This window comes from Microtus oregoni, unplaced genomic scaffold (assembly GCF_018167655.1).
Source record: "Microtus oregoni isolate MIOR12 unplaced genomic scaffold, Mior012 000004F_ref0000308, whole genome shotgun sequence".
Lineage (NCBI taxonomy): Eukaryota > Metazoa > Chordata > Mammalia > Rodentia > Cricetidae > Microtus > Microtus oregoni.
The window spans coordinates 29,899,023-29,966,095 of record NW_024543063.1 but is presented as its reverse complement, the minus strand read 5'-3'; the positions used below and the strand labels follow the sequence as shown (position 1 = coordinate 29,966,095).

The window sequence follows — 67,073 nt, the reverse complement described above, 5'->3', positions numbered from 1 at the left end:
CTATTAGCTCAGGCTTATTATTAACTAGTTCTTACAACTTAAATTTTTTGTTTGTTTGTTTGTTTTTTCGAGACAGGGTTTCTCTGTGGCTTTGGAGCCTGTCCTGGAACTAGCTCTGTAGACCAGGCTGGTCTCAAACTCACAGAGATCCGCCTGCCTCTGCCTCCTGAGTGCTGGGATTAAAGGCGTGCGCCACCATCACCCGGCCTTACAACTTAAATTAACCAATAATTCTTGTCTATATTTAGCCATGTGGCTTGGTAGCTTTTCTCAGTAAGGCATTCTCATCTTGCTTCCTCTGCATCTGGATGGTGACTGACACTCTTTGCCTTTCCTCTTCCCAAAATTCTCCTAAACTAGTTGCCCTGTCTATATTTCCTGCCTGGCTACTGGTCAATCAGCATTTTATTAAACTAATACAAGTGACAAATCTTTACAGAGTACAAGAGCGTTATCCCACAGCAAATGTCCTCCAGGATGGCACGAGTAACCACTTTTTAAAAATTATTATTTTCTGGCTGGGCATGCACACCTTTAATCCCAGCACTCGGGAGGCAGAGGCAGGCAAATCTCTGTGAGTTTGAGATCAGCCTGGTCTACAAGAGCTAGTTCCAGGACAGGGTCCAAAGCTACAGAGAAACCCTGTCTCTAAAAAATAATTTAAAAAATTCCATGTATGAGTATTTTACCTGTGGAAACTGGGGTTCCACATGGTGATTTTCATGCTGGAATTGAACCCTGGTCCTTTGGAAGAGCAGCTAGTGCTCTTAACCACTGAACCATCTCTCCAGTCACTAAGCCATCTCTACAGCTGAAATTAACCATTTTCAGCCAAATCTAAGGTTCCTCTTACTTCCTACTTCTCTTTCCCCTTTTCTAGAACATACTTGCTGTTGTGAGGGCCAGAAATGAGGAACTGTCTCCAATTTTCTAGCCTGATCCTCTCAGCCAGTATTTTCTGGAGCCCGGAATCAACAAAAAAAATAAAATAAAATAAAAAAATAAGAGTAACTGATTAGACAGAACTAAACTCAACAAGATTTTCTGTTTGTAGAGGGTTTTGTTAGGGGGTAGGGGGTGTCAAGACAGTTTTGATGTGGCCCTAGCTGGCTTAAAATACAGTATATAAAGCAAGCTAGCCTTGAACGTCAAGTAATCCTCCCACTTCTATCTCCAGGTTTAGGGATTACAGGTAATGCTAACCTGGAGGCTGAAATGGGAAGATCGCCGTGAGAAAATGCCAGGCTACTAGACTCAAAGTAAGACCCTGCCTCAAAACACAAAGAAAAAAAGAAAGAAAGAAAGAAAGAAAAAAAGGAAGGAAGGAAAAAGGAAGGAAGGAAGGAAGGAAGGAAGGAAAAAAGGAATGGATTGGCTCAGGAAATAAGGCGAACACTGCTGATGTGATTGCCAGAATCCACATAGTGGAAGGAGAAGACTGACTTCAAAAGGCTGTTCTTTGACCCATGTAGGTGTGCTAAGGCATACTTATGCCCACACAACTGCACACACACCACACACACACACACACACATGCACACATAAAAGATGTAATTAAAAATCAATTGAATGAACGAACAATTAAAAATCAGGGAAATAACCTGAAAATAATTATCCCCAAAGAAATATTACACTTGAACATATATAATTAATGAGATCTTGTGGAAGGGAGGAAGGAATGAAAGACACGGATGACCCTAGAAATTAGGACAATTTCCTTGGCTTCTATCAAAGCACAAGAGATGCTCTAAAGTATGCTGCAAGGAAAGAAGCAGGCTACTTAGTAGTGGGCGAGTTAACATGCAAAATTCCCCAGCACTTGGGAAGCAGAGGCTAGTGGGTTTCTGTGGGCTCCAGCACAGCCTGGTTTATGCATCATGTCTGGAGATCAGACAGCTACACAGTGAAACCCTGACTTGAAAAAAGCAAACAGACAAACAAAACAGTACATAGTCCCCAGCAACACAGAAAAAGGTTTAGCAATGCTGGGCTCAGATGAAAGTTCAAGTCCTTCCCACAAGACAGAAAGGGCTCTGGGAGGAAGTATGACTGGCCCGGAGGAGTTCAGACCCTAGGTAAACAAAATCTTAATAGGCTTAGTGGTTCACGGGTGTCAGATTCTAAAGTGATCTCTAGAGGAAACCTGAGAGCTGGTCTACCTGCTGGGTTAGGCATATTCAGAGGACAAGAGAGCAGATATATAGGGTAGAATGGGAGTAGAAGCAGATGGTGTCCTGGCTGCAGTCCAGGAACTGATGGGAGACCTTTGATCAGATGCATAGCTTGTTCTGTGGCACCTGAGTGGCAGGATGACGCCTGGAGACAGGGGCCACAAGGGCATAGAACCCATTTGAGCAGAAACGTTTTTAGAAGTTGCCGCGGAGCTTCTAGTGACTCCACACCATGCTTCCTGAGAGTGTGGCTGTGTCTCTCAACAGCGTCTCAGGAAGACAGACAGCACAGGTCACGGCAGCATCTCAAGAGGCCAAAGAGAGGTTGAGATTTGGTCCCTTCAAATGGCTCTGCTGAAATGATAGCTCCCAGCCTAGAACCTTGTCTGGAAAGTAGGAATTGCAGATGCAGCTTTCTGAAGTTGAGACTCATAAACACTGACCCCTCCCTCCCGTGGTAGCCTGAGTATGAAGGAGCCGTGTTCATTAGTGGTCAACCTGCTAGGTCCTCACCCTGTGACAGCAATGGTGGAGATAGTTATGCAGCTGCAAACCAAGGGGAAACAGAGAATGCTGACAAAGTCATGAGAAGCTATGAGGAGACAGGAGAGGCTACCCCTGTGATGCTGTAAGCTAGACTTGTAACTTCCAGAATTCCGAGACAACTGCCTTCTGTATCAAGATACTAAATTTAGCTGGGCGATGGTGGCGCACGCCTTTAATCCTAGCACTCGGGAGGCAGAGGCAGGTGGATCTCCGTGATTTCAAGGCTAGCCTGGTCTACAAAAGCAAGTTCCAGGACAGGCTACTAAGCTACAGAGAAACCCTGTCTCAAAAAACAAAAACCAAACAAAGACACTAACCCTGTGGTATATCATTGTGGCAGTTGCAGCTGACTTACTTAAAAAACAACATAACTTGTCATCCCAACTGCTTAAGAGGCAGAGACGGAAGGACTGCTTGAGACCACCTGGAGTCCTATAGCAAACCTTGTCTAAAAATACACATCCCAAATGAGTTGTCACAGAGGCTCACACCTGTAGTTCTAGAACTTGGGAGGCTGTGGCAGAACTGTCAGGAATTTCAGTCCAGCCTGGGTTCCACAGTGGGACCCTGTCTCAAACATAAAAACAAAAGCCAGGCATAATGCCACAGGCCTTTGATCCCAGCATTCCTAGCACTGATTCAGAGCTATGTAAGTTCAAGGCCAGCCTGGTCTACAAAGTGAGTTCCAGGCCAGCCAGGTCTGTATAGTGAGACTGTGTCTCAAAACAGTAGCAGCAACAAAAAAGTGATAAATAAAATAGTAAGACAGTGGACCTAATCCTACAGCTTTACAATATTTAGGTATAGTATTATCTTAAGAGTGTGGGGCTAAATTCACATGAAAAGAAAAATTATCCAGAGCTAGATAGATGACTCAGCATTTAAACTGATCAATGGGCATGTGCCTTTAATCCCAGGACACTGAAGGCAGAAGGTGGATCTCTGTGAGTCTGAGGCCCTCCTGGACCACATAGTGAGTTCTAGGACATCCAGAACTACACAGTTAAACTCAATCTTTTTTTTTTCTTGGTTTTTCTATTTTTTTTTTTTTTTTTTTTTTGGTTTTTCGAAACAGGGTTTCTCTGTGGCTTTGGAGCCTGTCCTGGAACTAGCTCTGTAGACCAGGCTGGTCTCGAACTCACAGAGATCCATCTGCCTCTACCTCCCGAGTGCTGGGATTAAAGGCGTGCGCCACTACCGCCCGGCTCAATCTTTTTTTTTTTTTTAAAGAGTGTGGATGAGAATGGAGAGATGGCTCAGCAGTAAGAGCACTTGCTGCTCTTCCAAAGGACCCAGATTCAATCCCCAGCACCCACATGGCAGCTCACAACTGTCTGTAACTTCAGTTTGAGGGAATCTGACATCTTTGCACCAATGCACATAAAATAAATTTAAATAAACTAATTTTCTAAAAAGAACCTATTGCTATTGAGTTCCCAGCACTCACATGAGGCAGCTCACAGCTACCGATAGCTCTAGCTCCAGGGGAATCCAGTAACTCTGCTCTCTGAGAGCACCTGTATTTATACACAGACAATACACACACATACTTTGATCCTGGGATGAGTGATTGGATATTTGGAAATTCATTAATATACCATCTTAATACACTTAAGAAGAAAAATAGGAGCTGGAGAGATGGCTCAGAGGTTAAGAGCACTGGCTGCTCTTCCAGAGGTCCTGAGTTCAATTCCCAGCAACCACATGGTGGTTCACAACCATCTATAATGGGATCTGGTGCCTCTTCTGGTAGAACACTGTATAATTAATAAATAAAATCTTAAAAAAAAAGAAGAAAAATAATGACTATCTCCATAGAATTGGGAAAAAACCCTGACAAATCAAAACTTCATTCTTATTTAAAAAAATATGAAAACACATGAAAATAACACCTGATGGATATATGGTTATTTTGGTGGTGAGATTGTGGCGGGGGGGCTGTTGTGGTTTGTTGAGACATGGCGTCACTGTGGCCCTTTTAAATTTTTTTAGAATGTCTCTGCAGTTATTGTTTTTTTGTTTTGTTTTGTTTTTGTTTTTACAGCATCTCCTTAGATAGTCCTGGCTGTGCTGGAACGCCCCACGTAAACTCAGGCTGGCCTCAGACTCCCAGTGAGTGTCCTGGTGCCCCCTCCTGGCTTTTGGCATTGCAGCTGTGTACCACTAAGCCTATGGATTCATGTGGTGGAAGGTATATACTTAGTTTTCAAATAGCATCTTAACTTCATGTGGCTCTGTTCAGATCAGAGAAGGGAAGTTGGTGTCTACATGACTGTTCAATGTAGTGCTATTTTATTTGTATTTTAATAAATTTAAAACTAGTCAGCCATACAGGTGAGGCAGTGGCGGCACACACCTTTAATCCCAGCAGCCACACTAGTTAGCCATAGAGGCTGGGCAGTGGTGGTGCACACCTCTAATCCCAGAACTAGAGAGGAATAGAATGGGGGATGAGGCAGGAACTCGCTCTCTTTCATTCTGAAGATTTCATACAGGTGAGAGCTCTCTAGTGGCTTGGCTTCTCTGATCTTCTGTCTCTGGGTTTTTATTATTTGTGCTACAGTTCAACATCACTCTAGAAGCTGGGTGTGGTAGCTCACAACTATAATGCCAGGACTTGTGAGGCTGAAGCCAGAGGATGCCTGTGTGTTCAACACCAGCTGGTCTATACAGTGAGTTCCAGGCTAGGCTGAGTTGCACAGAGAGCTCTTGTTTGATTAAAACAAAGAAACAAAGCAGCTGGCAAGTAAAAACCAGCAAAAGAAATAAAAATCCTGACGTGGTTCTTCAGCTAAATTGTTTAAAATAGTTCTTAGGTTGTCAAAAAGTTACAAGGCATGGCTGTCTCGTGCAAATACGGAGTCAAAATGCCGAAGATTTATTGCTAGGTAACCAGTGAGGGGCCAACAAATGCCAACCATGAGAAAGTTCACACTGTAATTAAGGAAGTTTCTTATTTCAAAGATACAGCAAATTCAATACATTACACAGAAACCTAGTTAATTTTCAACATGGCAATACCTGATAATTTTTGAGTTATCTTTATTCTGAACTATCATCTGCCACACTGTCAGCTTCCCTTATCTTTCTCCCTCAGAGCTGGAAATACCCTGATCGGTCGTAAGCGGCAGAACAAGCGTAGGTTTCCTAGCAAGGTTTCCTAGCGGGCCTCTAAGAGTCGTACTGGACACTGAGGCAACCTTAATGCCTGGAGCTTTTGGGGTTCCTCCTCTCCAGTCAGAAATTCCTTATACAGTGAAATCTCACCTCAAATTCAAGTCTTCCCCAGCCTGGCCTTGAATTTTTGCCCCTTGTCACACCCCCACCCCCACCCCGCACCTCGACCTTCCAAATGGTGGGATCACAGGTATGAGTCACTATGCCCAGCTTCTTTGGGACCATTTTATAATTAAAATCAAAACCCTGAATATTTCATTGTTTTTTTTTTCCAACCTCAGAAGTGTCCATGTGTTGTGGAGGCCCATTGTACCCCAGCTGCCACTGCTGCCTCTTGCTCCTCATTGTCTTGTTTTAATGACAGGGTCTCACTTTGAAGCCCTGGCTAGCCTGAACTTCCCGTGTAGGCCTTGAACTCAAAGAGATCACCCTCCCTTTGCTTCCCTCCCTTGCTCATGGTGACAGATCAGCATGATACCATTTAGGGAATCTTTCTGGAATAAGCATTCCAACACCAGTAAGAACAGAGAGATGCTACCAATTGACTCAAGTCAGGATAGCCCCTGAAAGGCTTCCATTCTGGGTCCAGCTAGTATTTTCATTTTATACCTAAAACAGTGGTTCTCAACCTTCCTGCTGCTGTAACACTTTAACACCATTTCTCATGTTGTGGTGACCCCAAACAATAAAATTATTTCATTGCTACTTCATGGCTGTAATTTTGCTGCTATTATTAATTGTAATGTAAATGTCTGCTATGCAGGATATCTGACCTGTGACCTGAACGGGGTTGTGACCCACATGTTGAGAACCACTGCTCTAAAACCACAAAGTGGGGCAGAAAAGCAGGATTTTACAGAAGCCTGCGCTGGCAGTCAGGGGTTGTCTCAGCCACTTCCCCAGGTCATTCTGCTGCAGGAAGCATGTGAAGCCAAGCTTGGTAAATAGGCAGTTCAAGTCGTGCCTCAAGCAAATCGCTACATTGTTATGGATAATGGCCAGGAAGAAAGCTAAACAAAGGAGATTTGATACAGAGTTCTTGCTTTGAAAAGAAAAAAAAGGAAATGCTGTGGGCTAATGCTTTTGTACCCTGTAAAGAGTTGTCACTCGTATTAGTTTAATAAAGCACTGATTGGCCAGTAGCCAGGCAGGAAGTATAGGCTGGGTGACCAGAATAAGAATTCTGGGAAGAGGAAAGGCAGAAAGTCAGTCACCATCCAGACACAGAGGAAGCAAGATGAGAATGCCTCACTGAGAAAAGGTACCGAGCCACATGGCTAAACATAGACAAGAATTATGGATTAATTTAATTTGTAAGAACTAGTTAATAATAAGCCTGAGCTAATAGACCAAACAGCTTATACTTAATATAAGCCTCTGTGTGTTTCTTTGGGACTGAATGACTGCGGGATCAGGCAGGACAGAAACTTCTGTCTATACTAATTAATAAAGCAGTATCTAATAATTGATCTTTTTTTTGGGTGTGGTGGCACATACCTTTAATCCCAGAACTCCAGAGACAAAGGTGGGTAGATCTGAGTTTCAGGCTAGCCTGGAATACAGAGGAAGTTCTAGGACAGTCAGGGCCACACAGAGAAATCTTGTCTCAAAACAAACAAAAAATAATTGGTCTTTTTTTAAAAAAAAAAATCTTTATTCTACTTTAGTATCTTCACTGTGGCATCATGTACAAGTTATGAAAAGCTCTGCTGCAATCTTCTTAAGGCATAGACATGGTTATTAAAGAGCCCCTGTGCCATGTGGTGGTAAATGCCTGTGATTTACTGCAGAAGGATCACAAATTCAAAGACTTACAAGGAGCTTTAGATATAGAGTGGTTACCTAGTAGGATCTGAGTTCAATCCCACTACACACAACACACACACACACACACACACACACACACAGAGAGAGAGAGAGAGAGAGAAAGAGAGAGACTGAGACTCTCTGATTCTCTGATTCTCTGATTAGGGATAAATTATGCCCCCCCCCCCAGGTTTTATGTTGAAATTTTAATCTCCACAGTTCCCCAGAATGTGACTGTATTTGGAGATAAGGCTTTAATGAGATAATTAACATCAAACAAAGACGTTAGAGCAGGGCTTCACCAACTATAACCAGCTCTGTGTAAGAGAAGATTATGACACACAGAGATGTGACATTGTCTAGGGAGGAAAGGGTATCTACAAAACCAGGTTCAGGAGAAGCCAGTCCTAGACTTGTTGACCTTGGACCCATCGTCTCCAGAACTGTGAGATCAGTTTCCGTGGGGGAAGCCTGGTAAGGGTGTCAGTCACCAGGCTAGGAAAGACAGCTATCTCACTGGGGAAGGCAGAGAACAGTTCATGCGGCAAAGTCAGGAAAGTATGCTCCTACATTCTAGAACAAAGGAAGGGCTACAAAGAGATGCCCACTGGTAGTGATCTTAAAGCCAGAGATGCTTAACACACCCAGACAGGCTTTTGAAATGACAGCCTACATTTTGTAACTCACACGAAAGGAAATGAAAGCCTGAGAAGAGACACCAATGCCATTTTTTGAGGGCATCAAGGGTCAGCCATTCAGACATCTGATATAACCTAAGTCCTGTTATCACATCTGATACCAGCTTAGCAGATGTGTACCACAGATACATAAACTTTCAAAGATGTCTACAGTTTGCTCAAGTGGAATAATGATCCAAACCCGTGTGACCAACCCCAGCCCTGCCTACACTACCTGGCCACCCTGGCTTTGTTCTTCCTGCTCCACTCCAGCCTCTTCAGAAGCTGAGTAAGAGTTTATCTAATATTTTCTTGTGGTGATAGTTTGTACTCTAACAAATAAAGCTTGCCTGAAGATCAGAGGGTGGAGCTAGCCACTAGTTAACCAACCATTTGATCTTCAGGCAAACTTTATTTGTTAGAGTACAAATAAGATATCATCACAGTTTCTGGATGGATTCCTGAAAAGTTAGGCAGGGTCTATACAAGTGGAGAAAGCATGACAAGTATCTTTGGTATTATATATAATAATATTATATATATTTATATATACACACACTTATTTTTTTTTCTCTGTAACCTGTCCTGGAACTTGCTCGGCACACCAGACTGGGCTCCGCCAGACTCCGCCTCCCGAGTGTTGGGACTAAAGGTATATGCCACCACTGCCCAGCTATAATAAAGTATTTCAAAAGCAATGGAAAAAGTAACTAAGGCAGTGTTATGAACAGACAGTATGAATGGACTCACCATTCAGGAATTCATCTTTTGTTTCCACTCAACACCCTAAGGTACATTGGCTGTGTTTTTCTTGGTGACACCATACTGCTTTCCAGACTGGCTACAATTTGAATTCTTCGGGAAGTACTTTGGTTTTTTGTCCTTCACTCCTTTTCCAGCGGAGAGCAATAGCAGCCGGCAAAGGCAAACTGCAGGCAGATGACGCCCTCTTGTGTTATGCTCTGTGTAGACCCTAACTGCAGTGTTAGAGGATCTTGTGTAGCTATACTGGTGTTCTAACTTATGAATGGGTTTAGGTATCGGGAAGCCTCAGCACTGAATAGTAGTGAGTATTACAGCTCCTGGGTCTAGGAATGTCTGAGACTCCTGGCTCTAAAGCCTTGACAGCTCTCTAAAACTATGGCAACTAGATTGAGTTTCTTCTCCTCTTTGGGCTCTTCACTGCCTTCTAGTCTAGTTCTTTAATCCCAGTTCTGCTGTCTTTTTCTTTTTTTAGTTTTTCAAGACAGGGTTTCTCTGTACCTTTGGAGCCTGTCCTGGCACTAGTTCTTGTAGACCAGGCTGGCCTAGAACTCACAGAGATCCGCCTGCCTCTGCCTCCCGAGTGCTGGGATTAAAGGCGTGTGCCACCACCGCCCGGCCAGTTCTGATGTTTTTACTTCTGTCCTTTTTCCCCTTTTGGTTGTTGAGACAGAGTCACACAATATAGCATATGCTGGCCTTATGTTTGTGGCAATCCCCCTTGCCCTCCACACAAGCCTGCATCAGCTTTCCAAGTGCTAGTACTACAGGAATGAATTAAGATGCTCAACTAACATTTGAAGAATGGAATCTTTTGGGATCTCTATTTTTTTCTTTCTTTCTTAAGACCTACGTTTAAAAAAATTGTAACTTATGTAGACGGGTGCTTTGCCTGATGTATGTCCATACCACATGCATGTCCAGTGCCCAAAGAGACCAGAACAATGTCAGATCCCTGGAACTGGAGTTACAGGCAGGTAGTTGTGAGCTGCTATATGGATGCTAGGAATTAAACCTGGGTCCTCTGGAAGAGCAGCCTGAGCTCTTAATCACTGAGCCATCTCTTCAGTTTGTGTTTTTAGACTGCTTTTGAACTTGGGGCAATCTTATTGCCTCAGCCTTTCGTGCTGCTAGACCTATAGGCTTGTCCACCATTCCCAGCTCCACCATCCTTCTTGCTCCTGGCCCTGGCCGCTCTTTAGAGCTGTTCACTTCTCGTCTGCCTTCTGTCCCAGTTCAGGGGGCAGCAACTGTCATTCTTTTGCTGCTGCTGTTTCTACCTTTGCAAACGGCTAGTTTTGAAGCCCTGCCTCTTCGGCAGCTGTCAATGCAACCGGCTGCTCTACCACTTTCGGAGTTTGACACACGAAGCTCAGTTCTGCCTCTTCTTTAGCTGTCAATGCGGCAGACAGGACAGTGGACTTCAGGATTTTAAGTTAACGCTAATTAATGCTAATAATTAAGCATGCTTTAGGAAAGTTTAATGAAGGCCCAGTGTTTCAGAGTGTGGCCTGTCTTCCTGAGAGTCTACTTCTATTGACCCCTGAAAGAGAGAATGGCAGCCAAGAAAAAATTATCCAAGTCCAGCTTGATAAACAGGTTTTATTGGGGTGATTTGGGCAGCTGCCACATCCAAAACTCTATTCCAGTATATGTGAAATTTTTTTTCTTTCTTTTTGTTTTGAGAAAGGGTTTCTCTGTGTAGCCCTGGTTATCCCGGAACTGTGTAGACCAGGCAGGCTGGCCTCGAACTCTTCCTGCCCTTGCCTCCTGAGTGTTGGGATTAATAGTGTACTGTATCATGCCCAGCCAGGAGAGGACTACCATCCCTGGAGTTCTATATACAACCTGTAGACAGATATACCACTCCTCTCCCGTAAGCTTGTTCATTGCTTATAACCTCAGAGAGGATCATGAGAAATTCTTTCTTCCAAGAAGGGATGATTCAATCTAAATAAAACAGGAAGAGGTAGGGTCCCCTACTGTGTTTGATGGGTGTATAGTGGCAACCCCCTTGTTTTAAATGTCTATTTCAGTAGCCTAAGGTTAGGCCATATTTTAAAATCATTTGCTCATAGAAGTCAAAAAATCCCTTGGAACTACAGTTAAGGTCGGCTCCAAGAAGAGATGTCTGTAACCTCTGAGCTCTCTAACCCCTTTTAAAAAACGAGGGTCTCACTAAGGCTGCCCGGTCTAGTCTTAAGCTTCCCCCCCCCCCCCACCTCCTATATAGTTGGGATGTTATGCTTGTACTACCTGTCCTGGCCTTGAGAGGGCTTCAGCAAATTATCATTATTATTACTGGGAATTGAACTCAGGACCTCTGAAAGGGCAGCCAGTGCTCTTAACCCTGAGTCATCTCTACAGCCCCTTCAGTAAATTCTTAACCCAAATTAGACCCTAGCACTCTTCACAGCATCTTGTATTGCACTGACAGACTAAAAGCTACCACTGATGTTATTGTTGACAGCAGTCTCTGGGTTAGAGACAGCATTAGTTCTGCTTACCACAGCATGCCCCCTTCTAACACAAGTTCTGGTCCAAAGAGAAACACATACCTGTAATCACATAAATTGTCCTTCAGTGACTCATGCAGACAAGGAATGCCTGTAACCTTTCCAGATTGCAGGGGGAGTTAGGGTGAGGCTAGCATTAACAAGACTCTGGGTTCAAGCCTTAGTTCCACAAAACAAGGAAGTCCCATAATGGGCACGTTTCCTTTTTGCACACAGGCACCAGAGACAGGAATGTTGGTGTGCGCTGGTGTAGAAAATGAGCATTTCACCAAAACATGCCACTAAGGAACAGGCTCAAGTACAGACCATCCTTTTAATCCACTCGTTAAAAAAACCAATCTGAGAAAGTCTATACTCAAGTAGACTTCTTAAGCAACCAAGATATTATAAACATGAGGACAAGAAATAATCATGGTATCATTAAAACATTGAGTAGTTCCTGATTTTATTTATTTTCCCAGATTTTTATTTTTGTTTTTTCAAGACAGGGTTTCTCTGTGGCTTTGGAGCCTGTCCTGGAACTAGCTCTGTAGACCAGGCTGGTCTCGAACTCACAGAGATCCACCTGCCTCTGCCTCCCGAGTGCTGGGATTAAAGGCGTGCGCCATTGCCCAGCTCAGATTTTTATTTTTTGAGAGGTCTTACTGTGTACCAAGCTAGCCTCTTACAGTGATCCTCCTTCCTCTGCCTCTCAAATCTGGGAATTATATAGGTGTGTACAGTCAGGACTGGTGCACACAGTTTCAGGTGTGTCTGTTGTATTATATTTCAAAATATACCACATTCTTCTGAAAACTAAAAATAAACTCAAACCTTCCAGTTTAACTTATCTGCAGTTTTCTTAGCATACATGAGGACTTCAACGCAGACCATCTCTTGGCATAAACAGAATTTGTATTTCTCTAGTAGACTAAAATGACACATTAACTCCAAGCGAACCCCTCTAAATTCTGAACCTATTTTTACCCTGAGCATTACTTGTTTGTTTGTTTTTGTAGTTTATTCTTTAGACAGGATATATTTCAGCTTAGTCTCAAATTCCAGCTCTTCCTAAATGCTGGGATTAGAGGCCACCACACCCATCCTTTTGGAGTTGCTCAACAACTTGTTATTTTTGTTTTGTTGAGTTGGGTTTCTCTGTGTAATCACCCTGGCTGCCCTAGAACTTGCTCTGTAGACCAGGCTGGCCGGCCTATCTTTGCCTCCTGAATGCTGGGATTAATGGCGTGCACCACGACTGCCCAGCTCAACAATTTATTTATCTAGCTTTTAGACCTCTTATAGTTTACAATGGGATGTTTTATTTCTCTTTATTTCTTTTCTCTCTCTCTCTCTCTTTTTTGAAAGTGTCACACACCATGTACCCTTGGTCACCCTGGAACTATGTAGACCAGGCTAGCCTCAATCTCATAGAGATTCACTTTTATCTGCCTCCCAAGTGTTGGGATTAAAGGTATACACCAACATGTCTAGCTACAGTGGGACTCTCCTAGATGGTCATCTCTCATCAGCAGCTAACAACATGGGATGTATTACTGATGTAGGTAATCCAACTAGATACCAGGAGAAACATGACAAAAAGTAAATTGAACAGAATAAAATAGACCACCATAATTGCTTTGTGGCTGATCTGACCTATGCTCTGGCCATTACTGTGAAGAAAGGTGAGGCACCCTTCCAGGACCAGTGATGCACTTGACTATTCTCAAAGTATAAATTGAGAGGTCCAGGCCCCTACAGATTCAGTGAGTCTGTAGCCCTAGCACAACCCCCAAATGGCCTGGCTCCCGATTCAGAGCCAGGGAAAGAAATACCCTGAAAACGGGACCAGAGTCAGGGGAAGAGGCTCTTTGTTCCCAAACCTAGAGGTGGAGAAAAGTCCCCGGACCCTGAAACCAGGACCAAAAGAATGTACTAAGCCTCTAGATTCAGGCATACCAAAGATATTCGCCCTGGTCCCAAAATTACAGTTAAAAAGGGTAAAAAGAACCAAAGAAAGAAACAGTTTGGCCCCAGAATCAGAGCCATCTCTGCCTGACACAAAACCAGTCAATCCCTGAACAGGGAAAAGAGATCAATCACTGAGCCCCTAGAGGGTTAGCATTCCCCCCTCAAACCCGGAAAATCCCTTTACACCATAGGGGGCAGCCAATCCCAAACTTGGAAGTCTGGTATTCCCTTCACCCCACTCAGAGGCAGCCAATCCCAATGGAATTCCCCAAGCTTCTTTCCCTATATAAACTCCCTCTTTCCCTTGCTTGGGGTTTCTCCTGCACTGTTTGTCTTGCTACTTTGGACTGACAGAGGGACCAGAGTTAACTTACAATAAAGACTCTGTTTTTGCATCAGATATAGTCTTGTGGTGATGATGTTTTGGGGATCCAGACTTTGGCGTAACATAAATGAGATGCCACACTTTTTTTTTTTTGGAAACTAAATACATTTTAATAGAAAACAAAATACAAAATAACTCTTTTCAGAAAACAGAAATATTTAATCCTGTCCAGACCATCAGAACTTCCTCTGTCCTTAGAGCATGGTTTGACGCTTGTGAGTGTGCACTCATGATTCGCTCCGGTTCACTGAACTGGTGCTGCAGTGAGGGCGGAAGCAGATCAGAGGGAGAAAGACACCAGAAAGTCACACCCCAGAATAAGCAGTCATCAGTACTCTGAAGTCTATCCCGTGACTTACTCAAAATTACTCTTTATCATAATTTTGTTCATGGTGCTAGGGATGGAACCTTGGACAACCGACTCAAGGGCTGAGGCCCACCCTCTGCCCACCACAGCGTCTCTCCAGGGGAGAGGAGGACTGACAGGAGTGCAGGCAATAAAGAATCTTTCTTTCCCACCATGTTCGGCTAAGCACATTATACGGTGCCCCTTTTCCTGATACACTGGGCTACCAAAGTATGAATTCCCTGAACCTCAAAATTCCAAGTATCATAGCCAGTGCCAGGAGTCAAACCTGCAGATACAAGCAGAGACACCTCTGCCAGTGCTAGGTTTCCTCTTCTCAATAATAATTATTAATTATAATAATAATAAAAAAGTCCTGGTTCTATCAGTATGGAAAAGAAAGACTGCCAGATCATCCCTTCTTTTCCTAGTTCCTGTCCCCGTTTTCTTCGAGAAGCCACAAGAGACACTGTCTACAGCTGCTACAGGGGAGTTCTGCAACTGTTCCAGTGACCCCACTGGGAGAGACAGATGCTAAAGCAAGGTGCCTGCACACAGCCAGGAGGCCTCAAGCCTGAGCATCCAGCTCTCAACTGGAGTCTTGTGCACCAGGGCTGTGTTGGCTAAGTGTGTGGTAGGTGAGGGCTCTTTTGAAATCACTGATTCAGTTTTAGCAAGTCCTGGACTGTGACCAGTCCCAGCCCCACCCAGTCTGCTGCCTGAATAAAAACTTAATGTTCTTGATTCTCTTGTGTGATTCCAGTCACCAGGAGGAGGTTGCAGGCCATGAACTGTACACTCAGGACGTTGCTCATCTGTCCAGTGTACACGCCCACAAGCTCACCTGAAGAGCCATCAGCAGGTGTGTTGCAGGACGTGCTTCTGATGTCCCAGACACGCACAGAGTTGTCCATGGAGGCAGAGGCAACCAGACCACTGTCTGGGCTAAAAGCCAGACTGGTGATACTATCTGTGTGGCCTCTCAGTTCTTTAAAAAGTGTCCCAGAGGCCAAGTCCCACAGCTTTAACCGCTGGTCCTCACCAGCGGAGGCCAAGTACTTACCGTTGGGAGAGAAGGAAAGGGCGAGCACGGGACCTCGGTGCCCTGTGAAGAGCCGCACTGAGTTGCCCTGCTGGGCACTCCACAGCCGGACAGTTTTGTCAGTGGAACCTGTAGCCAAGTAGTTTGAGTTGGGGTGGAATTTGACACAGTCTACGTCAGCCAGGTGTCCTGCATATATCCTCAGCGGGTACGTCCGATCAAAGGACCAAAGCCTGGCAGTACGGTCATGGGACCCACTGGCAAAATACAGGCTGTAGGGGCTGATGTCCACGTCCCACACAGGGTAGGCATGTCCCTGATAGAGCACAGTGTTGGTGAAGCTCCCCAGGTCCCAGTACCTGATGGACATATCTTCAGAACAAGAGAGCAGCCCCGAGTTGTCTGCAAGGAACCGTGTGCTGTATACCGGGCCACAGTGTCCACGCAGGATCTTCATCTCTGTGCCTGTATTGTCTTCCTCATTCTCCTGGAACATGGTGGGTAGGGTGGCAAAACACACAAAAAGAAAATATTTAGTGGCTTCACAATGAATATAAGCCTGAGAGAGGAAAAGGGCCTGCCTAGGAAGCAGTATCTGTCATAGAGGGCATGTCTGCCCTTCGTGGTCACTCCAGCTGACAATGCCCAACCACAGGTCACACCAGATTGAAGAAATTACTTTTTGCGAGTCTTAATTTTTGAATGAGGATCTGACTTAAAAGCAAGCCCATGGAACATCCACTATTAATTCTGATGGGTATCTTTCGAAAAGACTGACTTCTGAATTGATATTAAGTTCCTAGATTCTCCCTAATGGAGCTCACTTTAGCCGTCAGTTCTCACTACTTTGCAAGTTGAGTTATTCGCTGTTTCTATTCCATGTAATGAAACCTAGACATGCCCGGCAGTATACATCTAATCACAGCACCGAGAAAGCAAGATCAGGCAGATCCTGAGATCAAGACCAGTTGAGACAAAACGAGAGCCTGCTTTGGAGGAATCTGAAGGACTTGAGCCAAAATAAAAGCTAATTGCACAGGAATTGTAAAGCAGAGTACACAGCCTCTAACAGACCGTGAACACTGACACATGAAAGCTGGACATGGTAACTTATGTGTGCAATGCCAGTGTTTAGGAGGACCATCAAGATTTTGATATTACAGAGACTGTGGGTGGGGGGCAGAAAAACAAAGGAAAAGAAAGAACAGGAAGGTGGGGAGCCTCAACCACGTCTCCTAAAGTAACAAACCATAGACTGAGAATGACAGCAAGGCATGGTGGCGTATAGTTTTGATTCCAGCACTCAGGAGGCAGAGGCAGGAACATTTCTGAGTTTGAGGATAGCCCAGTCTCCATAGAGAGCGAGAGAGTAAGGAGGGGGAGGCTTAAAACAGAGCCAAGTGACTCATGTCACCCTTGGAAATATTTCCCCCCATGAAAATAGAAGACACTTGGAGATAAGTGTGCTTCCACAGCCCTTGCCCACAAGGCTGCAGCCTATGTATAAATCCATTTCCCCTCCACTCCCTCAGAGGGAAGCTCCTGAATACTATGGTTGTGATTTTCCACTACAAGGGGTTTTAAACTAGAAGACAATCAGGATTCTTGAGCACTCACTTTGCTGGTTCCTGCACAGGTAAAGAAGACCTTTTTAGTAGGCATTGCTTCTTCCATTAGAAAACTACTAAGGAAAAGCAAACGACTACTTCCCATTTGCATGAAACTTGAGGAAGTTAAACACTGGTATCTGTAATTACTCAAAATGGCTACTACATACACTTCAGGCTAGAAAATGCAAAAGCTTTTGGGTGTTCAAGAGAAGCTGATCATGGAGGCTGTCTCTCTCAGCCCAAGTTTTTACACGGTAGTGACTCTAAAGACTGAAACACAGGCCACTGTGTTTGCACTTTCATGGCCACCCTAGACTAGCCACTCCACCTGACAACAGGCTGCTGTACTGACGGAGGAGACATCACAGTTCTACAACACATGTCCCTTTTCAAAGTGGGGCTGAGACCACTCTTGGCACACAGAGCTAGGACAGGTGCTGGCATCACCAGTGTATATTATGTTGGGCAAGCTGTAAAACAGCCTAGACTTCTGCAGGGGAAGACAATATTCACTACTGTTTAAATGCAGACCCTTAACTAGTAATCCTGTTCCTATTGGAACCTGCACAGTGTACATCTGAGTGCACAGAACAACAAACAAGTAACGAGATCCCGAAGTCAATTTCAGCTGATGATCTGTTAGGCTCAATTCTTTTCAGACAGTGGTAAACACTGCCTACTCATATAATGCTGAGTGTTGGGAGAAGGGCTTTAATGTGCATTTATCAGGGCATGAGCAAGATCAATGGCTAAATCATCTGGTATGAGTCCAGCTCTGGTTGCCTAGGAGGGGACTACAGTTTGGTGAAAACAGATCAGGTTTATTTAAGAAGAGCACTCTAACAGGAAAGAGCTACAAGAAAGAGTAAGTGGCACCCCTACCTCCTCCTCCAAAGTGTCACAGGCTAGACGGATACGAGATGTGTCCACAAGGTGGGGCTCTGATTTCAGCTTTTTGGACCGCAAGCTCCAGAGCTTTATGCAGGAATTGTCAAATCCAGCAGCCAGAAGTTTGCTATCAGAGGAGATCTCTGCAGTATTCAGCAGCTGCTCTGTGTTATAGAAGGCATAGAAGCAGATGGTGGTGAGGGAAGGAGGTCCATCCTTGACTCGCTTGATACTTTCCTGCAAGACTTCCAGGGCAGCCTCATTCTGCAGAATAGGGTTGGGCACATCTGGTGGTTCCAGGCTGCTGCTCTCACTGCGCGAGGAGCCACCACTGGCATACAGCTGGTAGTCTGTCCTCTTGGCAGGCTGCACGTCCAGGTGAATGTGCACGGCAAGCACCTTGCACAGGGCAGTGTTGTTATCGCTTTGGAGGTAGCGGATAAGGTAGTTGTAGCTATCTTCCTGGAGACGGACCACGTACTTATTGTCCAGGAATGCACGAAGTTGGAAGTTTGACAGAATGTCCTGGATGGTCTGTGTGGTTTGCAGCTGCTCAATGATGTCCTTCTGGCTTGCATTTTGTAGGAACATTCCATGGAAGCGGCTATAGAAGCTTTCCACTGTGCTTTTGGGGCCACTCTGGACCAGGTTGAGGTGGAGGTAGACAAAAAGGGGGTAGAGGAGAGGCATAACTTCATGACTGTGCTGGGAGTCAGAATCTGCAATGAGAAACAGCAAAAACTCACACCCATTAACACTGGAGAAACAAGATGCCCTCCTAGAGGCAGTAACCCAACACTTCCTGCCCACAGACTCTAGAGTCTCAAAGACTTCCCAATCAAACAACGAAGAGCAGACTCTGAGGTTCAGTCTCTGTTGGGGGATTTGGCCATGTCTTGGGCAGCTGTGACCAGACCTACAGTCCAGCATCCTTCCCAGTATTTCTCAGATCAGAAACCCACACCTGTGAGGGTCCTTAGATGGGTTCTAGGCAGACTGTGTTCTTCACAAAGACTTTATCTTGATAGGCTTCAAGTTAGAACTAAGTATGTTCAAAATCTTCCAGGTAGCAAGCCGGGGTGGTGGTGCATGCCTTAAATTCCAACACTTGGAAGGCAAGTAGGTTTCTGTGTCTGAGGCCAACCTGACCTATATAGTGAGCTCCCAGACTGCTCAGGGATGCAGAGTAAAAAGGCTTGTCTCAAAAAAAAATCTTTTGAATGACACTTAGCCTTGGTTCTATGAGTACTGTAGTCACGGGTAAAATCAAAGCTCATTGGCTATCCAGGCTGATTTGTCCTGTGTGATGATGACAATATGCATTTAAAGCCTTGACTTCCTTGGTGAAAAATATAAAACTTTCCTATCTTGGTGATAAATTACAAGTAAGGTATTTTCTTGTTATTGAGAACACTCATTAGTCTGAAATTTAATGTCATGAAACTCGATAATGATAAAGAATGCTAAGCCAGGCTTTAACTGTCACAGACGGACGGGAAAAGAGGTACATGTGGACTAAGTATGTGTGCAAGTGAGGACAGAATGTCTAAGGGAAGGGCTCTGCAGATACAGTGAGGAGCAGAGGGCAGCCACCTCACAGCACAAGTACCATACAACCAAGCCAGGCCCAACTCGCTCAGAGCCACAGCAGTGTCTAGACACCTGAGGGCAAAAGTTAGCCTTAGCAAAAGCCACCGTTAACTTGAACTTTACTGCTTTTTGGGTTTTGCTTGTCTTTTACTGGTAATAATGAGTTTGGATTTTATACAGAAACAGAAAGGTTTCAAATTTAGTGTAATGTTTGTTCATGTTGAAGTAAGTTGAATAAAAATGTAACCCAGTACCTATGCTCTGTTAGCCTATTTTTAAAAACCGTGAGCTATTCCACAGCAGGGATCTAGATAAACACTAGATGCGACCACGAAAATGTGCACTAGCACAACTCCAACAACCCAACGCAATGTAAGGCTTCACTGAAAAAGTAGTCCAGGCTGTAATAAAATTATTAAAAACTATTCTATACCTTCATGACTCAAAACTACATATTGTTACTGGGTCATCCTAGAATCATCTATCATGGAGCAGACCACAACCACAACGGGAGCACACAAGAGCTCCATCCATGAAACATTCCACGTGTGTGGCCTTCTCACCGGTCAGGATATTCTGCAAAGACAGCACACGTGTCAAATCTCACACCACTGCCTCGCTAGGACTCCATCTAAATACAAGCTGAATGAATGAGAGGCAGGCTGGAAGAAATCCCTCACTGTAACGGTAAACTCTACCATAGAACAACAGATATAACCATTTAAAACTGAATAAACCAAAGCTAGTTAGGAACAACCTTTATTATCTCCATATACTTTTTTTCTACAAATATAACCCTTATCGGGCTGGAGAGATGGTTCAGTGGTTAAGAGCATTGCCTGCTCTTCCAAAGGTCCTGAGTTCAATTCCCAGCAACCACATGGTGGCTCACAACCATCTGTAATGAGATCTGCTGCCCTCTTCTGGCCTTCAGGCATACACCCAGACAGAATATTGTATACATAATTAATAAATAAATATTTTTTAAAAAATATAACCCTTATCATAAAAGTCCGTACCCTTGGAAGTGTTAGGATTATATCACTGGATCACCGACCCAGTTCTATTCTGAGATATAATGGAATCTATCCTTTCAGTTCAAAGGTAATAGATACTTTTTAACTAAATCTTTACTTTCTATAATAGTTTGACCCTCATCCCAAACACTACACCATGTAAACATAGGTTTATTATGAGAGTCAAGTAACACAGGATGATTGTACACACAGAATGGATGGAGACTTTATTTTGGTCAGTTTCTTCATATGAATTTTTGTCATTAGATTAACACAAGGACTATTCACTCGAGGGGGGAGTTATCAAAAAATTTAAAGTTTTTAATTTGTATTAGTGTGTGTGAACGTGTTCCTGCACGCATGCAACCTACATCTGTGTGGGTGCCCATGGAGGCTAGAGGTGGGTCCCTTGGAGATGGGTTACAGGCAGCTATGAGCTGCCCAAATTGGGTGTTGAGAACCAAGCTCGGTTCCTATGGAAGAATAATATGGGCTTTAACTGCTTACAGAGCCAGCCATCTCTCCAGTACCCAAAGTATTTACTTTTAGGTTAATCACTGGGTTTTTATTCAGTTATTTACTTATTTTTATTTATTTATTTTGGAGACAGGGTTTCTCTGTGTAGCTTTGGAGCCTGTCCTGGAAATTGGCTGGCCTTGAACTCACAGAGATCTGCCTGCCTTTGCCTCCCAAGTGCTCGGATTAAAGGCTTGTGCCACCACTGCCCAGGGCTATTTTTCTAAACACGGCTTTTAGATATTTGTCTATTTTTTTTGGGGGGGGGTAGTGGTGGCATAAGCCTAAATGGCTCTCCCCCCCCCCCCCAGGTTTTTCTCTGTAACAGTCCTGGCTACGTAGGAACTTACTTTGTAGACTAGGCTGGCCTTGAACTCAGAAATCCACCCGCCTCTGCCTTTTGAGTGCTGGAATTAGAGGCATGGACCACTACCAGTGGGTTAAATGGCTCTTCTTAAAGTAACCGTCTTTATTTAAAAACTCATATTAATGCCTAAGAAGCAAATGAAGACATATCCACTGATTTTGTGTCTCTGTGTCATTCTATCTATGGCCTGCCTAAATGGGAACAGCTAACTTCTTTATCCGACTCATGAGCACTACTCTGAACGATGATGTACATTTCAAACCCACTTCACTTAAAGGATGCTTTTCTCCATTGCTAATTTGTCTTTCATTTATACACAAGTCAAACCAAAGGTCACCGGCAAACAGTAAATAGAAACACACAGAGCTCTCTCTATCCTTGTGAACTTCAACCTCAAGATCTAACTCTCACAGAAATTCCATTTGCACACAAGAACTGCGTTAAAAGTGTGGTGGTGCAAATGTTTAATCATAGCACTCAGGAGGCAGAGGAAGGAGGATCTCTGAGTCTGAAGTTAGCTTGGGCTACAGAGCAAGTTTCGGATAGCCAGGACTACACAGAAATACTTGTCTTGAAAAAACAAACAACCACCGAACAAAAAAGTATCTGACTCTCTAGAACCTAACACTATGCTTGCAATACAAGAGGTTCTGAGGACACCTACATTGTTTGGTTTCTTAAAAAGGACTTACCAGTGAGAAAGCTTCTCAGTCGTCCAAACTGTACTTCATATTGTTGGGGTTCTGCCTGGCAAGGGGCTGCAGACACTGCATTGGCACAACCAGATTCTGATTGGACTAAAGAGGAAGACACACAAGACAGAGGCAGGAAGGCAGTTACTATCTATACCATGCAGCAGGAAGGACACAGGGCACGGAGTCCAATGGCATCTCTAAGTAAGATATTCTAGGGTCTCGGTAGACTGGGGCAGATTGATAATACTTGTTTGTCTCCCTACTCTCCTGATACTCCATAAAACTAGGGCAGAGGAATAAAAGCTAGAAAGCATAAGATACCTTAAGTGAAGAGAGGACAGGCACACAATATTCCTAAGATTTACCTAGAAATGTCTAACCCATGTTGGCATGTTACAATGTGTTATGACCTGGGTTCGTCAATTTGAGAGGTCACGCTTCCAGTTCAGAGAAACAGTCTTTGTTTGTTTCTGATCATATCTTCTATTTTTCTGAGATTCCTGATTTCAAAGTTGGATCTTCTGAAAATCATTTAATCTTTTCTCTATATTTCATCCTTTTGCTTTACTAACAGGAAGGTTTCTTTATCTTTCAATCCCCCCATCCCCTCTTTTTTTTTTTTTCTAGACAGGGTTTCTCTGTGTACTACTGGCTGTCCTGAACTTGCTCTGTAGACCAGGCTAGCCTTAAACTCAGACATCCCCCTGCCTCTGCCTCCTGAGTGTTGGGATTAAAGGTGTGTGCCACCACACCTAGCCTAACTTTCAACCTTTTTGTTGATTTTTCCTTTATTTTTTCCAAAGGAGGAAACAGTTATTTTTGCTCACAATCCTTTTTTATCATTAGCTATCTGGCATTTAAAAATATTCTCAAAATGTTCTTTCTTCCGGAGCAGCATTATCTTCTTGTCTTCAAACTATGATATGGACAGCTCAAGAGAAACATTTCCCCAAGAGCTTTATGGCCCTGGGTGTGAAAAAGAGCACCATAGGGATAATGGGAATGTAGCTGATCACTTAGGATGGTAGGAATAGTTTCCCAAAGAGTGTCTTCTGCAGTCCTGGGCAGGTCATAATCCATCAAACTGTTATTCACTAGCTTTCCTGGGGAATTAGGTTGGCTGCAGTGTTTTGGGTAGCTGACAGGAAGAGAAGCCTGGGGCCTTAATGTTTAGCATGTAAACACGCACTTTTTTGACTTTATACTTTTTTTTTTCCTGATAGGGTCTCGTTATGTAGCCCCAGCTGACCCGGGAATCTCAATCTTTCTGCTCCTTGTGCTGGAATTATAGGAGTATGCCATCACACTTAAGCCTGAGTTTATGCTTCCTAAAGAAGAAACTCAAGCTTTCTGAACTATCCAGTGTAGAGACTACACCATTTTGTTCTCGATTCCTATTGTTACTTAAAGGCAAACTTTCACACAATGTCTAGAGTCATTGATGCTCTATAAATAGAGAAGGTTGCCCTCAAACTCCTTGCAGGAGGTACCCATTTAGGTACCAACCTTGACTTCCAGATGGAAGCTAGGGGCCAAGGGCTAAGCTGTCTTCTTTATATCACATCTAGCCACTATTATGTGGATGGAGGGATGGTAATGAACACAGTAGAACTGAAGAAATCAAAACATGGTGCACAGAAAAGGGTGTGAAGAAGAGTTCCTGCCCTCCAGCAGGTGCTCTTTCCCCTTCATCAGTCAAAACCCTTCAGATTCCTGGTTACCCTCTGACTATGCTGATTTTTGGCTAGTGTATCTAATTCTAACTTGGACCCTTTAGCAATACTTAGCACCCAGTCACTGTCCTGAAATCTATCTCCAGATCTCACATGTCCTCCTTTAACCTGACAGGAGTGTTCCTTATAATTCCTCAGAAAATAGATCATTCCTTCTGCTATTGGCTAATCTGACCATAAGGTGGGGAGTACCGAGCTTTTGGCAAGACCTGCTTGCCCTGCCAACCTAGTGCAAATGATTATTTCCTCTACTTCCTGACCCTAAGGTTCCCTGCCAAAGCTCAGTCCACCATGGCCCTTTACAGCTGTACTTCAGCATGGACTCCCAGCAGCTGGAATCTGAGCAAGTTCTAGGGTTGTTACCATCTGGCCTAAAGCACATGTGCAATGAAAGCCTGCAAAGAGAAGACCAATGATTCAGATCATTCATGAATCAGAAAATCCAGGATTCAATAGCACAATCAGCCCACTTCAACTTCTCCATTCTGGCTGGCCTCTTGAAAACAAGCCACTGCATCTAAACTGCAGAGGTACTTTCTCTTCGTCCCACAAAGGCAGAATTATTGCTCAGGGTTCTATGCATGTATGCTGAGCACTCCAAAAAAATTGTGGCAGTTCCTAAGAGATTACTCTAAACCTGGTAAGTGGAGGAGCCCACTAGAGACAAGTTGATAACTGCTCACCAGGATATCCCCGAGGAGCTCAAACAGGGAACAGCCAGGTATCTCTTAAAGGAACATGGAGGTAGACTGCTGACAGTTTCTGATACTCCTCTATGAAGTCAAGGACCTCTTCAGGTTTCAAACATTTCATCACTTTCTCCATAGCAAAGGCAGTCTGCCCTAAAGCAAATCAGGCCACTGAGTGACAGTGCTGTGAAGAGGAACCACGGGGTCTGCTGCTGCTAGGATGGAGCAGGAGCCATCCGTTCAAGGAAAGCACAAGTACAGGAGCAAAGAAGGGAGAAGCTGCCCCTCTGGATATGTGAAGGAAGCCAGAGCAGGGCCACATAAACAATGAGAACTCTATACCAACAGCCATTAGTGTGTCCTTTGCAAACACCTAATTTACTGAAATACATCAAACCACCAGTACTGTACAGAAATTCAGTATAAGAAAACCGGCTAGACCTAGTGGCATATACCTGAGGCTGAGACTTGCTGAGAGTTCAAGGACAGTCTGGGCCTTGTGAGAATCCATTTCACAAAAACCAGAGGGAGATGGAAGGACAAAAAAACTGTATCATAAACCCTGAACTCATAGGAAAGCTAGGTGACAACCTTTGTGTATGGTAACAATGACTTGATATTCCCAATGGAGCCACCCTTCCTTTTTTAAAATTGCCCTTATGGCTGTTTAAGACAGCTTCACTCTGTAGCCTAGTCCAGCTTGGATCTCACTCTGTAACCCAAACTGGTCTCAAGCTTATGACAACTCTCCCATTTTGGCCTCCCAAGTGTTGGGATTAAAGGTCTGAGTCATTATGTCTAGCTCTGAAATGTGATTTCAAAATGAAATTTAAAAATTTCAGAAGTGCTTATGATAACAGTATTTCCAACTGTCAACCCTGCAGAATGCAATCACTTTATAGACTGACTTCTAGGAGCAAAGCTCTATGCTAGCGGAGAGAACCTATTACTCTGGGTCTTGAAGGGTAAAAAGGTTGCACATACCATCAGGTACATATAAAACAATCGTGATGCTCTGAGGAAGGTTCAGAAGTCCAGTGAGCACAGTTCTGAAGGACAGGAAAGGCCTAGAGGCCAAAGACACTAAGAGTTGCTCACTGAGGCCTGGTAGCCTACCCTTTGCTGAGAACCTATGTGGGCACTGACAGCTCCTGTTCAGGCCAGTCACAGGACCCTGGTACCTGTGAGGTTGGCTGCCATCTCCTCAGGAGTCTGTGATAGTCTTAGGCCTTGCTTCAAGGGGCCTTCTGAGTCCATGTACTGCCGGCGTTTGAGGTAGCAGGACACTGCCACCTGAACCTGCTCCGTGCGCCCCCGTTTCATGACCTGTGGGAAAGGAACACAGGAAGTGGACTGTAAGGGACGGCAGAGCTATCACACAGCTAGAAAGATGGATACTGAAATGACCCAGTGAGGACACAAGCCTGGCATTCTGTTCCGTTTCACCTGTTTTTCCAAAGGCCATATTGCCAGCCTCATTGATGGGAAACAGAGAAACAGCATGGGTAACACATCCTACAGATTACTCCCAATAACACTGTTATTCAACCAGATCCATGAACCTTTTCATTAGTGCACCTAGCACCAAGCAGGCAGGCCTAGTTTGAATATCAGGCTATTTCTACTGCTCCGTCAGAGCTATTCATTAGTAGCAAACCTGCTAAAAGCTCTAGAAGGGGGCAGCGTTAGAACAAAGGCCTGAGAAACCAACAGACTGTTTAAGTAGATGCAGACAAGGTAAGAACCTAGTAAGGGAGTTTTTTGTTTTTTGGTGGCTCCAGGGATGGAACCTAGACCCTTGCAGAAGTCAGGTGAACACTTGATCATCGAGCTGTATCCCCCACCCATAGCTTGTTCACTCCTTCTTTTTTTGAGACAGGTTCTTACCATGTAGTGATGGCTGGCCTGTCACTCGATTTGTAGTCCAGCCTGGCCTTAAACTCAGAGAGCCACATGCCTCTGCCCTCCAAGTGCTGGGAATAAAGGTGTGTGCAACCATACTCAGCATAAATAAAGTTTCTCGAGATAGGGTTTCTCTGTACAACCACTGTGGCTGTCCTGGAACACACTTTGTAGACCAGGTTGGCCTCAAACTCAAGGAAATCGACTTGCCTCTGCCTCCGAGTGCTGGGATTAAAGGTGTCACTGCAGCTTATATATCTTAATAGTCAAGGATAGGTGGCACCCTTTTGGGAATAGTGGCACATTTAATTCTAGCACTCGGGAGGCAGAGGCTGGTGGATCTCTGAGTTCCAGGCTAGTCTAGTCTTCACAGTGAATTCCAGGACAGCCAGGGCTATACAAGAAATTCTGTCTTGAAAAAACAAATGCTTTCTTCAAAACTTTTTTTTAACAAAATGTGCATGAGTGTTTTGCCTGAATACTGTATGTCTATGTACTACTTTTCTGTCAGGTACCCATAGTGGCCAGGAGAGAACTAGAGTCACAGATGGCTGTAAGCCACCATATGAGTGCTTGGAGTCAAACCCAGACCTCTGGAAGAGCATCCAGTGCTCTTAACCTCCAAGCCATCTCTCCAGCTGTTATGTTTTTTCTTTAAATACTTTTCAAGACTTAACCTCTAATTGTTATCCATCTACAAATCCTTTGAGTGTATTATGCATGAATAGCCAAGCACATTTTCCCTGCTTATTTGACTAACACACTGCTTCCAGAGTAATCTGTAAATGTCTCTTCCCCTCTAAACTGATTTGTGAGATACTCTGAAGACCAACTCTCCAATTTCTTGAAAATCACATAGCAAGGGGAACAGAGAAGGCTGGAGTCACATGGACCAAAGCATATGTATTTATTTTTTATTTTTTTGGTTTTTCGAGACAGGGTTTCTTTGTGGCTTTGGAGCCTGTCCTGAAACTAGCTCTGTAGACCAGGCTGGTCTCGAACTCACAGAGATCCACCTGCCTCTGCCTCCCGAGTGCTGGGATTACAGGCGTGCACCACCATCGCCCGGCAAAGCATATGTATGTTACAAACTGTTTCTGACCCTGGATTATCACAAAGTCCAAGACAGCCCAGAAAGGAGGGCAATGGCTGTAATTTGGTCATCTAACAAAGCATGAATAAATTTCCAATACTGACATTCCTTTTCATGATGATTTATTATTCTTTTAGTGTATTGATGAGCTATTTTAATTATGTTTCCTTTTTATTGCTAGCACAAGGGCTCTGATATTTTGAGAGATCTCTCTTCCTGTTCATTAATGAAGCCAAAAATAATTGTTTCTCTGTGGCCACTATTCAATATAACCATTCATTCTGCTGCACCAGTGACTCTCTCTGGCTTACCTAGCTATATAAGAATCCTGGCAGTGTGTTTACGTGTATAAATAAATAACCTCAGTCTTGGAGATTCTGATTGGGGGTGGGGGACCAAATACATACAGCAGCAGTGACTCTATGACCCTTTCCAAGTGTAGTTCAATCAAGACAGTCAAGACACCCAGCCTTGGCCACATCACACTATACATACCCGATGATAATCTCTTCCAGAGTGCCTAGCTTCAAACCCTACTAAACTAGTCCAATTCTACACTTAAAAAAAAAACGAAGATCTTTTCGGATTTTTCATTGTGACCTTTTGGTGACGTGGAACTATGTACATGTACCCATGTGAATTTACAGCATTCCCATCAAGCCCTTTTCCCCTGACCCCCTCCTCCCCCGAACATGGTTTCTCTGTGTAGTCCTGGCTGCCTGGAACTCACTCTGTAGATCAGGCTGGCCTCGAACTCAGAGATCTGCCTGTCTCTGCCTCCTGAGTGCTGGGATTAAAGGTGTGTGCTACCAATGCCTTGCTCCAATCAAGCCCTTCTGACAGGAAAAGAACACTGCCTGTGAGACACTAGACAACCACTGAGAGAGCAGACCGTGAGATGAGTGTTCTCGAAATAGGACGTTACTTATGTCCCTACAGATGTCTCTACAGGCGAGGGAGGAGATGCTAAAGCTGCAAAGAAAACAGCTGCCAAGGCCCAAATTTACAATCTAAACTTCCAACCCAAATTTATAACCCAAACTTATATTCCAAATTTATAAGAAGTGAAGGAAGGAGGATCAAGTCTAGCTCAGGCTACATAAAATGCAGCTTAGTTTTGTTTTAAAACAAAAAAAAACACAAATAGGAAAGCTCAGCTACATTTGCAACTGAGAAAACTTAGTTTGTAAATACTAACGTCAATGAATTTACCCACACTAACAGCTTGAAGTGGGGATTGTTTGCATGCAACTGCCTTTACTATAAGAGACCCTGATGGCAGGAGGTTAAGCCAGCTTCTGGGCAAAGGACCTCAAGGCAAGAATTCAGCAGGAATTGCGTTTATAGCCCACATGGAACACAAATACCACAGATATGATCCAACCAGCTTAGCTGGTTCTATTCTGATGCACATATTTCAAGCAAAATAATGAAAGAATCCCTCAGAGCAATTGGCTTTCCATGGTAAAATATCCATAAATGGACACGTGGGGGGTGGTGCCTTAAAATAGAACCAAGCCTCTTAAGACTCAGATATGAGACTTACACTGCAATTTTGAGGTACCTGCCCAGTTTTCCAGCACATTAATAAAACAATAAAATAAAGGGGTTTGGATATAATTATATAATCTTTTGTTAAAATTTCAAGACTTCTCAATTTTCAGTTCACACAAAACTGATGTCAAATACCATTTTCTTCCTGTATCTTAATGAATGCTTCTGTTCCACTAACACTCAACAAAGTAGCAATGTAAAATCTTATATGATCACTCCAGGTAATCACCAGGAAGGACAAACTGCAGACTTTTCTTACACTTCCCTAAAATGAGGATGTTGGAGCAGGGCCTGGAAAAACCTGGTCCATCATTATACTCTGCATCTGTCTCACCCACTTACTGTCAAATACAGGGGTAGAGAACATACCAATCTGCTAAGACAAGCCAAGTAGTAACCACTCAGCTCTGTGAGATGCCAATATACTACTATATAGACATAGTTCATTCCTTTAGAATGGAAGATTCAAATAAAATGTGTTCAAGGTATATTCAGGGACGCTAACTTCATACACCCCTCGAATTAGTTCTGGAAGAGTTGCTGACTAAGGGCCAGTTTTGGGGGTATGGAGGGCTGAGTATTTTTTCTAATTGTGAATTTATGCTTTAAAAAGTCTAAAAGTTGGGCTGGAGAAATGGCTCAGTGGTTAAGAGCATTGCCTGCTCTTCCAAAGATCCTGAGTTCAATTCCTGGCAACCACATGTTGGCTCACAACCGTCTGTAATGAGGTCTGGTGCCCTCTTCTGGCTTGCAGGCATACACACAGGCAAAATATTGTACACATAATAAATAAATAAATATTAAAAAAATAAAGTCTAAAAGTTTTTGTTTGAGATGTCAAATAAAATACTTGATAAGGACTCAATCTAATTTAATCCTCCCACCCCCGTTTTGTTAGGTTTTGATTTTTTTTTAAAGATTTATTTATTATGTATATAACATTCTGCCTCCATGTATACCTGCGTGCCAGAAGAGGGCGCCATATCTCATTACAGATGGTTGTGAGCCACCATGTGGTTGCTGGGAATTGAACTCAGAACCTCTGGAAGAGCAGCCAGTGCTCTTAACCACTGAGCCATCTCTCCAGCCCTAGGTTTTGATTTTTGACAGGGTCTCCTGTAACCCAAGTTGACTCTACAGTCTCTGAAGATGATCTTGAATTCAGGCTCTCCTGGCCTAACCTCCCAAGTACCGGAATTAACAGGTACGTGCAATCACGTGGAACAAAAGACTTATCTAAAAGGTCACCAAAGTGGACCCCACCCAGTATTTGCATTGTCAGGAGAGCATTTTCAATTAGCTCTGTGAAAAAATGAATCAAAGTTGAAAAATAACTGAGACACACTATGTAGTTTCAGTCACATCTCATGGAATTGAAAAACCTTGTTTTTCCCCTTTCAGACCATGTCTCATGTATCGCAGGCTGACTTCAAACTCACTGCATGTAACCCCTGAGTAGTGTATGAACTTCTGGTTCTCTCTCTCCCTCCAAGCAGGACTGTCTTTCAAAGTGATTCTTTGCTCAAATATTCCAATATGCTTCTACAGTAGTTGTGCCTTCTTCCAAGGTATCCTTAAGAAATAAAAGATCTTGTTCGGTGGTGATGGCCCATGTCTCTAATCTCAGTACTCAGGGAGGCAGAAGCAGGTGGATTACTGTGAGTTCTACGCCAGCCTGGTCTACAGAGTTCCAGGACAGCCAGAGATGCACAGAGAAACCTGTCTCGGATCGAAACACCAAAAATAGAAAGGAAGAAATAAAGGATCTTGCAAATGAGGCTACAGTCAGGGTTCAGAATGAAAAACCTGGAGTTTTGGTGGTGGTATCTATGAAATTCATACTTAGAAACCACAACACCCAACAGACATCAGTAACAATTTTCTTAGGCTGGAGAGATTGCTCAGAGGTGCTCTTCCAAAGGAGCAAGGTTCAATTCCTAGAACCTACAAGGCAGGTCACAACTGTCTGCAATTCTAGTCCCTGGGATGTCTAACACCCTCTTCTGGCTTTCAAGGGCAGTGCATGCATGTGGTGTGCAGATTTCACACACATAAGTTGATTTCTTTATCACCACCTTCAAGATTTCAACATCTCCTCTGGTCAACTAACCTTGTCTCCAACATCCTAACCTAGCGATTCCACATCAGTCTCCTTATGAGCTGCTGAAAGACTGTGTCTCCTCACCTCTTATCTTAATGGGAGTTTTTCCTTTCCCTTTATGGTCCCATGACTGCTGAATTCGGCCTTTGCGATACCCTATAACCAATGTATGTCTCAAACTGGAACAAATCATCCTACCTCAGCCTCCTCCTACTTAATGGCGCTATTACCCATCATTAAAACAAGAAATCTAGTTATACTCTTTAATACCCTGACCCCTTTAAGAAATCTCTAATCCCTATATTAAATGAATACTTTCTAGACAGAATCATTTGCACCTTCTGCTCAATGCACAAAGCACTTTTCAACTGGACTATCCCAATATCCGCCTACCTCTAAGTTCTCTAGCTCCAGGGCAAGCTGTTTACCACCACTATTCTCCAGAGGGGAGTCTACCCAGAGAAGGTTTTATTTTTTCCCTTCTCTCTCTCTCTCTTTTTAAGACAAGGTCTCACAATGAAGTCCTGGCTGGCCTAGAACTTGCTTTGTAGACCATGCAGCCCTTGAACTCAAAAAGATCTGCTCCCAGGTGCGGGATTAAAGATGTGCATCACCACCATGTACAGTGGGAACGTTTTCTTAACTTTTAAACCAACATGAAAAAGAAAGGGAGTCACTAGGTACGATGGTACACGCCTGTAATCCCAATCCCAGGGTGTGTGGACATAGGCCATCACGGGTAGAGAGTCAGAATGTTCCTTTATGATGGAGGAGAAAAAAAATAGTGATGTGAAATAGCTTGTGATGATGTCCTTTCACTCCAACACTCAGAAGGCAGAGGCAGGTGGATCACTGTGAGTTCGATGCACACAGACAAGCAAGGACAGTATTGGAGCAGTAGCTGAGAGCTTACATTTGTTCACAAGTTGGAAGTAGAGAGACGGACTTTTGAAAATCAAGGACAACCCTCAGTGACACACCTCCTAATCCTTCCCCAGGTTGACAATTTCACCAAGGACCAAGCATTTAAATACAAAACCAACGCTGGGTATGGTTAGTCCTGGCTTGTAGGAATGCACACCTTTAATCCTAGCACTCAGGAGGCAGGCCAACCTGGTCTACAGAGGGCAGCCAGGACAACCAGAACAGTCAAGGCTATGGAGAGATCCTGTCTCAAAAACAAAACAAAATAACAACAAAAACTCCACACAAACACAAATCTCTGGGGCCATCATCACTCAAACCACCACATACATAAAACTTCACTGGCAGAGAAGGGCATGCCAATATACGTATCAAATTGTGGTACAATTTTGTTCCAACTATTTATACACATCTTAAAACACCAGTATCTATGACCAACAAACTACTATGGATTATTAAATTCTCTTTTCCACCTGGGCAACAGGACACATCTTTAACCTCAGTGCTGAGGAGGCACAGATGGGGGACACTGTTGCAAATGAGTCCCAGGTGAGCCCAGCTATATATACAGTGTGACCCTGACTCAAAACAGTCAAAATAAACAAGACAAGCATCTGACTTTCCAAAGCATTTTACTTTATGTACCAAGTCACCACATACAACTTTCTAAGTTCTTTTTCTTGGGTGTGTGTGTGTGTGTGTGTGTAAATAGTGTGTGTGGGGGGAATAGAGATTAAACCTGCAGCTCTCCACATGCTAGGCAAGCATTCTATCACTAAGTTATCCTGGGAGTCTTCACAGCACTTCCTGAATTTTCAACTCCATACACGCTGTTCTTGCTGGAGGTCTTAGTCCACACTATATTGGCCTTTTCAAGACAGGGTTTCGCTGTGTAGCCATGGCTGTTCTGGAACTTTGTCTGTAGACCAGGTTGGCCTTGAACTCAGAAATCTTCCTGCGTCTGCCTCGCAAATAGGAGCGCTGAATTAAAGGTGTGTGCCACTACTGCAGGCCAATAAGCACCTTTTCATTCATCGGTTACAGTATTTTTTTTTCCTGAGTCAGAGTTCTTGTTATATAGCCCATGATGGCCTTAACTCTGTACATAGCCAGCCTGATCCTGAATGTTCTAACCTCCTGCCACTGCCTCCATTGCACCTGGACCACAAGAATAAACTGCTGTTTCCAGATTGTTTTCTGTGTAGTATGTGTGCGCTGTGCCTGTGCTCTCTGAGACGTGACCCCAGCAGTCATCAGCAAACATTTCTTTTCTGTTGTTCTTTTGTTAACTGATTTGGTGGGGTGAATTAAAGCCCCAAACCAGTACACTGGGCTTGCTTCAGCATGGTATGCCCTCCTGAAGAGCATCTTGGAGAAACAATCAAGTGTGCCTGGTGGCAGAGACCACAACATGAAATGACAGCCTCTAATCACAGGGAGACTTCTCAGAGAAACCAGCCTTCTAACCTGCTACATGACAAACACCAAAAAAAGGGTTTTTAGGAAAGACTACTGTCTAGAATAACACATAGTTTATTAATGCCTTGTTTGAGCGGTCTCTAAGCTTCGAAAATTAGATTCAAAAAAAATCTGTGGTGGGTTGTGCTGGTGCACACCTTTAATCCCAGTACTTGGGAGGCAGAGGCGGTCGTGAGTTCAAGGTCAGCCTGGTCTACAGGGAGTGCCAGGACAGGCTCCAAAGCTGCAGAGAAACCCTGTCTCAAAAAACCAAAGAAAAAAAGCCTGTCTACACTAAGCTAGATACAGAGGAAGGGATGGCCTTCTCTATTTCAACCCAACACCACTCTACTACGTCCTTTCTAAAGAGACCACGTGATGTACTAGTTTGAAAACTTACTGTTGTCATTGGTGCGAAGGATGAAAAAATAAAACCCTACGGCGTTATTTTGAGGTTGCTCTGAACTGCCTGTTTACCTACGATTTGGTCTCACTTTATTGGGGGTTCTGCAGGCAAGCTCATCTTTCATGTAGGCTCTGGCCAATCCCTCTCCAATGGATGGAGACACCTCACAACTGCTCGCCTGGCTTAATGCTCTCAGCCTGGATGTCTCGTCTTCCCATGGCTTCCTAGTCTTTGCTTAGAGCACCATCACAGTATGTGACATCACCGTGATCCCCACTTTGCCATCGATAACTAACGTTGATTTGACATATTCCATCGCTAGACACTTCTTAGCCACTTCCCACATACTACCTGCTTTTGTCCTCCCAACTCTATTGGGCACGTACTATTTTCCAGACGGGAAAGCAGAGCCGTCTAGCTCCTGAATGAGAACCCAGCCATCTGGATGCAGTGTCTGAGCCTGCACTCTTTACAGCACCCCACGCTCCTACTGAGCGCACCCTGGAGTCCTAGGGGAGCAAAAGGGCAAACACTCATTGAGAACGAGCACTGGAAGCTAAGGGCTTGAAATGCTGATGGCTATGGGGAAGGCTGGAAACGTGACTTCAAGTACGGTGCATCACACAAGATCAAGCTAAAACAAGTCAGAAAAAAGATGAGTCCCTTCCTCTATCCCATGGTGTCTTCCACAGATTCTTGCAGAAACAACGGAAATTATCAGTTACCGAGCAGTCAGGAGAGCCTTTTCACCTCTCTTCGGAGGGACAGAAGTACACAACTCGCAGTTGGAAAAGACTGTTCCAAAACACGTAAACCTAATTTGTTACTGATGGCAAAACACTCAAGGCACAAGCTGACTTCGGTTTTTCTGGCTTAATATTCGCCTTATAATTCACAGAACAAGGTTCCCATATGTGTGAATACATACTTAGACCAAGTCTCTGTCGGTCCAGAACTCACTTTGTAGACCAGATTGGCTATGAATTCGCAGCAATCTTTCTGCCTCAGCCTACAGAGTGCGCCACCAGTACCGGCCGAGTCTTGTCTGAAATCACCATCCCATTTTACAGGAGGAGAAACTGCGGCAGCGAGCGAGCTCACACGACTGCAAACCTCGTCTCTGCGGTCACCAACTCCATCCGTGACATTCCGCCCCTCCGAGTTTCAGCAGCCACGAAGTCTTGAACCCGGAGCAGGCGGACTCCCTTCCCACTTCACTTTCCCCGCAGGGCCCGCCAGGCTGCAGCGGGTCACCAAACGCCCGGTCCCGGCAAAGCCCCGAGGCCATCCACCTGCGGGCCAGCCCGGGGTCGGAGCCCGGGGAAACTCACTCACCTCTAGACGCCGGAGTCAGTGCGCCTGCGGGGTCCGCGGGGCGGCGACTCCCGGCGGCAGGCGCGAGACAGCCCTCTGCGGGCCACTTCCGCCGAGCGCCCCCGTGAGCTCGCGGTCCGCTCGGCGCGAGGGCGCCCGGCGGGGGCGCGGGGTCTCCGGGAGCGTGCGGCCGGGGCCGCCACGTGCGGGGTCGCTCGGGCCCGCGCGCGCGCGCCCGCCCCAAGCCCCTCCCCCGCGCCGCCCCTCCCCTCCCCCTCCTGCCCCGCGCCCCGCCCGCACTCACTGAACATCCCAAGGCGGCTCCCGCTGCCCCGCCGCCGCCCCGGCACCGGCTGCTTCCGTAACGGGTGTCCCGCCCGAGGACTCCGTAGCGCGGCCGGCTCGCGGGGTCCCCGCACCCTACGTCCCACCGCGCCGCGCCGCGGTTCTTGGCGGCCGCCCCATGACCGCCTGACGGAGCGGGCACGCCGGGCTAGGCCGCGGACGCGCGACGCCGCGGCCAGGGCGCACTCGGCGCTCCGCTAGCGATGTCTGCGTGACGCCCCTCCCCGCCCCGAGCCGTTGGCGTCAACGTCTGCCGGAAGCGCCTCCCTCACGTGCGGCTCGTGGCGGTGGAGGGTCCCAGGTGAAGGCGGCGCGGGAACGCCGTCCGGACGCCAGCCGGCCCCGGAGGGAACCCCGCTGGAGAGGCCGGGTGCGAGGAGGGATCGCCCGCCGCCCCGTCCGAGGGGATTCTCCCAGAGGGTTCCCCCAGCCGCGGCGAGAGCCCGGACCCGAGGGAGCCCCGGTCGAGAGAACCCCACTTTAGAGTCCGGCTTGAGAGCGCGCGCCCCGTCTCAGGGATCTTGGGGCTAGGGCGGCAGAGAACCCCGATCCGAGCTAGTAGGATTTAAAGGTATCAGTCTGGAACTTTCTTTTTAAAAAGTTTCCTTTTTAATTTGTCTGAGTGTTTCGCCTGTGCGTGTCTGTGTCCACCTGCAGAGGCAGGAAGAGGGCGTTACCGGGGGGCTGTGAGCTACAGTGGGGTACGGGACTCGAACCTGGCTTCTCTGGAGAAGCGTTAAGAAATCTTAATCAATGAGTCAACCAAGTCTCCGGATCTAGAATAGTTCTCAACCTTGCTAATGTTCCTGCCCTTTAATACAGTTCCTCGTGTTGTGATGACCCCTCAACCATAAAGTTATCTTGTTGCCACTTCGTAACTATGATTTCTCCACTGTTACGTGTAAATATCTGAAAGGCGACCCTGTGAAACTGCTGCCCTAGCTCCTTCCGAGGGCGACGGGCGGGAAGGGATGCGACTCAGTTCTGAACGCAGCCTATGTTCTCTTGCCTTGACACAGCAGTGTGGTGCATGTTTATCTTTTCTGAGCTAATTTGTTTACTGAAAATGACGAATTTTTATGACTTTGAAGAAACTCAAAAGCTTTGCGTGGGTTTCATAGTAATTGTAGGTTGTTAATGTATATGCTTTCCCCTTGTTACTTAAAATTTTATTACATTTTTTTAAATCGTATATGTTTTGTAGTCTAATGTAGCTCTGCATGTGGAAGAAATTACCTGTTATAGTAGAAATAACAGCATTTCTATTGAAATTGATGCCTGTTTTGTTTGTTTGCTTGTTTATTTCTCATGCATGCAGGCGCCTGGGGAGGGTAGAAGATGCCAGATTCCCTGAAATTGAGTCGCAGATAGTTATGAGCTGTCATATGGGTGCCAGGAACTGAACTCAGGTCCTCTATCTATAAAAGTAGGACATGCTCTTAACTGCTAAGCTATTTGCACCACCACAACACCTGATTCTTTTACCCTGGAGAAGAAGCAGTGCTTCAAGTACTGTATTGCTTGCTTATTTGCTTACTTAATAAAGCTAATCCTAAAACACAATACGTTTTAAAAGCTATTTGCCGAAACGTCTTTCAATCTTAACTCGTGGATGGTGACTATCATTCTGTGAGGTGTTTACACACTCATTTGCCTTGTTGAATCTATATATTCTGTGTGCTCTGTGATCACAGCAGGAGTATTTATAATCATCTGTCTGTTTTTGCTGAAATCCAGGTTCAAATTAATTATATATATTTTAGTTTATTTATACATATTAATGTTATGTTATAGGTATAATAAATACACTATATAATATATAATTGTCTAAATATATATTTATATAATGTACTTCTATATTTATATATTCATGTATAAAATTTTGAGACAGTGTCTCACTTTGTATCCTTGGCTGGCCTCTTAACTCCTAGAGATCTGCCTGCCTCCTCTGTTTCCCAGTTGTCCCCATATGTAAGGTATGTAGTGGGGGACTGGAGAGATGGCTCAGCAGTTACGAGCACTAGCCACTCTTGCATAGGACCTGGGTTCAGTGTCTAGCACCTGCGTGGTGGCTAGCTCATAACTCTCTGTACTCCAGTCTCAAAGGATCTTCTGGCTATCTTGGGCTCTTACATGCATACACTCAGACACATATACATAAATATTTTTTTAAAGATAGTGTCATTTTTTGGTGCCTGTTCAGTTAGACCTTATTATAATACTGTTTTCTTTTTAACAGTAGAAGAGGTGTAGCCATGGCTGCTGTTTATTCTGGCATTTCCTTTAAGCTTAAAAGCAAGACAACTTCCTGGGAAGATAAACTAAAACTAGCTCACTTTGCTTGGATTTCCCATCAGTGCTTTCTACCAAATAAAGAACAAGTAAGTTTAATATAGAACTTAGAAGATTTTTATGATCTAAAATAATTACATGTATGACTTGGATATTGACATTTATTTAAAAGATTAGAAGACAAGTTAGGGAGGAAACTTCATTGGAGTTAAAAGTAGTGAGATCTTTCAGGTTGTTAGGTTGAAGGTTGGGAAGATGGGGAGTGGTAGTGTCTTTAGAAGGCCAAGCTAGAAATAGAGAAGCACCAAGTATAACGTTATTCTGTTCATATTTTCTTAAGCTTCTGTGACTAAAAAGTAACTGTCGTACAATGACAAGCTCATGGAATTGGGTTGACATACATCCCAATGTTGGTTTTATTTTTTTTATTATTAAATTTTTGCAATGTTTGTTTTATAGGAAGTACCATGAGATGTACCAAAAATTTATTATAATTGTTAGTTATAAGATGTAGTGTGTAGAACAGTTGACCTCCTAGTGTCCACACCTACTACACATTTGAATCAGCTTAGCAGCTTGGTGGTTCCCTGGTCAGCGCTGCACAGTGAAACAGAAGGGTAATCGCGGCAGGCTTGGTCAAGACCTGCGCTGTCCTTGTCCTTTTCCTTCTAGCGTTGGTTGTCCTTCACACATATTGACAGGTCTGGAGAGGGAAGCTCAGGGCTTGGGCAGAGTAAGCCTAACTGGATGTCGTAGTGTTTGCCATCATCAACAGCACCACAATTTTGAGAGCCGAGGCTTTACCTTTTCTCAGTGTTTTGTGATTGAGTCAACATCGCCATAATGGAAACTGCATGTGCACAGCGCTCTTTCTCAGAAAGCCCTTGTGCGTCAGTTTGCCTTGCTTGTGACTCCTGAAAGATAGATCTAGAAGGTATACTGCATATGTCTTGTCTCACAGCCCCATTTTTTTTCTTATCCCTTATTTCCATTTTGATTTGCATATTGTGATTCCTTCTGTGGACATTGTGTTTCTCTTAAAAAAAAGCTATTGAATAATGTTATTGCACTGAAATTTTTCATTGACTCCAGGCTAAGGCAACATTGTTTTTCCTCTTTTATTCCTTAATAAACATTTCAAGATTTCATAACATATTATTTAACATACAAGTGGGGATTTAAAACAAATGCTTTCACTATACATCTTATGTTGACATTGAATTGAGATCTTTTGGCCACAGCTTCCTAAGTACTGATATTAATAGCCATGTGTAACCATATTCAGCCTTTGTTTCAAATAGGATCTTGCTCTGTTGTTCAGACTCATCCTGATCTTGTAGATGTAAGTGCTCTTCCTGTTTCAGCCCCAGTGGGAGCTGACACTGCAGACACGTTTTAAAGGAAAGCTGTTTTTGTTTTTCTTGCAATAGAATTTGGTCGTGGCTGGATGTCTCTATAATGTTTAAAATTTTTCTCCCATGTAAGAAGTTCATTTTCACAGTATGTTTTCTACAAATCCAGGTTTTACTTGATTGGGCAAGACAGACATTGGTTGCATTTTATAATAAAAAACTCGAACTGCAGGAAGATATTGTTGAAAGGCTCTGGGTCTATGTAGATAACATCCTACACAGCAGGAAATTGCAGAATCTCCTGAAGAATGGAAAGACTGTGAATCTTCAGATTTCCCTTGTCAAGGTAAATCATGGTCTGCTGTTGGCTTATGTTATGTGCATCCTTGTTAATTTCTCATTGCTGCTTAAACTTGTTTTTTTCAGAATCAGTTATGTGAATATGTGGGAAATTTCAAGTTAGGGGAGAGAGAAGGAAGAAGAAATAATAGTATCCAAAAGTAGAAAACGTTACTTTTAAAACAGGGCCTCTATATGTAACTCTGACTATCCTGGAACTTTCTATGTAGCCAGGCTGGCCTAGAACTCATAGAGATCTACCTGCCTCTGCTTCCTGAATGCTGGGATTAAAAGCATGAACCACCTTACCTGGCCTATGAACATGCTCTCAATCATGGTCTTCTGCTTTGTATACCAAGTGCTGGGATTGCAGGTAAAACCGTCAGAGCCAGCCTTACTACTTTTTAACTGGAAAAGGTAGCTACTGTATTATAACTAGACTCACACACACACAGACATTTGATGAGATTTTCTGGGGGAAGATCAAAGATAATCTGGAAATTATTTCAGTTTTTTTATTAAAATCACAAAAGTCTGAACTTCATTGTTAAAACAGTATTTTCAGATGCCATAATAATTGTCATTAAAAACCAGTACTAATGAGCATTTAGCACATGACAGGCTCAAAGGGTATAAGAATATAAATGGCCATCTATAAATAGTAAATGGCAGTATTGGGATTGAAACTAGATGTGTCTGGTTGTAGAGCTGTTCAGCCAGAGCCTCACAGAATGGAATAGAACAGACTAGAGAACAAAGAAGTATAGAAGCTGCAAGTAATTCTTAGACTACACCCTTCCTTCCCTGTGACACTGTTAAATAATAGGAACATTCTAAGTGGTCTTTCAAGGTAAGACTGAAAGTTGAGTAGCTTTATATTTAAGAAATGATAGAACTTTTAAAATAAATGTATGTTTATGTGAAATATTACTTGAGGACCCATGAAACGTGAACACAAATTATGCTTTAGGGACTAAGTGTAGAAAAGACTTTTTTTATTGATCTATTTAATAAAATATCTGGTGGAAACTGGTGATATGTTGACATCTTAGGATTTAGCACATTTGCTATGACTTTTAAGCTAGTACTTACTTGGGTGGAAATAATGGTTGTTTCACATAGTTGCTAATAGCTTAGCACCTCAGACAGCTTTGATTCTTAGATCTTATATGACCAGGAGCAAATCACTGGCCTTATAGTAAATTTTGGGATCTGCCTGAATTTGGAATTTTGAAAGCTGGAAACAACGTGTCTGCTGTATGATAAAAAGAAAGGTACTTACTGGCATCCAATTAGCTATGTAATTGAGGGATGACCTTGGAGTTTTGATCTTCTGCCTATAGTGTTATATTATTTGTGTTAATAAATAAAGCTTCTTGAAGATCAATGCAAAGCAGACACACTAGTCAACCATACAGGCCAGGCAGTGGTGGCACACACCTTTAAATCCCAGCAGTCCACACAAGTTAGCTGTAGAGGTCGGGCAGTGTGGTGCACGCACTAGAGAGGAATATAAAATGGGAAGAGATAGGTCTCAGTCTCAGTCTAAGGATTCATGGAGGCAGGTTCGTCCATTTTCGGTCTGAGGTAAAGGTAAGAGCCAGTGACTGGCTGCTTGCTTTTCTGATCTTCAGGTTGAACCCCAATATTATGCTATACTTGCCTCTTCCTCTTGAGTACTGGGATTACAGGCATGCACTATTACACTCAGTTTATGTAGTGCTGGGAATTGAACCTAGGGCTTTAAACATGTTAGGCAAGCATTCTACCAATGTAGTTACATCTCTTAGCACTGCTTTGGTGTTTTTAATAGGAAAATGTAATGACTGTAATATGTATATAGGACCACAGGATCATGACTCAAGTGCTACTTGATGACATCTGAGATAAGTTAAAGATTTAGGGTCTATACCTTTTCTTCCTATTGGGTTGCCTCATCCAGCCTTAATACAAGGGTTTTTGCCTAGTCTTTATCACATCTTACTATGCCATGTCGATATCCTTAAGATATTATGCTTTAATATCCTTAAGATGTCCTATTTTCTTTTGTAGGGAAACAGAAGTGGATCTGGGGTAAGGGGGAGGTTAGGGATGAGGGGACTGTGAGGAGTGGAGGGAGAGGAGACTGTGGTTGGGATGTATGAGAGAAGAATAAATAAAAAGAAAAAATATTGACTACTGACTTTTAAGCTTTGCAAAGCCTCTTGGAATTGGATGGCAGTAAACCTTTTCAGAATTGATACTGACAGGAGATGGATGTGTGAAGAAATTAGAACAGACACTTTATCTTTTATTGATGCATTAAGTAAGTATCAAGTTCATGTTAGAGGTAAAAAGTCCAGTTTCTCATCAAAATGGGAGAGGAATGATTGATTCTTTCACACTTTCTGAGCAAATGTAGCTTCAGGGTAGTCATGACCTTTATTTCTTTTTTAATACTCAGGTTATAAATGAGAGACTAGCAGAGTTCTCACTTGTGGGATCCCAGAAGAATGTCTGTGCTATCCTGAGTTGCTGCCAGGGCATCCTCTCAACACCTGCCCTTGCTGTCATCTACACAGCCAAACCAGAGCTGATTGTAGCCTTGCTGAGCCACCTTTGCTGGTCAGTCTGCAGACAACCGGAAGGAGCCATGACAGTCCAGCTATTTGAAGTCATTCACCTGGCTCTTGACCATTACCTCAAGCTTCAGCAACAGCAAGCCAACCCCAGACGTGTCTTTGCAGATATGACTGGCCACCTCCTCCAGCCTTGCCTAGTCCTGAGACATTTGCTTTTTGGGGGCACATGGACACAGGCTGGTCAGGGTCAGCTACGGCAGGTACTGAGCCGAGATATCAGGAGTAAGATTGACGCAGTTCTTCGAAGTGGTGTTTTTCGACATGATTTACTCTCATCTTATAAAGAGGAGCTCTTGGAACAGCACCAAGACAACGTAAAGATGGGGGTTCTGAAGAGCCTTCTCACTCCAATGGAAACTGTGATTAAAAGGCTGGTAGAGCCTGACTACATCAAGTCAGACCTGCATGCTTCGGTTGTGGCAAACTCAGTGTCCTTATTGTACAGACTCTTTTTGGACTCGTACCTTAAGGAAGAAAACCAGTTCCTTTGTTTTCAGGCTCTCCCCAGGTTGTTTGGCTGCTTGCAGATTTCACACCTGCAAGAGGGACAGATGGAAGCCCTAACCCTATCAGATTGGACCACAGAGCTTCTGGCTGTAGAGCAACTGCTAAATTCAGTGGCCACCACCAACATCTACAATGTGGCTGCTGACAGGATCCGACATGAGGAGACACAGTTCCACTTCTACCGCCATGTGGCTGAGCTGCTGATCAACCATTCACAAGCACCTGTGCCAGCTTGGTTTCGCTGCCTCAAGATTTTAATGTCTCTGAATCATTTGATTTTAGAACCAGACCTAGATGACCTGTTGTCTTCAGCCTGGATTGATGCAGAAGTAACAGAATTTCGAGCTAAAAAAGCCCAGGAGGTACTTATTAACACTGTCTTTCAGACATATGCCAAGCTCCGACAGGTGCCACGATTGTTTGAAGAAGTTTTGGGGGTGATCTGCTGTCCAGCGGCAGAGGCACTGAGGCAGCCTCTGCTTACCTCAGGCCCTTCTATGGCTCTCTGTGCATGCCTCTTGGAGCTGCCACTGAGTCAGATCCTGGATACATGGTCCCTTGTACTAGATAAGTTCCAGTCTTTAATCATACCCTGCTTGCAGAGTGACACTGACATGGCTTTGAAGGCATTGTCACTGAGCTCTCTGCTGCATTGTATCATGTTCAACATGCCAAGTCTGGACAACAGCATGCCTCTGCCCATCATCAGACAGACACAGTGCATAATGGAGAGGATGCTGAAAGAGCTTGTGAGGCCCCTTTTGGGCCTTCTCGTGGACCTCTGGAGCTCAGAGTCTGAGCTGTGGCAACAGAAGGTGAGTGACTCTGCACTCTTACTCTCTTACACCTGGACTCAAGTGGACACTACTTTCAGTTTGCACTGCAGCCAGTATCATTCTCTGGCAGGGCCCCTAGCTGGGGCTGCACTGGATGTCTCAACCCTCCCTTTGTTGCTACCAGGTGTGGAAACACAGCTTTGGAAGAAGGTGGAAAAGTGTATAGTTCAGTCCAGGTCTCTCAGTAGGTACTGCTTAGAACAGCTGTACCTGCAGAAGGTGAAAAGGACTTTGATGCGGACTAGTTCCCAGTCTAAAGAAGCCCTTCAAACCTTGAGGGATGACACTGCCCGCATTCTGGATTCTAGCAGAGACTGTTTAAGTCAGAAGACAGTAGTTGCCTGGGATAGGCAGGTGTCAACAATGAATGCGTCTACTTATCCTGTAGCACACTGGCACCTGATCGTATCAAACCTCACAGTTTTAATACCCTACCTTTGTTTGGATGATGTGAAATATTTGGCCACTGTCCTGTTAAGAACTTTACCAGCAAATAAAGCCCAGGAAAGCTTGGCCCATGGTGAGCCATACATCACACTTGAGACAGTATCCACAGCCCTCCTGCACAGCCCTCTCTTTCCAGAGATGCCATCCCTTCATTCTGCCTTCCTGATGTGTATTACTGCAGAATGTTCTAGCATTCTGTGCTCTGGTGCCCATAGTGATCTGAGTCTTATTAGTCAGCGGTTTCCCTGGCTTTTTGAAAAGGACTACCACACATTTGTGGCTCACTGGGAAACCAAATTAGCAAAAGTTGGACTTGAAGGTGTAGAACCAAGAGGAGAAGTTGCCCAGAATTTTCTATCTATGATCAAGAATGGTTTTCCTATCAAGTTGGATGAAGAGCAGCTAAAAGTCCTCCTGGAGCTCTTACAAGTCATCTCCACCCTTCACCTGGACAGCCTCAAGCCATCTTACCACGTGCATTTTTTTTTCCTGTTAGTTTCCATGGCGGTCTCCACATTGGAGCATTGCTCTTGCCCACTAGCCCTCCAGTACTTGGTGACATGCTACCGACTCCTTAGTGGTCTGCAGAGGGGAAGAAATGCCCGCTCTGTATTCAGGGTCATGTATGTTAGTGACATCTTTGAGGTTGTGCTGACCTCACTGTTGCAAGCCAGCACAGAATTTCAAGTTAGGGAAGATGACCCCGATTGGCTACAGCTTCTTCAAGTGTTAGGGATGTTCTTGGAACAGCTAATGCAGATGCTTATCCAAGTAAAGCTGAGCTTGGTGCTCAATTTTGGAAAAATCACTGCCTTCCTCTCAAGATGTAGTAAGGAAGCTTCCAGCAAAGAATTGAAGATTCAGAGCCTTCAGTGCAGGCAGCTGCTTCTAGTGGCGCTAAACAAGTTGTGTCAAAGTTTGGGGCCTTATGTTAAGGAGCGAAGGCAGCTACTGGAGGCATCAGCAGCACTACCTGAGCTGCTGCGGCAGGCCATGCTGCAGATGGGTGCCATGCTGCATCTCTGCCTAGTACCTGGAACTACAGGCCGCCGCCTGCCTTCAGTCCTCCTCTCAGCTGTCCCCACACTTTTAGAAGTAGACCTGAGCCAACGCGTTCGGGAAGGACAGCCCCAGATTTCTCAAGTGGTGGATACGGATAGAACAGTGCTTTCTTACATGGCCCTTTACCAGGATGTCTACATTCAGTTGCTGGAGGAGTTGCCTGCCCTGTCGGGGAATACTCAGTCTTTCCAGGCAGCCTTGCAATTTCTAACCTTGTTCCTTTTGGCCCCAGAGCTCCATTCCAAGGAGAGCTCTGTTTTTACTTCCATCTTTCATTCTGTGCAGAAAGTTCTTACAGGTAAGGTGGGTTTTTTGTTTTTTAATTATGTGTATGTATGTTTTGCCTGCATATATGTCTGTGTACCAAGTATATGCCTGGTGTCCTCAAGCCAAAGGATCTTGTTAGATTCCATGGACTTGAAGTCACTGATGGTTGTGAGCTGCATGTTGGTGATAGGAATCCAACCTGGATCCTTTGAGCATTCAGCTAGTGCTCTTAACCACTGAAAAAATCTCTCCAGACCCAGTAAGGTGTTTCTCTCTGAACTGATTCTGCGTTGCAGAGGCTTAAGTCAAAGGAACCTCCATGGCCAAGTTACCGTGTTTCAACTCTTAAGATTCATCTGCCTGTCACTTCAGCATGTCCTACTGGTGTGTACCACAACTGTCCGGGCTTCCCCCCCACCTGGCAGCTTCAGAAGGTACCACATGAGCAAGCTTGCCCTGTAGATACTCATCTGGGACATCATTTTATCTTTCTGTTTTGGCATGTGTAAGCAGTCACCTTTCCAACTTCTCTCTCCTGTGTACACTATACCTTTCTAGTCTTCTCTCATATTTTAGGGATTATTTTGTGTACATTCATGCCTGTTTGTTAGAGGCACAGTCTTACTATGTAATGGCTGACCTGGAACTCATTATATAGACCCGGCTCATCTCAAATTCCACACCTAGAATTTTTTTTTTAAGTCATGTGAATATGGGTGTGTGGACATATGAGTGCAGGTGCCTGTAGATTCTAGGAGAAGGCTGCTTATTCTCTGGAGTGCACATACGAGTGTATGTAGATTCTAGGAGAGGGCTGCTTATTCTATGGAGTGCACATACGAGTGTATGTAGATTTCTAGGAGAGGGCTGCTTATTCTCTGGAGTGCACATACGGGTGCACAGCTGTAAGCTGCCCAGCATGGATGCTGGGACTTCATTTAGGTTTTCTATGTGAACAATATGTGCCCTTAACCACTGAGCCATCTCTCCAACCCCCAATCATGGTTTAAGGGCTACTGTTCTTGGCCTTTAATTTGCTCTGGCCACAGTTGACTCAAATGACTCTCACTTGGGGGAAACTCCTATATCAGGCCTATAGTACTATAGATTAACTTTGAAAATTACATAAAATCTATTTTCCTCAGCACCCCAATCAGTGTGCTCAATTGCGTGTGTGTGTGTGTGTGTGTGTGTGGTAAAATAGACTCATCTAGTGTCATCTCTGTTAATGAGTTTCGCCCTTTTAGGCAGCTAAGACTTCAGACACAGACCAGTGAGAGAGTTGATGTCTTCCAGCCCAAAACTGACTCAAAGGTTTAGGGATTCCTATATAGCCATTGAAATGTTATGGAAATTATTTAGAATCATCTAAAAATATTCATGTTAAAAAAGTACACTATGCTAGGTAGTGGTGACACATGCCTTTAATCTCAGCACTCAGGAGGCAGAGGCAGGTGGATCTCTGAGTTTGAGGCCAGTCTGGTCTGCACAGTGAGTTTCAGGGCAGGCTCCAAAAGCTACCGAAAAATCCAGTCTCAGAAAAGAAAAAAAAAATTACTAAATTATTGTGTTTGAAAGGGAGTTGTGATGCACACCTTTAATCCTGGCACTCCAGAGACAGAGGCTGCATAACAAGTTCCAGACCAAGGGTACATAGTGAGGCCTTTGTCTGAAAACCCAAACATAAATAAAATCTTAAAAAAGTATTTTAAATAGAGTCACTCCCCAAAGCAGACAAAGATGAACAGGCCTGATATCTTCTTGAATCTAGTCAGTACATATCATAAGCGGCAGAGGCTTTCTTTTTAGTTTTTGGGGCCAGAATAGGAAATAGGTAGTCTTTTGAGGTTAGACTTTGTGGGGATGGGGGGCAAGAGTACATGCTGAGTAGAGTTTGGCTGAGTTGATTTGCATAGAGAAGCTACGAGGGTGCGGGACCTTTAGGAAGTGAAGCCACCTGGTCTGCCTGGGCCAGTACCAGAGCCGAGTGTGTGGACTGAACAGTGCTGCTGTTGTCTCTCTGTCAAAGACCACTCTGTCTGGATTCAAGTGTGAATGAACTGAGAAGACCCTGACTGTAATGGTCTATCTTTCCCTGTTAATAACTCAGGGATTGGTGCTTCCCTTACTGGAATTAACATCAAAGATTTTGTTAAAGCTTTTGACGGCATTCCAAGTGAGTGTCTTAAGATGGCAGCTAGCATCTGAAACTGGCTATTGTCAGTTTGTTAAGCAGAACTTCTGTATTCCCTTTTCCTACCTCTAGTGAGATGAGGCAGCTCTAAGCCTCACTTTTATATCCCTGGACCTGTGATATCAAATATAGGGAGTCCAGCATGTTTACATTTATGAACTGTCAGACTGTCAAGTGAGCAGTCTGGAGGAATACTAAGTGAGGTGAGGCCCAAGGCACTGGGGAAGGAAGGGAGCATAACATGGTTGTTTTGAAGAACTGAAAGGTAGCGGTACAACAGCTTGTGGAGGTGCCCCTGCCATCCAGTGGTGCTAAGGGGGCATTTCATAAACAGGAGCTTTTATGAAGAATGCATTCAGGCACTAGAATAGATTGCTTTAAGGGAAGCCAATGCTTTAGAGCTGGCCTTTTGTATAGGAGTATCTCTCCTCTGGCTGATTTGGGCTTCATAACAGTCAGATAGCCATTGAGGCTGCAGAAGAGAAAATATGGGATACCAAAACTCAACCTGAATTTGGTGTTGGGGCTAGAGGATACATGTAAGCCAAGTGAAAGTGGCCTTGAAGTCCAGCCAGGCAAGTGTGGGTAGTAAGCTCTCCTGGAGAGACTCTCCAATAGGTTCTGTGTTATTTGCCAGTGACGGCATCTTTTGCTGATGTGTTTGTTTTACTGATGAGTAAACTGGGGCTGAAAAAGGCTGTGAATCTAGGTCTTAGAGGTTGTAACCTGTGACTTAATCGGTCAGAGCCCCCAGTCTCTGTCCTCTTGATTGTAAATAACACAGATTGAGAGGCAGAATGTATTCTAGTAATGTGTGGCATTCTGAAACACTTGAAGAATGGATAGGTCAGTGTTGGAGGGCTTGAATATCCTGCCGTGGGCTTTATTGCAAGATTGTGGGTCAGTGAAGTTCTAGAAAACACAGGATAGACCTAGTAGACAGTCCCAGGAATGTCAAGGTTCTTTTTGTCTTTTCACCGGAACAGTGAGGTGTTGAGTGGAAAGACTGGTGATGAGAAATAAAGAAAATGAAAGCAATAGCTGGGACCAGGAGATCCTACACAAGCCAATGACTTATGCCAAGTAAGTTTATTAAGAGATGCAGCATCAGACATACTATTTGCAGGGGTAGGGATGGGAGTGGATGGCCAAGTTCAGAAGAGAGCTAAGTCAGTCTTGGCAAAGAGAACATTGGATACCTCAGACATAGCTGCCTTAGGACTGGTAACCACAGCCCAGGGAAAAAGAGTTTGGGTCCCCAGAAGCTGTAACTTTGACTCTTTTGAGGCATTGGCTTCAGTTTTTTTACCAGCCTTTCCAAATCCACTCCTGGACGAGGATACAGAACTTAAAGTTCACATTGTCCTTTCATTGGAGCCTCTAAAAAAGTCTAGGGTCAGTCTGACTCCTCCTACCTGGGTATTAAATAACTCCACTTCTCACCCATCCTGATTGTGTAAGGGAGGTAAGAGATAAAAATCGCCACATGTCTGCTGTGGTCCTGCACTAACCTGAGCATATTGGCATTTTCTGTGTGCATACACTGTACATAGGTACAGCTCTGGATAAGAGAAGGGCACCACAGTGAGCACCTGTTCCTCTTTTTTCACCAGTATTTGGTTGTACAATTACACACCTCAAGTTATTAATGGCTGCATGGTGTCATCATATGGTTACTTTGTAGTTCATTTGTAGTTCATTATCACTTATAAATCAGATCTTTTGGTGTCTTTTCCTCCAGGTCCAGGCATTTCTGCTCAGGATATTGAGCCTCACGTAGAAGCCCTGTTCGCCCAAATGTTTGAGGCTGGGACAACAGAGCAGTTTGGGATCATACTGCAGTCTATTCTTCAGGGGCTGGACATCACTCAGGCATGGAAGTCTGATCAGCAGGTGGATACCTTCTTTCTTTTGTTTGACTGCAGGTGAAAGGAAGGATTGTTTTGATGATTTTTTTTTTTTTGAGACAGGGTTTCTGTGTGTAACAGTCCTAGCTGTCCAGAAACTCACTCTGTAGACCAGGTTGGCTTTGAACTCAGAGATCTGCCTGCCTCTGCCTCCCAATTAAAGGGATTAAAGGCTTGCGCCACCACCGCCTGGCTTGTTTGAAATTTTATGTCACTTTTAAAACTAGACTGACAAATTTGGCTGAGAGTGGAGGCAGAGGAGGAGCCTGTGGGAGGGAGCCCAGTTGTGAACTATCTAGCTTCCACTGAAGATTCTTACTTTTCACAGGGGAATTTCTTCAGAATTACAAAAGTGTGCTCTTACTGCATGGGATGCTAAATATTATAAAGACCATATAAAAAAGTCTCTAAGTTCATCTATCACAGGTTTTTTTGGAAATACTATTAAGGGTTAAGAATGAAGATTAAGAGAGATGCTTGTGAGAAAATAAGACACGTGTGAAAACGTGTGTGGACTTCTCAAATCATTGCCCATACACATTTTTTTTTTTGAAAAGTGCTTGATACGGCCAAACAGCTGTAGACCAGAACTTGAGAATTATGTACACACGATTGTGTGTGTGTGTGTGTGTGTGTGTGTCTGTCTCTGTCTCTGTCTCTGTCTGTCTGTCTGTGTGTATGTGTACACCCAAACACTGAGTGTATAACTCAGTTGGTATTTCATTCATGAGGTCCTGGGTTCAAACTCCAACACTGGAAAGAAAAAGAAAAGGAAGTATTTGGACTCTGAGTTCATAAATCCAGTACTCTTCCATTTAGAATGTCTTATACAGCTAACATGTCAGAATGATTGTGGGTACTGTCTAGTCAGGTATTCCCAGTGGCACTTGAGGAAAAAGTCCCCATAGACTGCTCTAGGCTGCTGCTGCTTCTCCTCCTCACTTCCCCCAAGCTAGGGTCTTGCCATTGCAGCCCAAATCCTGAATTTATAGTCTCCCCGCCTCCCCAGCCTCTCAAGTACTGTAAATATAGATATTTACTACTATGTGTAGCCTCATGTGAATTTTTCGTTCCTGATTACTGATAATAAATACCTGGGGTTGGTTTTTGATCTGAATTAAAGGAGAATAAGGGGTGATTATGAATTCTGGGGAGGGGCATAGGAATAGTTCAGACACATAGCTATGAGCCTGAGGACCTGTACCATCCCTTCCAGTGCCTGCTATGTATCTTTATAGCACATTTGGGGCCCAGCTTCGAGAATGACTCTGGGTCTCTGGGCTTCCATTCATTCAGTGAGTGACTTGGGGGGGGGGCATAGCCCCCAAATTTTCATTAAACAAACTGATTAGAGAAGGCGTCATAGACAAGGGAAACTTGAACTGAGTATTGAAGAATGAAGAATTTGAAGGTGTGTGTGGGGTAGAAATATGTTTGTCTACTGGGGCAGAATGTGTACAATTGTGAAGAAATGAATGGGCTCCAAGCCTCAGTAGGTAAATGTATCCTATAGGTATGCAGGAAATTGAGAACAGTCAGATGTGCAGGTGTGTGCGGTCAAGAGAAGACAAGGGGAGAGTGTACAGGGCAGAAATTAGGATCTGGCTGGGGTTGTGTGGCTTCACAATATTAAGGGAGAAAGAGGCCAGGCCTTTGTGTTTAGTAAAAGTAGGTCTTCTTGTCTGGTTTAAAGTTAAAAGCATTGCCTGCTGTCACAGCATCTCACCCAGCATTTTTTTTTTGAACCTTATGAAATTTTTTGGTTTTTAAAATTTTACCATATATGTATAGGTGCTTTGCCTGCATGTATATCTATGCACCTTGTTCATGCCTTGTGCCTGCAGAGGCCATGAGAGGGCATCAGATACCTTGGAACTGGAATTAGATGATTGTAAGCCACGATGTCAGTATTGGAAATCAAACCTGGATCCTCTGGAAGAGTAGCTAGTGCTCTGAACCTCTAAGTCATCTCTCCAGCGCCCTTGTGTAGTTCTTTTTTTTTTTTTTTAAAGATTTATTTATTTATTATGTATACAACATTCTGCCTCAATGTATGCCTGCACGCCAGAGGAGGGCGCCAGATCTCAGTACAGATGGTTGTGAGCCACCATGTGGTTGCTGGGAATTGAACTCAGGACCTCTGGAAGAGCAGCCAGTGCTCTTAACCTCTGAGCCATCTCTCCAGCCCCCCTTGTGTAGTTCTTGATCAGCTGGAGTAATAGCATCCTCTGTGGATAACATCTTGGCAAAATGGGGTCTATGATTAGACCATTCTTTGTTTTCACTAAGCTTGCTATCCTGGACCAATTTTGTGCCTGGTTTAGTAAGATACTCCCTAAGGGCCCTGTTTCTGCTGGAGTTATGCTCATCGCCGTTGCTTCCTCTCTGCACAAATGTGAAAGATGGCCCTTCCTCTTAGAACTCAACCCTGACCAGCCTTTGTCCCTGTCCCCAGTAACAGGGTTCCATTTCATCGTCAGTCCCAGTAAGAGGAGCTCTCCTGTGGGATTGGCTATTTCTGTTCTAAAGTTTGCCCTTTCGTTTCAGGTGGTTTTGTGTGCCATTAGACTACTCAGTCTACTACTGAAATGCCCACTCAATGGAGAGAAGGCGAGTTTGCTATGGCGTACGTGTCCCCAGATAGTCACGGCTCTAATGGTGAGTGGTTTTTCCAAATGCACTCTCCAGCTCTTTTGTCATTCCCTCCTCTGTATGACAGCTAGTTTCTTGGGATCTGCTGTCCTCTGGGTCTGTGGCTATTTCTTGAAGGTGACCATGAACAGGTAACCAACTCATTTGTGTTTCCTATCTGTGTGCACTGTTAGACAATAGCAACCTGACTTGGAGGTGGTGAGTGGGTCGGGCACTGAAAACTATTAGACGGGAAGTGATGCGATAAATGGCAATGGCAAGGTGAATACTGTAGGCCATATACTCAAAGTAGGTTAAGGGGGATCCCTGGGACTGATCCTCCACAAAAATCTGTGGTCAGTTAAGCACAAAAAGCGTGTCAGGAGGGGTACGTGTGTGTAAGGCATGTGATAAGGTAAAGGGGAATACTCTTATCCTACCAAAGTGTTGTGTTTTCATCTGGCAGTGACTTGATTTCATTTTCTACTACTAAAGCCTGATTCATTGAGGCTGGTCTTAGTGTTTGCACCCTTGATTGAACCTGTCTCAAAAGGAAAGAGCAGTACCTGTTTGCCATCATTACCATCCTGTTAGAACTTTTGCTATCTGAGAGAATTGTCATGAATCAGCATATTTCCAGAGCTAACGACCTGAAAACTAGACTACTCGTTTGTTTCCTCTTGTTTTCTAATTTCTTCTTCATCTTTTCCCTAAGAATCAGTAAAACCAAAGGCATGTGCTGCATATGTGTGTGTTGAGGAGACAGTGGAGAAGCAAGTTACTGAGTGGGATATGGAACATACTGATGGGTGGCCATAATGGTGACAATGTGTATTGATCACACTTATATGCTCCAGGTTAGAACCCTTGATGCCTCTAATGTGTGTGGCAGACAGGCTGCAGAGCCATGTTCCCTGCAGAATGACGCTCTTGTAGATTCAGGACTCAAAGGCCACCTTAGATACTTACTGTGTCAAGCTAGAAACCATAGGGTGCTTTCTAGGTGACCCAGGAATATGGTTGGTTTTTTTCGCATTTGACTCTTTGTGGGGGCCCACCACCCAGTTCCCAAATAATCATACATAGAGGCTTATTCTTACTTATGAATGCCTGGTTTTAGTTTGGCTTGTTTCTAGCTTGCTTTTCTTAAATTATCCCATCTGTCTTTTGCCTTTGGGATTTTTTTCTTTCTCTTTTTCTGTATAAATTCCCTTTACTTCTTACTCTGTGGTTTGCTGTGTAGTTGGGTGGCTGGCCCCAATATCCTCCTTTTCTTCATCCTTTATTTCCCTCTTCCCAGATTTCTCCTCCTATTTATTATTTTCTTTGCCTGCCAGCCCTGCCTATCCTTTCTCCTGTCTTGCTATTGGCCATTCATCTCTTTATTAGACCAATCAGGTGTTTTAGACAGGTAAAATAACACAACTTCACAGAGTTAAATGAATGCAATGTAAAAAAAATGCAATACATCTTTGCATCATTAAGCAAATGTTTCACAGCACAAACAAATGTAACACATTTTAAAATAACATCCCACAACACAGGGAAGTCCTTTATCTTGAGTCTATTCTCTCATTTTCTAGGAGAATAACTGAAAATCTTAACTAGACCTGTTTTATAATCACAGGCATTTGGGACTGATGATCTGTTTTGGGAAAATACTGTTAATGCATGTCTGACATGCAGCTTCTGTGTAAGAGATTGGGTGTGTCTGATCCCTTTTAAGAAATAGCTTGTCTTCATGGTAGATGTACTTAGCAAAAAGTGAGAGCTGAAGCAGTCAGGTCTATAGGAGACTGGATGATAGCTTGATTGTCCACACCATTTCCTTGTACAGCATAAGCAGACTGCCTTTATCATCTAGAGCTTAAGTGATTTTGTTTCCTTGCAGGACTACCTTCACTTTCTTTTCTTTGTCCATCCTCCTTTGTAGCTGCAACACCAAGAGGCCTGCCAGGAACAGCCTGTGGCTCTAATAGTGATTGAGCCTGTTCTCGATGTCCTGGCTGTTCTGTTGCGGAAAGGGGAGGAGACCATCAACAACCCTCATCATGTCAGTCTGGCTTTTAACATCTTGCTCACAGTCCCTCTGGATCACCTGAGGGCACTGGAGTTTGGCAGTGTCTTCCAGAAGATGCACAATGTGCTATTCTCCATCTTACAGTGCCACCCTAAGGTGAGAGTAAGAGCACTGCAGCTGCTCCTGTGTGTGTTGGAAACGACAGCTTCTAGAGGGGCAGCAGAAGGGCTGGGACTGCTCAGTGGTGTATATGTGCGAGGTTCCTGTGTTATCCTAACTACCAATAAAAACAAAAGCAACAGACAGAAAACTGAAGGAAAGCAAGAAAGGAAAGCTCTACCATTACAGACTTTGCTTCCTGTAATTTCCCATATGTAAACATAGAAATACTTGACCTATTCTTCAGGCCGCTTGAGTTGTTCTTTGCCACATCTGTTACTTTGAGTGGTGTCATATATTATACAAAGAGGTTCATTATTTTGTGTTTGCTAATGATGTACTTAAATGTCACTACCTTGCTTAGATATGTTGGGATTATAATTCAAGTGCTAAAGAGAGTGAGAGTTTATAGTTACTACTGTTATGTTATACAGAGGCTAGGAACACAGAGCTCATAGAAGAGAGAATGGCCAGCTAGCATTTGTTGAGCATTGGCTCTTTACCCCATAGTAAGCCTGTAAAGCATATGGTGATCCTATTTTAGCAATGAGGCTATTGAGGCTTAATGAACATTTTGACCACTGCCACTTTGTTGAATTTGAGTGTTAGGCCAAACCTATTGATACCTTTGACTGGGGTTTTTTCATGCACCACCCCTAATACATGTGACAAGTAGGAATTCATAAATACTAGGTATGCTCATGTACACATACATTTTCAAATATTGCTAAGTATTTTGATAATCTAAGAATAGGTAGTCTACATATATGCTATGATGTGTGTTTGAAGGTCAAAGGACAAATTTGTAGAGATGGTTTTCTCTGTCCCTTTTATATAAAGTCCAGTGTCCAAATTATGATTCCTATTGCTGTGATGAAACACCATGACCCAAAAGGGAGTTGAGGAGAAAAGGATTTATTTGACTTACAGTTCCACATCACAGTCTGTCACTGAAGGAATCCAGGGCAGGAACCTGGAGGCAGGAGCTGATGCAGATACCATGGAAGGTGCTGCTTCCTTCCTGACTTGCTCCTCATGGCTTGCTCAGCCTGCATTCTTACAGAACCCAGGACCACCAACCCAGGGATGATACCACCCACAGTGGTCTAGGCCCTCCCCCATTAATCACTAAGAAAATGCCTTTGCAGCAGGATCTTATGGAGGCATTTTCTCAATTGAGGCTTCTTCCTCTCTGATGACTCTAGTAGCTTGTGTCAAGTAACATAAAATTAGTCAGCACATTCAGGGATTGAACTCAGGCCACCAGACATGCATGACAAAAATCTTTACCCAGGCCGGGCGGTGGTGACGCACGCTTTTAATCCCAGCACTTGGGAGGCAGAGGCGGGCAGATCTCTGTGAGTTCGAGTCCAGCCTGGTCTACAAAGGGAGTTCCAGGACAGGCTCCAAAGCTACAGAGAAACCCTGTCTCGAAAAACCAAAAGAAAAAAAAAGAAAAAAAAAATCTACCCAGTAAATTATGTAATCTCCCCAGCAATGCCATTTTTAAGAGAAATGGTCTGTTCCAGAGACTTACAGCTGTCGTCTTTGGCTCTGCCTCCTTTGTCACTACCTTTGATAAGATTTTTTTCTTGACTAATTATTAAGGTTGTTATGAGACTGTATAATATAATGCAGCACAAATCCATCACAGTCTGAGAGTACAGATCTTGTTGAAAGTAAGTTTAGAAAACTGACTCCTGGAAAGCTGCTGACACATGAGTATTTAGTGAGTTTAGACCTGCGTATAGAGAACATCAACAGCATGATATTAACAGGACGATGTGAGTGGTTAAAGCAGCTAACATTCACTGACACTGTCAGGTCTCATTAGGGAAGCCAGTGCATGGTTTTAGATCCACATACATGTGAACATTCAGCTAAAATCCTCTCAGATGTATCTGGACAATTTAACAGGTGCCCAGCATTGACTAAACACCCAGGAAGAGACTATGATGAGAAAACTTCACGTTACAATTATTTCCTCATGATGACCTGTTACCTTCATTTTGCAAATGAGAAAAATGAGGTACACACAGGACAGATTTGTGAAGTTACCAAGGTGTCATTGTGGAGCTAGAAAGTTTGGTCTGGATTTGATAACTGTTTTTCAGTATAACAAGGGTTCAGAGAGAACTTAGAGTATTGATGAAACTCTGGGATGCTTTCCCCAAAACAGCCTCTTCTTCAACCTGTTGCAAAAAGCCAGTATGAAAGGTTTGCTGTGATGATGTCTGGATTTTGTTGAGTTAATTATACCAGAGAGAATTGTTCTGGTGTTTCATTTTGTTGAGTTAATTATACCAGAGAGAATTGTTCTGGTCTTCTTTTTAGTTGAACACGTAGAAGAGTGGACTAGTAAATAAATACTCAGTGGTGCCTGCATTGTCAGTATGGTACTCAGTAGCCTGAGACATGTTGGCCACTTGAAATGTGGTCAGTATGACTAGGATCTGCATGTTTAATTTTGCTTAATTCTAGCTAAATTTACATGAACTCATTGCTGTTTGGCTGGACATTGTAGTTGTGTTCCTGATGTGAGGTATAAAGAAAGCATGTTGGGGGCTGGGGAGATTAAGTATGAGGAGTCTAGTTTGGATCCCCAGAATCCTTGTAAAATGGGATATGGTACCCTGTGTCTGTAATCCCAGTGCTTTTATGGCAAGTTGGGAGGTGGAGATAGGCAAATTCCTGCAAGGTTGAGGGTCAGCTGGCCTGGAGAACACAGCAGTGAACAACAAAAGGCTGTGTCTCAAAAATAAGGTAGAAGGCAAGCACTAACAACTAAGGTTGTCCTCTGATCTCTACATGTGTGCTGTGGCACGCATGCAGCCACACTCCATACATGACTATGCATGCACACAGATAGATACAGAGATTTAAAAAGCATATTTTGTCATTGTAGCCTCATTTTTCTTTTTCTTTTTTTCTTCCTTTTTTTTAAAAAATGAAATAAAATCGTCTGGTGTAGTAGTAAATGCCTGTGATCTCACCACTTGGCAAAGGCAGGAAGAGTTCTATGAGTTTGAAGCCAGTTTGGTCTACATATGAATTTGTGATACACAGTGAATCTTTGTCACAAAGGAAAAAAATGAATTTAAAAATATAAGAAAGTGAGTGGGGAAGGGAGAAGCACTTGGAGGATGATTAGACATCTAAGAAGGTTAGGAGTGAGCTAACCTTTAAAAAGATTATGTATAAGAGTTTTATTCGCACGTATGTATGTGCAGCATATGCATGCAGAGCTCATGATGTCAGAAGAGGGTGTCTGATCTGGAGTTAGACACAGATGGTTGTGAGTTCCTCTGTGGGTACTGGGAACCAAACATAGGTTCTCAGCAAGAGAACCTAACCACTTAGTTATCTCTCCAGTTTCAGGAGCAAACTTCTTAAAAGAGTTGCTTAGTCTCAGTGTTCAAGGGAAAGTCCTAGCTTTGACTAAAATGAGGTTTGATCCTCATTTTAAGTGAATTTATATAATCTTTTTTTCTTCTTAAATACCAATTCTGTGTGTTTCTAGAGTATATTAGAACCAGTGTAGAATAAGCACAGACTCAGCCAATTTTAAATCAAGGTGCCCCACAAATTTTGAAATGTGTGCAATGTAGAACCCCCTACTTCCTAAAACGTTAAAACAAGAACTAAGGAACCAGATGTGAGCCAGATTTCAGCAGTCATTTTAGCAAAAGATAAGAGAAGTCTCTGTGCTGCACAGCAGGGTATACATCTCTGTCTGTCCTGCCAGGTAAGCAGACAAGGTCACTGACCTACTTCTGTGTTCCTCTATTACTACAGGTGATGCTGAAGGCCATTTCATCCTTCTTGAACTCGTTTAATATACTATTGTTTTCAGTTATGCATGAAGGACGGCAGAAAGACAAAGGTAATTCAAAGTAATGGCTTCAGGTATATAGATTCAAGTGTATTTATCATGTAGTGTTTCTGACTGTAAGTATTTCTGAAAATAAAGCCACCAAATTGAGTTCACATAAAATATGTTCAGATTATCAAGTGAATATTCAAGAAAGAATTTATTGAGAAATATTTATCTTTATTTATGGGTGTGTGCACATGTGAGTGTGTGTGTGTGCAATGCTAATACTGGTGGAGACCAGAAGAGGGTGTCTGCCACCCTAGAACTAAAGTTAGTTTTAGGCCAGCTGATATGGGTGCTAGGAATGGAACTTAGGTCCTCTGGACCTTAACCACTGAGTTCTCTCAAGCCTCTTGTCTTAGTTAGGATTTTTATTGCTGTGATAAAACACCATGACCAAAAGCAACTTGGTGGAGGGAAAGGGTTTAATTTCAGCTTACCACTTCCAGGCTATACTCTGTCACTGATAGAAGTCAAGGCAGGAACTTAGTGGCAGGCACTGAAGCAGAGGCCATGAGGAATGCTCCTTGCTGGCTTGTTCTCCATGGTTTGCTCAACCTGCTTTTTTATGCAACTCAGTACCAGCTGCTCAAGGGTGGCACTGTCCCCTGTCACATGGACCTTCCCACATGAATCATTAATAAGGAAAATACTATTAATAATTTGCCTACAGGAAATATTATGGAGGCATTTTTTTCAGTTGTTCTTTTTCCCAACTCACTTTAGCTAAGGTCAAACTGACAAAAACAAGAACAAAACTAAACACTACCCAGCCAGGGCACCTCTCAAGATGATTTTTGTTTGAGACAGGATCTCACTATGTAGCTCTGGCTGGCCCAGAACTCAGTATGTAGACCACATTGGTTTCAAACTAACACCTGTCCTCCTGACTCAAGATCATTTTTTAACTTTCAGATCATCACATTTTACTGTATCCCAAACGTGAATGCATCTGGCATCTCTGATTGAAACTTCTTTTCTGGAAGGAAGGGGGTGGAGGAGAAGAGATGAGAGGTTGCACACTACTAACAGATGTTGCAGTTCTCCCTTTACTCTGCCCAGCTGTGAACAGCTAGCTGGTGGCATAACGAATTTATCTTGCATAGCACAGTGCATGTGTTCATCTAATTAATATTAAAAATCTACTGATGTGTAGGGCTGGTAACAAGTTCCTTCTCTTTGATAGCCTTTGCTGGTATATGACTGTCTGTGGTTCCAGTTAAGGTTATTTAATATCCCAAGATGCTATTCTGATGGTGATGTCTTCCCTGATGTGCCCAGGGAGGCAGACAGGCAAAGCAAGGTCTTGCTATGGACTGTGGATGTAAAGTGTGGCTGTACGCTATGTCAAGCTTGTCCCTTGTCACACGTTCTGAGCATGCATGGAAGCATGTGCTTCATGTTGACCTAACTCAGTTCTCTCTAATCCCAAGATTATTCTCTGTACTTATGGCTTGGTCCACAGGGTTTATCAGTTCTATTCTCCTTATTGGGTTCTGATGCACTCTTATGATTATGCATGAACTCAGTGACTGCAATAATCAGTCATTCATACTGTCTAAATGGAGATTGTTAGGTCAATGAAGCACATAGCTACAGTGTGGGCCTTGTGAAATACTTCCCATAGAATTTCATAGAAATTAAATTGATCTAGAGAACTACATTTATTAAAGATAAGATGTCTGTGTATATTCTCAAAAATTACTGTACATATTAAAAATCAGTTTTATTGAGGTTTAATGTTTGCATGATGCGCTTCATCTGTTTAATTGATAATTAAGAACAAACTGAAGCCACGCCACAGCCAAAATATAGATTCTTTTTGCGTTTGAGTTCTGTGTCTTTGTATTAGGTCTGATCTTGAGCAGCCACCAGTCTACCTTTTGTTCGTGGGTTTGTGAGGGCGTAAGTCACAAACAATGCCACACCAATTCGGGGTTATGATTATTAGGGTGGTATTTATTTAAAGGGGAAAAAACTTACAGATCACTGTCCCAGGCAACAGCCCTCTACGCAACCAGGAAGGGAGTCTAGTGGCAGGCAGAGCAGGAAGTGAAGAGAGAGAGGAGAGGGAAGTGGCCGCTTTTTTTAAAGGGAGAGAAACCACGCCCCAATGGGTTGGTACCTCAGCGGTGATAGGCTGGAGGAGTGGGAGGACCTCCCGCAACAGGTTTGTTTGCATTTTCCAGATTTATAAATAAAGTTATAGCAATTACTGTGCTCAGCAAAGCTTGGGAGGTGCTATAGCATGGCCAGTGCTCCCTTTCAAGTCAGGGCAGACTTGGGGAGCTCAGGAACTAGATGGTCCTACACTGACCAGCAAGGGAGGACTGGAATGAGAAGTGACTCTGGGAAGATAGGGGGAGGTGGGGATTGTCGGCTGATGGCCTTATATGTTATCTCCATTTGCCTGTGAAAGGAAAACCTTACACAGACAATTTCTAGAACTGATAGAGGCAAAGGCATAATTTGGAACTCTTTTAAATCCTCTCAATAAACTGTTTGTCTTGAAGATAGTCTTCATTTGATCCTGTCTTATAGCAATCTATCTCCTTTAAAATGATAACAATCATAGATTTCATCCTTAAGTGAATTGATTTTTCTAGTTAGATATTGTATTAGTTAATTTTCTCCTGGCTGTAATAAAATACTGACATAGGCAGCTTAAGAAAGAAGGGTTTATTTTGGCTCACAGTTTGAGGAGATACAGCCCATCATGGGGACAGAAGTATGGGGTGGTTGGTCACATTGCTCTGTAGTCAGGAAGTAGAGATGAATGCTGGTGCTCAATTGGCTTTCCTACTCCTTTCCCCCATTTTCAGCCCAGGACTCCAGTCCATGGAATGGTGCTGACCATTTCAGGGTGATCTTTCTTGCCCACTTAATACTAGGTTGACAATGAAATTAACTCAGAGGACACCCCCCCTCCGAAAAACACATGGACTTGAATATCATGTTTTTTACTGTTGTCATGTTTGGACATATCTTTTACCATATTTTTATCTACAGAATAAGCCAGTAGAGTCTGGAAAGAGTAGAGAGTTGCAGTCAGTTCTACTTCTAGTAAGATTATAGGGCTAGAGGAAATGCTCTTGCCATTTCAAAGCTAATCATTTTCCATCTGTAGGAAGCATGGATGACTTGCCAGTGGTCCTTGAGTGTGCACGCCTGGTGGAAAGGATGTATAGCCACATTGCTACTCGAGCTGAGGAATTCACTGCGTTCTCCCCATTCATGGTGGCCCAGTATGTGACAGAAGCACAGAAGGTAAAAACGTAGACTGAACATGCCCATCAGGGGTTTCCATTCACAGTCTTAGAGCATAGCTCTTTACCAGAAATAGCAATGATAGGCTCACAGCAGTGGACTTTTCTCTCTCTCTCTCTCTCTGTGTGTGTGTGTGTGTGTGTGTGTGTGTGTGTGTGTGATCAGCCTTATAGAGTTATGGGTAGAACTGAGGGACATGTAAAGGTCATTGGAGCCCCTCACTGAAGTTGCTCAGGACTCCAAGACTCCCAGGTCTCTGGTTCCAGTACAGACTTGGACCTTGGACCTGTTTCCTTTTCTTGTTATCCAATAAGCAAGTGAAATCTCACCCAGGGCCAAGAACTCTTATGGATCCAAACCAGCAGACCTGGAGAAGAGGGGCCTGGGGCAGTCATCACATTCATTTGCTCCTAGACATGCAGAGCAGACTACAGGGTAGACACACTGGGAATTTTGTTACTGCTGATTTTTGTTTAAATTTATCTGGTTTTTGGGGTTGTTGTTTTAAATGATGAATTTATCATTAAGAGTTACTTGTTCACATATGTCCATGTACTGTTTTCACACTTCCATAAGCTACTGGTGCCCCGTGGTCAGGCCAGTTTAGGACTATAAATGACATTGGAACTTTACTTTGATTAATGAATGCCAGTGTGTCAGAGTCAAGTGAATAAATCCATTTGCTTGTATTTGTATAAACATGTTTACATGCTTTCTGGGATATAGCGAGTCTGGTGGACTGGATTGGTACTGGGTCTCTTGCATGCATGGTAGTTGGATCTCTTGGTGGGCACTGTAGAGGAATGTCTAGCTAGAAAAGTCAGCATTTCTCCAGGGAGGTTTGGTTGAACAGCCTTTCTAGATTGCTTCCTTCCCTATTTCAAGTAACTGTAACTGTTGAGTAACTTTCCACCCCACACCTTTTTGTCATTCTGGCAACTTTATCTGGGCTAGGGGGTGGGAGGGAGCAGCAGTGCTAAGTAAGTGCTGGAGAAGATACTTATACTGGTTCTGGAATGACATGAGGACTTGTCATTTGATTTCCTTATGCGCATTTAACAGTTTTATCGAAGCTTGATATACCGTAGCATGTGAGTCATTAACATAAAAACTTTTGATGAGAGAAAAGCTTGTACTTTTTAACTGGAGAATGAAAAGAGACATAGTAATTTCATTTTGCTGAGGTACAAAAAGGAAAGTGATAATTGGAACCTTGAAGTCTTATTGTTCTAAGATTTATTTTATGAAATCTCTGGTCTCCTGGCTTTATTATTCATCTTTAATTTAAACTTGTCCATTTTTTTTCTTTTTCTTTTTTTTTGTTTTGTTTTAATCTTGAAAACCAATAGGGCTTGTGAGTTATTAAGGCCATTACATCCTGGAATCCATTGGCAGAAGTCTAGGTCTTATCTTTCATTTATTTTTAAATTTAGTAATAAGGAAACACTCCATATACATTAGAGAGTGCTACTGAAAACCATAAATTCTGCCAGGCAGCATGTTTAGCTTTAATTAAATGCCCAAGAGTAAAGACAACCAGAGAGATCTCTGCATTCATTTCTTGTGTTTCTGTAGACTAGATGTTGTGGGAGGACCTGTGAGAGACAGACAGATTTCCTGGGAAGACCCTGTTGGTCAGGAGATGTTGCAGCCTACAGGCCTGCTTGTTTTGTCTGCTCTGTGTAGTGAGGAATCCCAGTGAAAACATAGGAAGATGTTTCCAGTTCTTTGCTCTTTTACTTCCAGCTTAGGTTTACAACAGTCTCTCCATATCATATTGCTAGCTTGGGATGAGTAGTGGTTAATGCTCATCCCACTCAGTGAGTTTAGAAGCTGCTGGGATATGTTTTCATTCACTGACCATTGATCCTAGGTGTAGAAACTGCCTTTGTCTTAGTAAGTCTGAAGCCCAGGGATCTGTCTGTGGCTGCACCAATTTCATTCTGCTTACTGAGCTCTGATATTTTCAGCATGTTGCCTGATTTGTCCCTGGTTTGTGCTTAGAGCCTTCCTCCTTCCTTCCCAGGTAACCTTGTACCCAACTGTGAAGAACCTGCTACAGGAGGGAATTTATCTCATCTTGGATCTCTGCATAGAGCGTGATATTCAGTTTCTGCGGGCCTCGCTACAGCCTGGAGCACGAGATGTCTTTAAGGAGCTGCACAGCGACTACCTCAAGTACCACAAGGCCAAGCATGAAGGAGAGAAAAGATATACAGCCTAGGCCACACCACAGAAGCACACTTCCTGGTACATCTTGCAGAGGCTTCATGGTTCAGAGTCATAGAGGATGTAAGGCTTCTGAAATTCTCATGCACATTATTAGCAACCATGGGAACTCTTCTTGCCACCCCACGAGTCCCACCGTGTCTCACTGTGTATCCCTGACTGTTTTGGAACTTACCATATAGACCAGGCTGGCCTTGAACACAGAAATCCACCTGCCACTTCCTTCTGTATGTTGGTGCTAAAGGCATGCACCACTTTCGAGATTATTTATTTTTATAGCTTTTTAAAATTTTAATCTGAGTATTCTTTAATATTCCTCTTCCTAGGATGATAAGGATTGAACCTGGGGCATTACACATATTAATTTCACACTTCTGCCACTCAGCTACACCTTCATGCCTCAGTATATCTTTTTATAAATAAGTGTGGCATAAGAAACCTGAAAATAGGTTTTGGGATTGGATGAATTTAATGGAAAAAAATTGCTGATCATTATGACTGTACCTAATGTCCTTTTCCTTTTTGCCTCTCCTGGCTGGAAACTTTAGGACTGGTGTTTTGCTTCTGATACATGAGACTGTAGTTAAAGCCTGTTTGAATAATTCTGCCCTTTAAGCCAAGTAGCACAGAGACACTTTCCAGCTGCCACTCTTGTGCCTTCCCTCTGAGAATTCTGGTGGTGCTGGGGGAGCAGCCAGGGCCTGGATAGGATGGTATGTACCTATCTGGTAGGTAGGTGTTCTAGCACAGGAGCCAGGGCTTTTGCTTGTTCCTGCTTCAGTTTGAGAAGTTCATTATAAAACTTGCTGCTCAGTTCGAGAAATAATGTTAACTGTTGTTACTATCTATTTCTAAACAGTGTATTTTAATGATCTCAGTTACCCAAACAGCCTTTATTACCACTTAAGAAATACTTTGTTTAGTCTCTTTGTTGTGTATGTGTAGATATATAAATATATAGTAAATTGATCAAAATGTGTTTTAATGTTTTCTTTTGTAACAGTTGTCATATTAGAGTCAATAAACATATTTGGTATTTTTTAATTAGCATAGCTGCTTCATTTACTAAGTCCCCCAATTGTCAGACATAGGATTCTTCTACACTTTCCTTTATAAATATTGTCCATGGCTTGATTATTTCCTAAGACAAATTCACATAAGCTGTTTGTTTAGTTTTGAATACTATGTCTTGTATTTTGAGACAGGAATTTATTCTATAGCCCAGGCCGACCTTAAACTTGATCTTCCCGCTTTAGCCACGTAAGTATTTGGATAATAGTTGTGTGCCACTGTAGTTGGTTGTTTTCTTTCTTTTTTACATATCACCGGTTAGCCTGACCAGAAAGTCATATTAGTTTTAGTAAACTTCTATAAATATTGCCCACTTACCCTCTCTAGAAAGCATACACATTGATTTTTTTCCCCAAGTAAATCTATCACCACTTGATTTGTTCTACGTAGATAGGAATTGTGGGTAGGCAAGAAGTTCTTCTGGTGCTGACAGGCACCAGCCCTTGAGTGCCCGAAGCATAGGAACTGGACTGGCAGACCCAGAAGTCAATGGCTTAAGGCTAGAGAGCTGGAGACAGTAGGCTTTACAAGTCTTAGAATTCTGGATCTTGATCCTTAAGTAGAAGGCTTAACTGCTGTAAGCTTTAAGCACTTGGCAACTATTAACAATCCTTTGCTTCTGATAGCCATGAACAACAGGCAGTGGTGGCATATAACACTTGTTGGTGTTACAGCTCTTAAATGAGCCTTGAATACTGAGACCTGAGCTCTCACAGTGACCAGTGTTATAGCTCTCAGACCCAGGGTGTCTGAAATGCTTGACCTTTGACAATGGTCAGTTCTATGGTTCTTCAGCCTTAAGACTCTAAGCATTTAAGCCTTGGCAGCTTTTTGGAATTGTCAGTCCATGTGTAGGGCCTGCAGTTGTTCCTTTTCAGCTCTGCACTGATTCTGGTCACTTTGTAGAACTCTTTAGCTACCCTTTCACTGCTGTTGTTGCTGTCATTAATGACCGTCTTTGCCACCGCTACTTCTCTGCCTCTGCCTCCATCTCTTAGGTTACCAGCTAGCTCAGCCTGTTCTCACTGATACTACCAAAAAAGCAAGCAAGGAAAGATTGCTTGAGCTAAGTATGATGGTGCATGCCTGTAATCTCAGTACTTGAGAGGTAGAGGCAGAGGATCAGGATCAGTTTGTCATTCTCAGAGATTTTGAGGCCAACATGCGTACTGCATGAGATCTTGTCTCAAAGAAAACAACAGCAAAAGACTGCTTACAAGAAACCTTCTGTTGGACGCAGTCGTGATTATAACAGTAGAGTGCAGCACAGGAAAGGGTCCTAAAGTCAACTGAACTGCCTGCAGTGCTTGTATATCCAGAAAAGAGATGAGGTAAGTATGTTTATACCGGTCACAGGCCTTCTCTGGCCACCGGGGAGGTGCTCCCTGCCGGTCTGGGTGAAAATAACTGCCGAATCACTGAGCCTCACTGAGAAAGTTACTGTAGGGTGTTTGGTGTAACAGTCGTAGTTCTTTGTGGAGCTGGAGTTGTGTGCAACAAGCAGATGTGATTGAATGTAGTTTCCTCAAGGTATTTATAGAGTATGAAGTGGGTAGACTACCACAAACAGGGTTGTGCTGATAATACGCTGCTCATGCCAGCTGGGTCCCAGGGAAGGGTCTAGCAGCTGCCAATTAGGGAATCAAAACACCCTGGTCCCGACATCTTATTTAAAGGAAAAGTAAACATTGAAGAGGTACTTATACTAAAGACCTTCATTTAACAATAGTGGTGCTCTAGTGATGGTTAAGTGTTCCACTCTTAGTCAAATACTTGGGGAAGGTTGGATCATTTTATCTGTCTCAAGTCAATCTTCACCACCATCTTCATTATTTTGAGATAAAGACTCACATAGCTCAGGTTGATCTTGAACTTGCTGTATTGCTGAGGATGATCTGCCTTCACCTTCTGAGTGCTGAGATTATAACGCATGCACCTATATGGTCTTGGGGCTTGAACCTAGAGCTCTGCATGCTAGGTGGTGGAGCTACAACACTGTTTAGAGTTTTTGTTTTAAAGATTTACTTTACTTGTTTTTACTCTATGAATAGTGTTTTGCCTGTGTATGTGTGTGTTTACCTTGTACATGCCTGCTGCCCATAGAGGTCTGAAGAGGGCATTGGATCCCCTGGAACTGGGGTGACAGCTGGTTGGTTGTAAGTAGCTATGTCAGTGCTAGGAGCTGAACCCAGATCTTTTGGAAGAGTATCAAGTACTTTTAGCTGCTGAGCCATTTCTCTAGTCCCACATTTTTATTTATTTTTTGATAAGAGAGCTATGTCATTTTCTTTTCAATTGCTTTCATTGCTCAGAGTATACATTTTACATTGCCTATTTAAGTTTATGATGTAAATTTTGTTTACATAATTATTTTCTTACATAATATTTTTTTTCTTAGACTATTTTTTCTCATTCACTG

At 43.5% G+C, this 67,073-nt stretch overlaps 2 protein-coding genes across 5 annotated transcripts; one reads left to right on the top strand and one right to left on the bottom strand.

Annotated features, from left to right (window-relative positions):
- Window positions 1–14,082: 14,082 nt before the first annotated feature.
- Window positions 14,083–35,761, bottom strand: Taf5l (TATA-box binding protein associated factor 5 like). Of its 2 annotated transcripts, none has more exons than XM_041649923.1 (5): window positions 35,539–35,761; window positions 25,664–25,808; window positions 22,058–22,162; window positions 17,871–18,595; window positions 14,083–15,865 (listed from the first exon to the last, which is right to left on the bottom strand). In XM_041649923.1, the coding sequence occupies exons 2-5, from the start codon at window positions 25,803–25,805 to the stop codon at window positions 15,068–15,070; spliced, it is 1,770 nt and encodes a 589-aa protein (XP_041505857.1). In that variant the 5' UTR covers window positions 25,806–25,808; window positions 35,539–35,761; the 3' UTR covers window positions 14,083–15,067. The 2 variants fall into 2 exon arrangements, with proteins under 2 accessions (XP_041505857.1, XP_041505858.1); XM_041649924.1 differs by lacking the exon at window positions 35,539–35,761 and adding an exon at window positions 35,256–35,456.
- Window positions 35,762–35,850: 89 nt separating this feature from the next.
- Window positions 35,851–64,592, top strand: Urb2 (URB2 ribosome biogenesis homolog). Of its 3 annotated transcripts, none has more exons than XM_041649921.1 (10): window positions 35,853–36,150; window positions 37,822–37,960; window positions 39,393–39,569; window positions 42,006–45,333; window positions 49,238–49,389; window positions 51,951–52,061; window positions 53,968–54,210; window positions 58,009–58,096; window positions 61,215–61,354; window positions 63,381–64,592. In XM_041649921.1, exons 2-10 carry the CDS (start codon window positions 37,835–37,837, stop codon window positions 63,576–63,578), a joined length of 4,563 nt encoding a protein of 1,520 aa, XP_041505855.1. In that variant the 5' UTR covers window positions 35,853–36,150; window positions 37,822–37,834; the 3' UTR covers window positions 63,579–64,592. The 3 variants fall into 3 exon arrangements, with proteins under 3 accessions (XP_041505856.1, XP_041505855.1, XP_041505854.1); XM_041649920.1 differs by having other exon boundaries at window positions 35,854–36,150; window positions 37,819–37,960; XM_041649922.1 differs by lacking the exons at window positions 58,009–58,096; window positions 61,215–61,354 and having other exon boundaries at window positions 35,851–36,150; window positions 37,819–37,960.
- The last annotated feature ends 2,481 nt before the right edge of the window (window positions 64,593–67,073 follow it).

What these genes read in the sequence shown, in the direction of transcription:
- Urb2 (XM_041649921.1), top strand. Translation starts at nt 37,835, where the DNA reads ATGGCTGCTGTTTATTCTGGCATTTCCTTTAAGCTTAAAAGCAAGACA. An exon ending in TTCTACCAAATAAAGAACAA is followed by an intron (nt 37,961 to 39,392) that starts GTAAGTTTAATA and finishes CTACAAATCCAG; the next exon opens with GTTTTACTTGATTGGGCAAG. An exon ending in TCTTACAGTGCCACCCTAAG is followed by an intron (nt 54,211 to 58,008) that starts GTGAGAGTAAGA and finishes CTATTACTACAG; the next exon opens with GTGATGCTGAAGGCCATTTC.
- Taf5l (XM_041649923.1), bottom strand. Translation starts at nt 25,805, where the DNA reads ATGAAACGGGGGCGCACGGAGCAGGTTCAGGTGGCAGTGTCCTGCTAC. An exon ending in GATGGCAGCCAACCTCACAG is followed by an intron (nt 22,163 to 25,663) that starts GTACCAGGGTCC and finishes CTTCCTCTTTAG; the next exon opens with TCCAATCAGAATCTGGTTGT. An exon ending in ACTGAGAAGCTTTCTCACTG is followed by an intron (nt 18,596 to 22,057) that starts GTAAGTCCTTTT and finishes TTCTCATTGCAG; the next exon opens with ATTCTGACTCCCAGCACAGT.